General features: G+C 42.1%; 3 protein-coding genes and 1 pseudogene across 3 annotated transcripts; 2 read left to right on the top strand and 2 right to left on the bottom strand.

Moving 5' to 3' along the window:
* Nucleotides 1-13,862: 13,862 nt before the first annotated feature.
* On the bottom strand, nucleotides 13,863-14,327 carry LOC146634655 (ribonuclease-like). Its single transcript, XM_085343519.1, has one exon. It carries the CDS (start codon nucleotides 14,325-14,327, stop codon nucleotides 13,863-13,865), a length of 465 nt encoding a protein of 154 aa, XP_085199645.1.
* Nucleotides 14,328-25,028: 10,701 nt separating this feature from the next.
* On the top strand, nucleotides 25,029-36,063 carry LOC146634654 (protein NLRC3-like). Its single transcript, XM_085379034.1, has 7 exons — nucleotides 25,029-25,048; nucleotides 28,503-28,595; nucleotides 28,680-28,772; nucleotides 29,532-29,636; nucleotides 32,229-32,464; nucleotides 32,581-34,372; nucleotides 35,883-36,063. Exons 1-7 carry the CDS (start codon nucleotides 25,029-25,031, stop codon nucleotides 36,061-36,063), a joined length of 2,520 nt encoding a protein of 839 aa, XP_085235160.1.
* A 23,459-nt stretch (nucleotides 36,064-59,522) lies between these two features.
* Nucleotides 59,523-60,772, bottom strand: LOC146634653 (neuroligin-4, X-linked-like). The gene is made up of 2 exons (XM_085350465.1): nucleotides 60,657-60,772; nucleotides 59,523-60,351 (listed from the first exon to the last, which is right to left on the bottom strand). Exons 1-2 carry the CDS (start codon nucleotides 60,755-60,757, stop codon nucleotides 59,523-59,525), a joined length of 930 nt encoding a protein of 309 aa, XP_085206591.1. The 5' UTR covers nucleotides 60,758-60,772.
* A 2,667-nt stretch (nucleotides 60,773-63,439) lies between these two features.
* Nucleotides 63,440-64,683, top strand: LOC146634652 (uncharacterized; annotated as a pseudogene).
* Nucleotides 64,684-70,052: the final 5,369 nt, after the last annotated feature.

Below are 70,052 nucleotides of genomic sequence, written 5' to 3'. Positions count from 1 at the left end.
CGTAATCGTGATTAAAATTCGATTAATTGAGCAGCCCTACCTCAAGGCGCTTCATAGATACAGAGAAAAACCCAACAATCATATGACCCCCTATGAGCAAGCACTTTGGCAACAGTGGGAAGGAAAAACTCCCTTTTAACAGGAAGAAACCTCCGGCAGAACCAGGCTCAGGGAGGGGCGGCCATTTGCTGCGACCGGTTGGGGTGAGAGAAGGAAGACAGGATAAAAGACATGCTGTGGAAGAGAGACAGAGGTTAATAACAGATATGATTCAATGCAGAGAGGTCTGTTAATACATAGTGAGCGAGAAAGGTGACTGGAAAGGAAAAACTCAATGCATCATGGGAATCCCCCGGCAGCCTATGTCTATTGCAGCATAACTAAGGGAGGATTCAGGGTCACCTGGTCCAGCCCTAACTATATGCTTTAGCAAAAAGGAAAGTTTTAAGCCTAATCTTGAAAGTAGAGATAGTGTCTGTCTCCAGAATCCAAACTGGAAGCTGGTTCCACAGAAGAGGGGCCTGAAAACTGAAGGCTCTGCCTCCCATTCTACTTTTAAATACTCTAGGAACAACAAGTAGGCCTGCAGAGCGAGAGCGAAGTGCTCTAATAGGGTGATATGGTACTACAAGGTCATTAAGATAAGATGGGGCCTGATTATTTAAGACCTTGTATGTGAGGAGCAGGATTTTGAATTCAATTCTGGATTTAACAGGAAGCCAATGAAGGGAAGCCAAAACAGGAGAAATATGCTCTCTCTTTCTAGTCCCTGTCAGTACTCTTGCTGCAGCATTTTGGATCAGCTGAAGGCTTTTTGAACATCCTGATAATAATGAATTACACTAGTCCAGCCTGGAAGTAATAAATGCATGAACTAGTTTTTCAGCGTCACTCTGAGACAGGATATTTCTAATTTTAGAGATGTTGCGCAAATGGAAGAACGCAGTCTTACATATTTGTTTAATATGTGCATTGAAGGACATGTCCTGGTCAAAAATGACTCCAAGGTTCCTCACAGTGTTACTGGAGGCCAAGGTAATGCCATCCAGAGTAAGAATCTGGTTAGATACCATATTTCTAAGATTTTCAGGGCCGAGTACAATAACCTCAGTTTTATCTGAATTAAGAAGCAGAAAGTTAGCGGCCGTCCAGGTCTTTATGTCTTTAAATCCTGCTACTTATTCCTGCGTCTTTTGTGATCTTACAAAGCTTCAAACGACGATTTTGATAGTCGACGTAATCGTGACTAGTCGACTAATCGTGGCAGCCCTAGTGTGCATCAGACTTTCGCCCCCCTCTTCTTTGTCACTCCAATGTTCTCAGCTCAGGCTGCATAGGAAGCTGGCATTTCTCTTGCCGGGCTTATTAAAGCCTGTGCTTTAGAGCTCTGGAGGGGGGCTAACACTCGAGGGGGACATGACAGTCATTGGCAGCGACAGCAGTTTAGTGACAGCTTCCTAATGTCAACAGTCACATGGACAGGTAAACATCTAAACGGATAGAAGAGAGGTGGATGGAGAGAGACAGGGAAGGTCAGAAGTTGTGGATGAACTCAGCGTGCGGTTCCTGCGTCTTCTTTCCCTGCGCCGTGCAGCTGCTTCAGTGGGAATAAATCCTCATTAGGATGGAAATGGGAAGGCAGACTAACAGAGACGGCTGCTGGAAATGAGTGGGAGTAAAAACGAGATGGAGATGAGGGAGTAGATGATCAAACCTTCAACGTTTTCAACTTTTTTTTCTCTTTTTTTTAACATCCGTTGGGCTCCCAGACGGCCAATCAGTCCTTCTGTCTGTAAAGACTGACAGTAGCTGCTTTTTACTTCTCATCCCTCCCTTCTTTGCACCTTTCAAAACCAACTCTCGTCTTTACTGCAGGGCTCTAGACTAACTTTTTGCCATGGGCGTACCGGTACGCCTAACTTTAAAAAGTTAGGCGCACACAAATTTTATAATAATTTATATAATATAATGTGTTTTTCTGGATACACTGTGCTTTTTCAGCATTCAAAGATTGATGACACCGTGTCAGAGCACTGGCTATGAATTTCAGAAGGATCAGGACTTAACTTAACAGAAAAGTTAGCAATAGTTTTCCTATTACAGCTACATCCACTTCTGTCGTGCCTAGGCTGCTCACTAGGGCTGAGTATCATCACTGATTTCTATAATCCATTCGATTCCGGTTTTCAAAAGTCCCGATTCGATTCAACTTAGCCTCAGACAGTCAGAAATATTATAACTCTGATCATTTATCAGTACTGACTTCATCAGAATTGTGAACATCACAGCAGATGCCTTTGTGTGAAAGTAACTGAGAATAAAACACAGAAAAACATGAAGGAGATTTTCCTGGTCTGGCTTTTTATAGCAGATAACCTTAAAAATATTCTACAATGTTCTGCATATGAAGTTTAAATTTCTTCAGTATTGAACAACAGAAAAAATAGGCTTTCTTGTCCGAGGTCATTTAAGTGAAAAAAAGAAAAAGACAGCAGCCACAGCGCTGTAAACAACGGTAGACTGGTGGGTAATAAGCGAATGAATAATACAGAAAACAGAGATTGGAGACGGGAAACTGTTCTTGAAGTACAGAGAGAGATAGAGAGAGAGCTAGCTGTGCATGGAGTGTGATTTTAATAGTCGTGGAAGCAAAACAGCAAAATTAATGACATTGATCAAATGTGAAGCGCAGTTTGCTGCTTCTTTTGCTGCTGGCTCTGAATTTTGGTTGGAGAGACAAAACCTGCAGCTCAGAATCAGCGCAAGAAGACGTAATCGCAGCGCGGACCGGACGCATCAGGATCGCTAAGCTCCGACAGCGTGTCCGTCTACGAGCCGTCGGGTGAGAAAGCCGAGAAAGACAAAGCTGATTCTGATGCGTCGGATCCGTTCTGTGTTTACGTCTTTGTGTGGAATCAGTGTACCTGCTCTCATTTACACGGATTCGCATTTGCGACCAAATTGGTTGCACTCTAGAGCCCTGTTACTTGATGAAAGTTGGTTTTGCAGAGTTAATCTTGCAGCTCAGCCACAGCATAGCCCTCAGCAACCAAGAGCATGCTAGCGGGCCGTTGTTATTATGTTATTACTGTGCTTTTCGGAAAATAAGGCACTCTAAAAATCAGTCCTTTGATTTTTCTGGAAATCGACAGTGCTCCTTATAATCCGGTTTGCCTTATGTCTCTACCAGCTTTGCACATCTACAGACTGAAATCTTTGCCCATTCTTCTTCACAAAACAGCTCCAGCTCAGTCAGATTAGATGGACAGCGTTTGTGAACAGCAGTTTTCAGACTTTGCCACAGATTCTTGATTGGATTTAGATCTGGACTTTGACTGGGCCACTCTAACACATGGACATGTTTTGTTTTAAACCACTCCATTGTTGCCCTGGCTTTATGTTTAGGGTCGTTGTCCTGCTGGAAGGTGAACCTCCGCCCCAGTCTCAAGTCTTTTGCAGACTCCAAGAGGTTTTCTTCCAAGATCGCCCTGTATTTGGCTCCATCCATCTTCCCATCAACTCTGACCAGCTTCCCTGTCCCTGCTGAAGAGAAGCACCCCCAGAGCATGATGCTGCCACCACCATATTTGACAGTGGGGCTGGTGTGTTCAGAGTCATGTGCAGTGTTAGTTTTCCACACAGAGCATTTTGCATTTTGGTCTCATCTGACCAGAGCACCTTCTTCCACATGTTTGCTGTGTCCCCCACATGGCTTGTGGCAAACTGCAAACGGGACTTCTTATGGTTTCTGTTAACAATGGCTTTCTTCTTGCCACTCTTCCATAAAGCACAACTTTGTGCAGTGCACGACTAATAGTTGTCCTATGGACAGATTCCCCCACCTGAGCTGTGGATCTCTGCAGCTCGTCCAGAGTCACCATGGGCCTCTTGGCTGCATTTCTGATCAGCGCTCTCCTTGTTCGGCCTGTGAGTTTAGGTGGACGGCCTTGTCTTGGTAGGTTTACAGTTGTGCCATACTCCTTCCATTTCTGAATGATCGCTTGAACAGTGCTCCGTGGGACGTTGTTTCTTTTTGTAGCCTAAGCCTGCTTTAAATTTCTCAGTAACTTTATCCCTGACCTGTCTGGTGTGTTCTTTGGACTTCATGGTATTGTTGCTCCCAATATTCTCTTAGACAACCTCTGAGGCCGTCACAGAGCAGCTGTATTTGTACTGACATTAGATTACACACAGGTGCACTCTGTTTAATCATTAGCAATCAGGCAACGTCTATGGGCAACTGACTGCACTCAGACCAAAGGGGGCTGAACACACACCCCACTTTGCAGTTATTTATTTGTAAAAAATGTTTGGAATCATGTCTGATTTTCGTTCCACTTCTCACGTGTGCACCACTTTGTGTTGGTCTTTCACGTGGAATTCCAATAAAATTGATTCATGTTTGTGGCTGTAATGTGACAAAATGGGGAAAAGTTCAAGGGGGCCGAATACTTTTGCAAGCCACTGTATGAATCCTGGTTGTGTTTACTGATTTGGAAACGATTTTATGTGCACGGCGCTCGAAAATCTGTCAAATGTTTTAGTACGACTTTGCTAAGCTACGAAGCCGCACCGCTTGATGGATTGTTGGAGCATTACGGCTATCGTAGGCAGGAGCCCCGCGGAGTGATACGTACTGTGCTTCAACATAATATCACTGTATTGTGTGTTTGTTTAACCTCTTTTTAAGTTTTGTGGATATTATACATGGTTATGCTGAGGATATGTCGGCCAGTTTCCACTGGAAATGCCTTTTGGTTAAACTGTCAGCGAGGAATTTGCATTTGCACTGTTACATTTTTATATAAGTTTAATGCACATGAAAAGCAGCTGCTTATTTAAGTGAAAATACATTGATTGTTGTTGTTTTTTTGCACAAATGAAGTGGAGTTGTAAAGTATTTTGTCTCGTGTCAGTTATATCGCTATCGCACATTTTCAAATTTATATCGTGATGAATATTTTTGGCCATATCGCCCTGCTCTACTTCTACAACACGCCTTGTGTAGATGAGTTAGTGAGGCAAACTGATCAGCTGTCTTATTGTGTCTGTTGAGTGTTTGGTTTTGTGAACGGCCTCTTTAATGCACGAGGGTGTGACCATCCACATCCTTGTATCTGTCCACTGTCAGCCATTCATTTTGTGCAAATCTGGCCAAGTCTTCCAAGTGTGCGTGTTTTTTTTCCTTCTGACCAGATGCAGCTTTCTGCAACATCACTTTAATGTCCTTATACTGATCACCACACTGTGTATGTGCGCTAAAACAGCAATCATTTCACTGCTCCTTTGTAGTGACAGGTTACAAAACGTCATTAGATGCTGCGTGGCTGTACAAGATAGACTTTGGTTAGCAACAACTCTCTGAGGCCTTTACTGTGAAACAGAACGCTGTCTTATCCGGCTAACTTCAAGGTTTAATGTGGGATTTTTTTGTAATCCAAGACATAATGCCAGGTCAACTCATGCTTTGAACCTAATCTGCTCCACAGCAAATCATGTTCCAAATGAGAGATCAACAGGTAGAAAATCACAACCTACTAACCAGTAAGACCGAAAAAGAACAAAATAAATAAAATCCCCGATCCTGGAAGGTCCCTCAGACCGCTGTGTGCAGAGAGTAGGAGTGTAAAATCTTTCAGCAGAGTCTGATGTCTTTGTCTTTCCATGATGAGCAACAATAATGAACATAGATTCTCTACAACAACTTTATTGTTTTGGAAGTATTAATATATGATCCCAAAACTTCTACATTTAACCTTTTAATCAGACCAGCAAAAATCTAGTATTGAATCTTAGCACAGTCATAAAAAACTATTTGCTAAAAGCATTTTTGCAGCTGAATATTTTAAATTACAGTTAGGATCACTGGTTGGCTGTTTCACCTGTAAGACTTTAAAATAACATGCTAAGGTTTAATAGTCTATAAGGAATACACTCTGAGGCCTGGGCAGTGTTGTGCTAATAAGAGAAGGTTTGTGTGTGCAGTGAAACAGTAATTTTTTTATTTCATAATTTATTGATATGTTTGATCCTTTCTGAGCTGCGTTAATGAAGCAGTCATTAGAGCACCATGTCCGCTAGAATAGTTCTGTAGTTTGATGCTTGAGTCGTTGCAGACTTGTTGAAACTCCCTCACCCGTCAAAGCAGCGTCTTTGTTATTCGCGTCCAGCAGATGGCAGTGTTTCACTGTCTGACGGCTGTCTGAAGCTTCAGCTGGATTATTCGTTTAAATGAGATCGTTTTATAAAACTTACAACAACAGGCCTGAACCTGCTCAGCTCCAAAGAGCTGGCTAAACGATGGGGCATGTTCAGAATCTTCCTGAAGTTTAACAATTTCCCAAAAAGCTCCACAAAGTGAATTTTCATATAAGACAAGAAGGAAAGAACAGGGTGTGACGTGGAAGGGGCCCTCTGGCAAACAAATTACTGCTTTTATTAAGTTACAAAACTCGCAGTCTTGTTCACGAGTGATCAGAGAAGGGAACAGGAGATGGACAGATGGATCGGTGCTGCGGCTGCAGACTCTTCACCAGTCCCTCTTTACCAGTCGATTTACGTCCTTACCCTCTGTCACAACGGGACTGAACGGACTCACGCGTAGGCTCTGAGTAGGGAACAATAAAGATTTTTTATTTACAGAAGCACCAGGTGATCTATTTACACAGTGGGGAAAAGACGGGTTCCGGGAATCCACACACGAACAGGAGGGGGGAAAGACACTTGCAGTCCACACACGCTCCAAAGTCCTCACTCCATCCACGCTCCACGCTCCTCTTCACACTCCACAAGAAACACAAAAGCTCGCTCCAATCCTCACACACTTGATCGCTCAGGTAACACAGGGGCAGGTCCAGGGAAATCTATTCACAGAGATGCAAAAGGTTACTGTAAGAAGATCGCTAGGGAAACACGAGAACGAACTGAGCTGGGGTTAACACTGACGAGAGTCGGCAACGGTCCAGCGACGAGAAATACAGGGCTGCCATCTTATAAGGGGACTGGAACACTGTTGGGTGATGAGCCACAGGTGTCACCAGGTGCGTGGGCCAAGGGCAGGAGCCCACAGATGAGCTCCGCCCAGGCAGTGAGAGAAGGAGGGAGGGAGAGAGCGGGGACAAAATCAAAACAAAAAAACACATGTAGCCACACTGAGGCGACCGGGTAGACACAGGGACCCTGACACCCTCGCCTTTTTCACAAATGTCATGTATGAAAATCTATAATAACTCCAGTTATACGGATATCAATATCCTCATAAGTGAGGATATTGATAAACTGATTTGAACTTTTACTGATTTCTGTTTAGATATAAATTGATTCAAAGTGGTCAGATATGCAGATTCTGACCTTTCCTCTGGCAAATATATAAACTCACTGAAAACAGTTTGACTTTTCAGAGAGTTTCCTATCTATCTGTATTTTTACTTTAATAGTTAAGCACGATTAACATTTAGGAAACAAAAATAAACAAGTTAATAAATGAAATGAAATAATACTGATTTATATATTCACTCTGTTTACTTTTTCGATATAGAAATACAATGAAGACTTCCATGTTCCTGCTGGTGGCGCTCTCTGGCACTGTGCTCTGCATGACTAACGGACGTGTTCAGAAAACCAGCAGATCATCAACATGATCCCACAAGGGGGATGTGATGATCTGATAGCAAACAGAGATAATAATGGTAACTGTAAGCGCAAGAATACCTTTATCATTGGTGACTTTAATCAAGTTAGAACAATTTGTGATCCAAGCAATCGTATCAATGCAAATAGAAATCTTTATAAAAGCCCCACAGACGTGCACATTCTGTATTGTAAACTGCTGGGACAAACAACGATACCCACTGTACATCCAGATACAGATGAAAAGGCGTATTGTAATTGCATGTGATAAAATCAATCATTTCCTTCAGCCTGTGCACTTTGAATGTTGCTCTTGAGTTGAGAGATGCTGTAAGCTTGCTGCCATCTTTAAACATCACTTCATGATGCTGGTTTAGATGCTTTATAAGACTTTGTTACGTTTCTTAAACAGTGATGAAAATAATAAAGAGGAAATATGAGAGAAGTGATTTTCAGTGAATGTTGAAAAAAATCCCACAATAACAAAAATGATGGCAACATTGCTACACTTTGCTTTCTTAGCTTGCATATTGTACATTTTCACAGTTGTTTCTGATTGGCTCCATCTTCTCTCGTTGTCACAGCTGTTGCTCAACTTTCAGCACTCATTCAATTAAAAAAACAACAAACAAAAAAACCAAGCTGCTGCTGGTAAGGTTGGCATTCTTGCAAGACTCAGTAACACAAAACAAATAAAAAAATGCACATCCCATGTTTATCCCATGTTATTCCAGGCTGAGTTTATGCATTTATGCTTATTTGTTTATAAAATATTAGAAGCTGGTCTGAGGTCATTTGTTACTAAAGAAAAACAAACAAACACTGTGTCATTATTTAATCCACTAAAACTAAGACACAATGCAGAAGCAGTGTGTGAAAACTAAGTGCACCTTCACTGGTGTAGCATCTGCCTTAGAAACAATGAAGTCAAATGAAACTGTTGAATCATCTCTATGTGCTAAAGGCTCATTTTAATGCAGCATTAATCACGTTGCTTTAACAGTGCTGCATTTTAATAATGTTTATCACGTTCTTTGTAGATTTTAATTATCACCATCGTCGCTGTGAGAACATGTCTGGTTGGAGCAGGCGGCACTCAGGGATCATGTTGTGTGGAAGAAGAGTCATGTGATTGTTTTTTTAAAGATTTATTTCTATGAGTGCACAGAGTGTGAAACAGAAAGATAGGATCGACAGAGAAAGCTGATCATGTCTGTTGTGACACCTGCAATCTCTGACTAGAGTTTTAGGTTCTGTCAGGCAGCTAACACAAAGAAAGCCTGGCTTCATTGTACAAATACAACTTACATATACAACACATGACATATTACACAGAGTCATTATTTATTCAACAAAAACTAAGCCAGATGCAGTTTTTGGATTTTATTTCAAAATGTTCTTATTCTGATTGTTTACTTAATATATTTAGACACATTTGGTTTATTTCTATAAAAATGATATTTTACACAAAACTTCAAACAGCTGCCTGCAAACATGGCTCTTTATTGTAAAGCCAGGTATGAACAACAACCTGCAGCTGCATGCTGTTGTGCTCATTGGTGTCACATTAGGTTCTGAACCACAAACAGAGAAGTTTCTTAGAACTGCTGGGCTAGTGATGTAGGTGTTGATGCAAATGATGGCTTAGGGTGGTGCTACGACAGTGTATAAAAACTGAAGCTCCCAGAGCCAAGTGTTATTTGTTCTTCCGTAACTGAGGTGAACTATAACCTGCTCAGGTAGAATTTAATAACAGCGTGTCTGAACTGCTCGTCTCCAGGCTTCACGTCTCATTCTGTAAGAACTTGTTGTTTGTTTATGAACTTTTTAGAAACAACAGACTTTTGTATACTTCCAAGAAAGAGGGAGAACTTACTCTTCTGCCACACTCACGTTCATCTTTATCTGTCATCAGTTCAGATAAAAGCATCACTGATTATTCTGAACACTGTTTTAAAGCTTCTGCGTCACTCTGATTTCTTCTTAAAGTTGGCAGACAGGATTGTGAAGAAGGACATAGTGGATCCCCCCTTTTAATGAGCATATTATCTGTGAACACTGAATACAAACAACCTAAATGCTCATTAAAGAAGCAGGTTGGCTCATAAAGTGCTCTGTACTTGTTTTATGCAAGTGCTGTTTCTGGAAACAACCACCATCTGTAATCAACACAGGACTTATTGAGCTGTCAGGTGTGCAGACAACATGGCACATTTTGGGAACACCTATAGTTGATGTCTTAATTATGAAAATAGCTACTATGTAGTTGATGCTTCCTGTTCTGCCAGAGCAGGTGCAGCCTTTGTGGAAGTGGGTTCCACTGGACCAGCATCTGTGAACGATCCATTGTGGGTGATTTTTTTTTTTTTGACCTTACATCTGTGTGTAAGGACCAACCACAACCATCTAAAATCTTTGCATGTTATTTTATCTTCTGTGTAAGAAGTACACAGCATACCCTGATGATCAGCTTCAAGGGTTCTCAGTGTAGGATGCATACAGTATGTCATGCTGAAATATAGAGCACTTACAATAGAACCCACTAGAAACCAATTATTTTAGCCTGGTTCCTTAAATCTATGGCATTTTTCCCATGCTGACTGATATGCTGCTCAGTGTCTTTTGCTGTCTGTCATGATCCTGGGCCATGTTGGCCCAGCATTCTTAGTTTTCATATGTTTTGTGTGTTGTTCTTTATTTATGCCATGGTTTCTGTTAAGATGTTCCTTATTTGATTACCTCCTGTGTGCCCCTCTGTTTATCTGTGAGCCCTCGTTTCCCCTCCTTGAGTTTTATTCCATGTTTTCCCAGCCCGTTATGTCCGTGCTCTCCCCGTGCTGTCTCTCCTCCTCTCTGAACCTCCGTGTACTTCCTGTTTTACTTTGACAGTCTCCCGTCAGTGTTGCGTTCACTCCTGCCGTGTCTTGTTATGATTATCAGTGTCACCTGTGTTCCCCGTGTGCTCCCACTTCCCTCGTTAACCCTCTGTGTATTTATGTCTGCGTCTCCCTCAGTTCTGTGTCGCGTTCTCCCTCATTCATGGCCGTGTGTTTCTCTGTGTATTACGTTATAGTTTCCTCGTTTAGGTTGTATGGTTTCTCTCTCCAGCAATAAAGCTGTGTTTTGAGTTCATTCCTGCCTCCGTGAGCTTGCGTTTGGGTCCTCATCCTGCCTGCACACAGCCGCAACCATGACAGTCTGCTTTTAAATCAGATGTCACTCTGAACATAAACACAAGCCACAGCAGCCCAGCTGTCTTAGCTGAGTACAAGGATACATTTACTCTCTTTGTGTAAAATATTGTGATGATTTTACATTATATTAGGCAGGCAGCTGCCCAAATTAAACCGTGACTATTAGCAGTTTGGTTATTTTGAACGCCTCGGCTGGAATAAATTCAAAATGGTTTGTAAGGTTGGCCACAGCTTTGTATGTAAAGGGGAGTTAGAAGATTGCTTCATATTTTAAGATTGATTAAGATTAATTAATATTTTTAATTGTTTTATTTTACATCTCACCTTTTACACTGCATTGAGTTGCTGCCATGTGATTGGCTGAGTGTACATCGTTCTTTGTTTCAAAATGGACTTAATGCTTGGTTGAACAGTTGTGATGTTTATCTCCTTTAGATTTATTTTTTATTTTCATGATGAAAAATGGTTTGTTGGTTCATACCTATGAAGTTACAGTGTTTCTGAAAAGCCTAAAAAGATGAATTGTTACCATAGTAAACTTCAAAACAGACTTTATTATATGATATAGTTATAAAATTGGATAAAAACTGACTTCAGCATAATATAAAATAATGTGTTGCCACTATGTATGCATTGGTCAACTTTCAGATCTATGAAGTTCAGCTCCCCCAGCTGTGTCTCCCTTCTGTGGCCCATTCCCTCATTGCTACCCTGTGTATTTAAGCCCTGTGTTTTCCCACGCTTGGTGTCGCGTTGTACCCTCAGACCCTGCCTGTGTGTTCCTGCTTGGTTTCATGGTTTGGTTTCTGTTTTTGTTTCATGCCAGCAATAAAAGCTGTGGTTTTAGTTACATTTCGTCTCGGAGTCCTGCATTTGGATCCACATTTCCACCTGCCCGCACTCAGAGCCCTGACATCAGCATAATATAAAATAATGTGTTTTCCCGATACCTGATTTTTAGCACTATGTATGCATTGGTCAACTTTCAGATCTATGAAGTTCAGCTCAGTTATCTATGTTTTCATTTTTAGTTTCCATTTGCATTTAGATGCACGGCCGATTCTCTGATGTGTGATCTGTTTCTACCTGTGCTGATGCTAGCAGGACTAAAGCTGATCAAGCAGCAGTAAATATGTGAAGCAAGGCTGAAGGATACACTCATAAAATGAACAGAATCATAAGAATATAACAGCACGAGCACTGCAAATGCAACTAAAACATGTTGACATCAAATAGTATGTTATTTGAAATCTATATGAAATAATGACACATCTATATTTTCCAATTTATTTATTTTTTTTGTATTTATTTAGTTTTTCCACAGTTGTGTAAATCAGTCTGTCTGTGGACTGGTACAGCTGAAAAGCCGACGCAGCCAGTTCCTCTTCTTCTTCTTGGGTTTTTTCTCTGGCACAGTCTTAGCTTCAGTTTCGAGTTCAGCTGGATTGGTAGTTATCGTTTTCTCTCTGTCTTCTGTTTGTTGTAGAGAGTCATGCAGAGACATCTCAGTTGATGTCAGGGAGTCTTCTTCTTCTTCCTTGTCCTGTTCTTTGGTGTCTTTTTCCACCAGAAGCTCAGATTTTCCATTTGCTGTGTTGGAATTTTGTTCATTTTGCTCCTGTGTGATTTTAATGTAGGACGCTTTGACTTCTTTCAACTCTTGATAAAGAGTCTCTACTTTCATGTCATGAAGCTCCTTGTTGGAGCAGAGCTGGGATTTAAGCTCACTGATTTCCATGTTCAGTGTCTCCTGGTCCTGCCTATGTTTGTCTTCCTGTTCCTTGAGTTGGTGTTGAGCTTCTAGGAGCTGTTGTTGGAGTGTTCCTATTTGCTCTTGTTGAGTCTTGTATTGGACTTCAAATTGAGCCTCCTTCAGACCTACACAGTCCGTGTGTGAAGCCTCTGTGGTTTGTGTAGAAGAATCCACACACTGCTCTGTGGTAGGGTCGCTGACGTCTTCGTGCAGGACACGGATCATGTCATCCAGCATGACAACTGCTTGGTTGTCCTTTGCTTGAACCTCTGTTTTGCTCTTATCAGGCTTATTATTATCATTAGCCTCCTCCAGTTGCTCTATGAGCTCTTTAATTGTTTCTTCATGCTGTTTTTTGTCGGCGATCATCTGTGCATGAAGTTTGGTCACCTTAGACTGGTAATAAGAAGCCCTCTTATTAGCAGCTACCAGTTTCCAGTAAAGCTCGTTCTGGTGGTTTTGGGAAGCTTGTAGTTGATGCCTGAGAGCAGCAATCTCACAACATGAATCATACTGGACTCTGCCATGATGGGGTATAAATCTGGGATTTGGCTGATGTTGCCACGTCCCTCCATTTGGCCCAGGGTTTTGTCCACTGGCGTTATTCATGTTTGCCTCTGTCTCCATATTCACGTCGTCCTTTGGTTCTGACATAGGGAGGGATTCAGGGTTTTCCCTTTCAGAGGTTCCTTCAGGGTTTCCTGACACTTCTTCATTTCTCAGGTTGCTTCCATCAGCCACGTTGTTTTGGGCTTCTAGAAGAGCCCGAGCATACGCCCGAGTAATCGGTCGTCTGGGTTCTTCAGCCACTCTTTTCTGTTTAGTTTCCATTTGCATTTAGATGCACGGCCGATTCTCTGATGTGTGATCTGTTTCTACCTGTGCTGATGCTAGCAGGACTAAAGCTGATCAAGCAGCAGTAAATATGTGAAGCAAGGCTGAAGGATACACTCATAAAATGAACAGAATCATAAGAATATAACAGCACGAGCACTGCAAATGCAACTAAACCATGTTGACATCAAATGGTATGTTATTTGAAATCTATATGAAATAATGACACATCTATGTTTTCCAATTTATTTTATTTATTAATTTTATTTTTTCCACAGTTGTGTAAATTAGTCTGTCTGTGGACTGCCAGCCAACACATCCACAACACCAACAACTCAGACAGCACAAAGCCTTTTAAGTTGGCGAGGCGTGATAGCAAATGCAGCGCAGGTACATCCATCTGACCTGCAGCAGCATCGCAGACCACGCCCCCCCTCCACACCACTCTTTCCTCATAGTTGCTCGCCATCGTTGCTCTCAGAGGGCAGAAGGTCCCGATCGAAGTGCACAGGTAACTTCCCTTCACATTTCACCACAATGATCCTGTTGGTGAGAAGCCTGCCTTCATACTGGCAGCTGGGTTTCCTGGCTCCCTGATGCGTTAGCTTACATTTAATTATGCGAAACGTTGCGGTACTATACGTCATGCCGCTATTTTCATCGTAGCTCCCATCACCTCTACAAATGGATTTGACCTTTGCTGGAATGCTGAGGATGAACGTGTTGGTTTCCTTACAACTGTTGTCAAGTTTGTAGATATTCCTATTTGATCTTTCTGTGTTACACAGCTTTTCAGTCATCTTAGCATCTACATGCTGTCTTCTAAACTTTTCATAAGGTGTTTCTTCAGGTCGGTGCTCGCTTGGTTGAAAATTGTTCACTTTGGAAAATCCGGAAGCAAAGAGCAGCACGAGCATCGTGCAGACAAACAGTGTCTTCATCGTCTCCTGGAGAAGAAAACACATGGACATTTTTCCACATTAAGAATTTGGCAGATACATCCTTTTGGATCCTGAAGCTCAGTAAGTCGTCTTTGTGAGCTGCAAACACACACGACAAGAGGACTGATAGACCTTTTTTTTTAAATGAAAGAAGTCGTTTTATTTATAGTTTTCTTTTTTATTTATTTCTAATCATATATATTACTTTGTTCTCTGTTTATTTTTTATTTTTTAACTGTTAGGACGATTTCTAAATATCCTGAACAAGCCTGATCTGGACGGCTCCTGGAAGCAGATTCAGGCGTGATGATGTCATTTTCAACTGGAAAAAGAAGCTTTGAAAAGCTGAAGTAGTTTAAATGTTTAGATATTTAACCTTGTTGTATTACTTTATATTTTATATTCATCGTATTAAGACATCAAGATATTTGTTTTTGCCTTAAAATTTTGTGTTTTCATTTATACTTTTTGTTATTCTTTTTTTTAATTTTGTCATTTTGCCTTTTTTACTTGATGTGATTTGGATAAATATATATTTATATCTACAGATATATTGAGAGAGTTTTTCTCTGGGTTTCACAAGCCCATTTTATAGATAAAAGTCCAGGTCATAATAGATCTGGTTCATTAAGAACAAAGTTTAAATCCGATTTAATATAAAAGCCTTTCTGCACTCAGTTATTCTTTCCTGTCACATGTTTCAGTGTGCTCTGTAGTAACAATGACACACTGCAAAATAAAAATAATAAGACACTCACCTTTTTTTCCTTTACTAATGATGATGATTAACCTGCAGTGGTTCAGGTATAAGTTGGTTGTCTGGAACAGCAGGTGATGAAGATGTGGTGAAGGGTCTGTGGTTCATGTATATAGTGGGTTCATTACATAACTGGATAGGCAACATCTGACAGTCAGTTTAAATAAGATCTTGTTGTATTTGAACACAAATCAGCAAAAACAGGTCTCTCACCGTGCAAATATACAGCTTACGTAAGTTTAGTGTGCTCACCGAATGCAGTGTTTAGTGTAGCAGCAGAATTATGACAGTTTATGGAGATGTTCAACGTGAGCCTGCTGCCCAGCTTTAAAAGGAAAATCATTTTAAATGATACATAATAAGTTCTTAGCAAAAGAAGAATGCAGACGGAGATGAGCAGAGATCTCTTCTGCAGTTCAGATGCTGCTGTGAGTTCTAGTTCACTTCTGTCACAGAGGAACAAAGTGTGTTTGGATCTGGACACTTTGATTTTTATACTTCTGATCAGCACCACCTCAAATAATCCTTTGCATCCACACCTACATCACTGGCCCACCACTTCTAGGAAACTTTAACACTTCCCTGCTTGTGACTCAGAAAGATAATGCAAATATGATGACCACTGACCACAAGAACCTGCATGTAGATGCAGCCTGTTTTTCCACATCTGGCTTTAGAAAAAAAATTAATGCACAAACAAATAGATTTAAAATAAAAAGATGTGTTGGTATATTTTGACCTTTCAAATAAACTATTAACACTTCTTTTTTCCCCTTTTTAAGTATAATTTTTGGCAAATAAAGTGAATGTTTTGACCATTTGCAGTTAAAATGTTGAACAATCTTTTTATTTTTGTTTTACTACCAGTTGGTTGTAATAATTTCATATGAGGATTTAAATGGATGTATAACAAAACAAAGGATAAAAGTATATATAAAAGTATATTTAATGAAGCTGATCGAACAACAGTGCAATATGGCATGATGACAGTGTTTGCAATTTTGGCAGGAGAACAAAAGATAAATATTATAAAATACAAGACATGAAAATCTCAGAGGTCAGGGGTCGGGGGCCCAGGAAGTCTGACCCGCAGATTCCAGGTCTGACTTCGAGTACATAAAATATCATCTTTCTTGTGGGGAAGGAGCCTGAGTTAGAGCAGGAAGTTACACCATATTGATATTGTTGGGGTAGCCTCAATGCCAGTGTTGGACTCTCCAGTTTCCTTGAAGGAGGTTTGACTTTGTGCCATCGTTGGCTGGACTCTGTGCTCATTGATATCCCCGTATCAGTGAGTTAAGACACCATGCATTTATTTTCTGTGTGGCACACAACAAGAAAACAAGCCAAGAGAGAACACATCAGCCTCCAATGACAGTTTATTAAAAGGTTTATTGGAGGTTATTTGTTGTGTTATTGAACCTGTGTGCTAATGAAAGAGTGTCCTTAATAAACGTACTCCATAAGGAAGTGTGTTCACAAGTGCACAGAACACATTAGGGCACAGGTCAATGATCGGTTTTACAATTGTATTGTCAGATCGATGGACACTTTCGGATACTTGGATATTCAGGTGATTAGAGGAGCAGAGATGATCAGCTGATCAGGATTTGGTGGTGTGTTGGATCAGGTGGTGGAGAGATACAGGACAGGCCTGACATACACAAACGTATAGTGAAGGTGCAGAGGCTCAGATCTGTGACATCGTCCCAGCTCAGTGTCCATATTTAGATGTAACAGTGCTATAGACTTTACCTGACAACTTGTATGAGTAATGTTTTCATCTCAGGCATGTCAATTTCATTTGTGAATATATTTTTAATACTTGTACAACAGATTTTTTTGAGTGTTAAATAGAAATTATATGCTGAAACTGAAGTGATGGGTCGCACTCTTTAGTTCTGCTCTCGAAACAATGTAGGTGGTCCAGTTAACATATTTACATTTTTTCATTTGCTGTTTCACTTGCAAAATATTTCCAGTGTGACATTTGATCAGGTCTTGTAAACCTTGTCGTTAACCAAGCAGTCACTCCCAGGCTGCTGTGCTGATCACCGGATCTTAACTTCATTGTCACAGTGCACTCAGAACAAAACAGCCATGCAGAGATATGAGTCACAGTGACATTAAAACTGATGAAGACCGTCGTCGTTAGAACCAGCAAACTGAACGAACTAAAAAAGATCATCTAAATTCAACTGGTCTAAAATATCAGGATCTCAGTGTTAAGTCCATATTTTTGAAGTAGAAGCTTTTACTGGTTTTACTTAAGAAAAAGAAATAATAAGGAATTGTTTTGGAATTTGTCCAGGTTAACAGATGAAATCATGTTCAGTGCTTTGTCCTGTCAGTAAACATAGATTCTTTATTTGCACTGAATGGGACAGCATATAATTTCACTGCTTTTGGCATAATGACAATAAAAGATAGTTTCAAAGTCTGACCTGCAAAGCCCGTCCACCCAGTGTCCTCCTCAGTCATGCTGGTTGCATGATTGCTGTAGAAGTGCTAAACTACTGTGACCTGATTAATTGAACTGAGCTCACACTGCAATAACTAATCAGTGAGGTAGTAGTTTAAGTACTTCATTACCAAAATGTATAAATGAAGTACATCAGAAGATGTTGGGGAAGAAGGACTTCACCGGGTGGGCCTGGACCCCCGAGGCCTGTCCCTGTGCCGACCTCGTCTGAGTCTAATAGATTTATAAGATAGAGCTCATCAAAAGACTAAGATATGAATATAAACATGATATTTGTCAGTTTAATTTAATGTTAAGTTGAACTGGAGTTAACCACAATCCTTTACTCTTCCAACTCCTCTACTTTGTCTAACAGTTAGCTTAGCTTAGCCTAGCCAAGTTTTCTTTGCAAAATTGCTAATTGCATGGTTTCAAATTGCAGTTTTGATTTTAAGTGGACTAATTGTTCAGACCTGCTCTGGGGCCTGTCTGAAGTATTAAATTGACATATATTTGTCTCAACACCTACGCAGGAGAACTTTTTTGTAAGTGTGAAATGGAAAATAGAAGAAGAAGTAGAGATGTGGGTGTTCCTATTTACATGTTTTTATTTTCTGTTTCTTTAGCCAAACATGTTATTTGATCAGAGCACCTGCCTGTACACCTGCTGTTAACCAAGCAGTTATTTTCAAGCTGCTACACTGATCACAAAGTCAGGACATATGAATGACAGGAAGTGTCCAGTGTCACGTAGCGATATTAATGACAACAATGATGGGTCAAAGCAACATATGATGAATATTTATTACGATATCCTGATAAATGTAATGCAGCGGGATAACTTCTACAGTTATTATGTTAGTGATGCTGCCTCTTTGCTTTTCATTTATTCACAGCTTTGTGGCGTACGATGGAGTGTCAGGGCCACATTAAGATGATAACCTGCCACGGCTGCAGTACCCTCTACAACACGGCTTGTGTCGATGATTTAGTGAAGCAAACTGATCAGCTGTCTCATTGTGTCTTTTGTGTGTTTGGTTTTGTGTTTTCAATGAACTGAAAGCCCTCTTTAATGCACGAGGGTGTGACCATCCACATTCTCTCATCTGTCCAGTGTCAGCCATTCATTTTGTGCAAATGGTCAAGTCTTCCAAGTGTGTGTGCTTTTCCTTCTGACCAGATGCAGCTTTTTGCACCATAACTTTGTCCTGATACTGATCCCCACACTGTGTATGTGCACTAAAACAGCAATCATTTCACTGCTCAGGTTACAAAATGTCATAAGATGCTGCATGGCCGTACAAGATAGACTTTGGTTAGCAACAACTCTCTGAGGCCTCAACTGTGAAGCAGAACGCTGTCTTATCCGGCTAACTTCAAGAGCCAAGTTATCCTTTGAACCTAATCTGCTCCACAGCAATTTTTGTTCCAAATGTGAGATCACCAGGTACAAAATCACCACCTACTAACCAGTAAGACCAAAAAAGAACAAAATAAATAAAATCCCCGATCCTGGAAGGTCCCTCAGACCGCTGTGTGCAGAGAGTAGGAGGGTGTAATATTTTTCAGCAGAGTCTGACGTCTTTGTCTTTCCATGATTAGCAACGATAATGAACATAGATTCTCTACAACTTTACTGTTTTGGAAGTATTAATTTATGATCCTAAAGCAGGACACCTGCACTGTAATTAATGACCTCACATCACATGTTTAAATTATGCTTTTACATTTAACCTTTTAATCAGACCAACAACAAGCTCACACTCAATTTTAGCAGCAGTCATTGTGACACTGATGATAAAACTTGTGTAAAATTGCAAAACTGTAAAAAAAAAATTAAAAAAAAAAAATAAAAAAAAAAAAAGCATTTTTGTAGCTCAATGTTGAAATTACAGGTAACTTCACTGGTTGGCTGTTTCACCTGTAACACTTCAAAATAACATGCTAAGGTTTAATAGGTTATAAGGAATATCCTCTGAGCCCTGAGCAGTGTTGTGCTAATAAGAGACGTTTTGTGTGCGCAGTGAACCAGTAAGTTTTGTATTTCATAATTTATTGAGGTTCTATTATCCTTTCTGACCTGCGTTAATGAAGCAGTCATTAGAGCACCATGTCCGCTAGAATAGTTCTGTAGTTTGATGCTTGAGTCGTTGCAGACTTGTTGAAACTCCCTCACCCGTCAAAGCAGCGTCTTTGTTATTCGCGTCCAGCAGATGGCAGTGTTTCACTGTCTGACGGCTGTCTGAAGCTTCAGCTGGATTATCCGTTTGCTATGTTTGCCATGTTACAGTGGGGAAGAAAAACTCCTTTTTAACAGGAATATCTAGACATGAGTGATTACTGCAGTGGGGCACTATCTGTGCTATCTATAAGAAATGTTAGCAACAATAAAACTCTGAGGATCAGGGCTCCATTTCACTCCAGTGTTCAGTGGCATTTTAAAAGAGTGAATACCGACGCTGAATGTCTTTGTAAAGCAAAAGCACTTTGTTAGCCTTTACAGAGCAAAGCTATGGATCAATGTGCAGTGAAGAAAAATCGAGGTGGCCAGTCTGTCCTTTCCTAACCAATCACAGAGCTCCTTACATTGCACCATGTGGCTAATTTGCGTTTTACTGATATTGCTGGGCTGCTGTCAATCATTTTGTCTTTATATTACAACAGAGCATTGACCTTTAACCTGTTTAATTCATACTGAGTATTTAAAAAAAATGTATTGTCATAATAAATTCTGCCTCACTGAAACACCATTTTGCATTAGCCTCTATCACCTGACTTGTCACTGATGATATCACTGCATGAGCAGGCGAGCGGTAGCGGCGGGGGGGTGTAGGTGAAGCTCGTGAAGAACAAAATTCTGTACGAGCGGACGCAGTGAGTCCAATAACCAGGGGTAACTGGAAATAAGGTGTTGTAGGCTGGCTTCCACAGTGTAAAGAGACACTTCTCCCTCTGAACACACTCACATGAGACGCAGACCTTCACAATAAAACAGGAACAAGAAACCATCACAGTAAGACGCAGACTCGACATAGAGAGAGAGACAGAAAATGACACATGGAACTAAACTAAACCTGCAAAAACATGACAACTCAAAATACTGGGTCAAACTGACCCAGAACCGTGACAGACTTTCTATAATGTTTTGCTTGAGCATGTCCTGCTTTTCTGTAATGTTATTTCTACAGCCTCTTATTTCTAACCTCTTGTGTACCTCTTTTCAACCACTGGGAGGCGCTACAGCTTCATTCCTTTCACACTAAGGCAGCGGTAGGGAACTCCAGGCCTCGAGGGCCGGTGTCCCTGCAGGTTTTAGACGTTCCCTACCCCTGCACTAAGGCCTTTGAAATCTTCATTAACACTGAGCTTGAAATTTCTATCAGTCGAATGCAAAGGAGTCCTGTGGTTGTAGGACAGAGGTAGGGAACGTTAATCTGCCATCATTTAGATTATATGACAACAACCTTCAAATCTGAAGTCTCAGAAATCTGCTTCATGTACAAGTTCCTCCAATAATCAGGGCTAATATCACCAAATTGTACATAAACAGACTTTTACATGTTAAATATTTCTCAAATATGGGGAAAAAAACAATATAAAATACTATATTATTAACAAAATATCTTAAGATACAGCTACAAATTGCTTGAAACATTTGCAATGAAATATATAAAACAGCTTTATTGTCAGTGAGGACAAAGTTATAGTGATGCTGTGCTGGAGTGTTCAAAAGAAGACAGAGACATGAAGTATAAATATTGTATAATATTAAATATAAGAAAGAACAAAGTTATAAAAACATTAATAATTGAAATCTGCAACAATATTCACATAAAGTGTAAAATACAGAGTTAACTGTTTAATAGGTAAAGTTTAGGTCTTGCAGTCGAACAATGATCCCAAACACAGCAGCAAATCTACAGCAGAATAGCTGAAAAGCAAAGTCCAGACCTCAACCTGGGACATTCAGAGAGCTGTGCTTAAATAAATGCCCACAAAGCTCAAAGAACTGAAGCAACGTTGTAATGAAGAGTGGGCCAACATTCCTCCACAACAATATGAGAGACTGATAAAGTCAAGCAGAAAACAATTAGCTCACATTTGTGCTGCTAGAAGTGTTTCTAGTTATTCACAGGACTGTAGTTTGAATTTAAAGAAATGTGAAAGTGCACTGAAATTAACATAAAGTTATTGCAATTTTTTAAAAAAAATCAAGAAATCTAAGAGGAAGAAACAATGTAAACCACACAATTGTTTTCCTTATATTCTCCACACGGCAATGCACATAACAGACATAAAATATTTGCATTTATCAATAGAAAATATACAATTTTTCCATAGTCATAGCCAGGCCCGATTACTGCCAAACCTGTGCTGAATCAATCACTTAAACAGGACCTGTCTGACAAAGTAGAGTAGACCAAAAGATCCTCAAAAACTACACATCATGGCGCAATCCAAGGAAATTCAGAAGCAAATAAGAAACAAAGTAATTGAGATCTCTCAGTCTGGAGATGCAACGTCAAGATGAACAGAATCCAGTTTCTGGGATCCTGAAGGAGAATGTCTGGCCATCTGTTCACGACCACAAGCTGAAGTGCACTTGATCCAAAGCACACCAACAAGTCCACCTCTAAGCAGCTTAAGTAAAACAAAAGAAAGACTTTGGAATGGCTTAGCCAAAGTTCATACGTGAATCTGATTGAGGAGCTGAGACCTTGGAAAGGTGGTTCATACTCAAAAACCCTCCAGTGTGGCTGAATTACAACAATTTTGCAAAGATGAGTGGGCAGAAATTCTTCCACCACCTCGTAAAGGACTCATTGCCAGTTATCCCAAACGCTTTATTGCAGATGTTTCTACTCAGGGTGGCCCAACCAGTTATTAGGTTTAGGAGGCAATCACTTTTTCCACACAGGGCCATAATAATGGCCGCCTTAATAATAAATGCCTTGATTTAGGAACTACTTTTAATGTTTACTTGTGCTATTTTGCAAAAAATAAAATCTCTGCAAAAACATCAAAACTGCTGACCATCTGACCTCAATATGAAATTATTAATCTTTTGACCAAAAACATTTAGATTTGTAAAAATAAAGAAACCATAGAGGAACAAACAATGTTGTTTGCTACGTTCTAACATGGCAATCTAAATAACAGTAATGCAAACATATATATTTATCAATAAAAACAGATCGCCTTTTCACTGTTACAAAAGTCAAGTACATCAATGTTTGTTCAGCTTTCATAAATGTAAGTTTATAAGTACATAGTACATTTTTTGGTCCAACTTCTTTTAATACATGCAACACATTTCAGAACATTTGGGACAGAGACAACAAAAGACTGGAAATACTTCGTAAAAATCTGGTGAAACACTTTAAAGCCAGTGGGATTAAATGGGAGACATAAAATTTAATACTAGACAAAGACCGATTGAATCATGAAGCAAAGAATTAATAACTAAATCACAAGTAGAAAATGTTATGCAGATATTATTGGATAGATTTTGGTGTAGAAAAAAATGACAAGAAATGAAAAATGAAAGTTATCTGGTCTTTTTCTTTAAAGAGTAGCCTACTGCAGAGCAGCAACACTGACAAACACCATCATCACCAATACTGCAGCTAATACAATGATCCAGGAGGAAACTTGAAAAAGCAGGAAAAATGTGACACTGATCAAAATGAATACATCAATTATTGATCAAAGAGAAAATGCATACTAGCACAATGCATTGTTATTGCATCTCAGTTTCTCACCATCACTGATAATCTGACGTCTGCTGGACCTCAGGAATCGTCTCCATCACCTCTCTGTGAGGAGCAGAGAGCACTCGTGCTGCACATCCCACCTGTGTGCTGTGTTTACGTGAACCTGAGAGCACAGCTGTAGTGGTGACAGTGAATGTAGCGTTGGTGTTGGACACACTGACAGTGTTGTACTGTGAGAAGCTGAGGTCTTGTTGTGAGAGTGTTACAGTGGGAGCAGGTCGACCAGTGGCTGAACAGGAAACAACCCACTCTTCAGCAGAGTTTGACTCTCTGACATCAACAACAGGTTCATGCAGCTCTGTGAAGGATCAGGAGATATAAAATAAGGAGTATATTGTTAAAGATACATTGACTTCTAACACATGTAACGCATTAAGGTAAAATTTCTTACCATAAGGATGTGTTACACGATTTATAAACCCCAGTTTGTTAATTATTTGTTCATTATTCATAACTATATACTTAATTTTTTAAAAATTAAGTGTTTTTGGTCAAATGGAATTTCTTTTTGGGTAATTTTAGCCCCTTTTAGCCCTCTGCCAAAATGTTTTAACCTTTCTGTCTCTAACAGTAAAACATCGTTCCTTTATCTTCTGTGTCTGGTGTGTTGGTCAGGATTAGCTAGCTTGGCAAAAAGTTCACATTAAACAAAGTGTGTTACTGTGAGGTGTGTGTTCGTACTATGAGTCACAGCTCGAGTTTTCTTGCGGGTGAAGGTTTTTCACCTCGCTGTCATTCTTGCATAAAAGTGTTTGACCCCTTCAGGAAAAAAAAACGAAATTTGGGATTATTTTTTGTTTTGTTCATTGTGTGTATTTGTTTCTACTTTTTACTTTTTCTTTTACTGTGTACAGCACTTTGGTCAACCTGTGTTGTTTTTAGACATGGTTATTGATTGATTGATTGATTGATTGATTGATTGATTGATTGATTGATTGATTGATTGATTGATTGATTGATTGATTGATTGATTGATATGTCTTTGATTAAAATACAGCCTACTCCACATCCTCCAAGTTACAGAGAAGAGGAACCATCTGGGGTGAACTTGTGCACTTGGTATTGGCTGTCATGGTCCCTGTGCCTCTCCGGCTCGCTCATGTTGGCCACAGGTTTGTTTTGTTTTCTCTCCTGCTTCCCTGGGTGGAGCTCATTGTGGGCTCTCACCCTTGGCCCACGTATCTGCGGTGATTTCTACACCTGTTGCTGATCAGGCGGCGTCCCCCTTGCCTATTTAACGCTGCGGCACGGAGTATTCGGCACTGGAACGTTGAACCTCCCATGTTCGTGCTCTCAGCTCTCCTAAGACAAACTCTCTCAGTGTTGTGTGGCGTATTGATCTAATTGGACTCTTTGTGTTTAGATCTCCCCGGAACTGGTGGCGGACCCTGACCTGTGATCCCTGTGTGTGTCAACATAAGTGGAAATTGGAGCGAGAGTGGCTGTGGAGAAGCGAGTGTGCGTAAGAAGAGGAGTGGCGGAGTTTGGGCCGAGTGGGGAGCGAGTGTGGATTCCTTCCCCTGGAGCCCTGAAGCCCTGCCCCATGCACTGTATATACACATCACTGTGGTTTCCCTTCTGTGTTCATAAATTGTCAACCCTTTGCTTGCCAGAACGCTGCCTGCGTCTGAATCCATCTGTTAGCCCTGACATTGGATACCTGGAAATCAGTGAAGGGACCATTAATGCTTAAACTTGTACACAGGTTTGAGAGCAACCACCCAAAAGCTTCTGCTAATAAACACTAGTCTGTGTTTGTGATGCAAATGTTTCTGGCTGTGTTCACAAACATTTAGTAAGGTGAGTGAGGAATATTAATACTTATTATTAGATCATTAGCAGACTGTAGAACTTGACTGCACGCCAAGGTGGCAGTTCAGCCATTTGATTCATGTTGCAGCAGCTCATGAGTGAATGAACATCGTGCAATAAAAGTACTTCTAGAAGTACATTTTTGCAAAAACGCACATTGTGGAGGAATGTAGGGAAGACACGAGGGAGCCCAATATTTTACTCAAACGTTAATCGCTGCATCACACAACTGAACATTCAAAGCGCCAAAACCTAACCCTCTCACTTCCCGTTACACTGGGTACGAGTGGAGCTACCTGGTGGTATGTACTTACATTTATTTAAATTTACTTGAGTAGGGTAGAGTCATGCTAATGACCTAATAATTTTATTCAGGTGTGTTGCAGCAGAGATACATTTAAAAGCTTCAGGACGCTGGCTCTCAAGGCCTGGAGTTTGACACCCCTGCTTTACACAAAGATGGGTTAAATCACAGTGCAAAGAATGAATGAATAAATGAAATATAAACAATAAATAATTATTAAATAGTCTTACACATCAATGTCATTGGTTGACTTTTGAAGTATTTGAATCCTTATTGGGTTCCCTGAGTGACAGAAGGATTAAAACACTTTAAAATCAGTACTGAAAATATGTGCAGACATTACTGGATAGATTTAGGGTTAGAATCAATAAATCACTATCATGTTAAACACTCTTAGAGTTCAAACCTTCGTAGAAACATAAGTCCAGTATCATGGAATGAAACCTAAAGGTGCATTTGAGGGTGCAAAACGTTTCGTCGGCATTGTTGTGTTTGTTTGGGAGAAAACTTACAAACATACAGTGCAGCACTTCAGAGTTACACTGCTAGCGATCGAAGATTTATGTAAATTCAACAGCTAAACGCATTCTGTACTGTACAGCAGGAGTCCCCAACCTTTTTGCACCACAGACCACTTTAATGTCAGACAATATTTTCAGGGAACGACCTTTAAGGTGTCGCGGATAAATACAACAAAAGAATAAAAAAAAGAAACTGTGGTATTTTGTAAATATAATAATAAATGTGACTTGAGCTGTGCGCCAACAACAATGACAGTGACATCCTCCTCTCTGCTTTTTAATGCTCTCTGGTCACTATGGTAACGCGTAAATAGTTCTTTCAAAATAAGACACACAACTACAACCATACATTTCACACCGGAGGATCAACTCTCGCGGAACGGTACCAAAAGACTCACGGACCGGTCCGTGGGCCTATTAGGGACCGCTCCTGTACAGGAGACACTGGACTAGATTGATTGACAATGGTCTACAGCAATCAGAACGCACAACACGATGTACTCCAGCCTGAAGCGTTTCTGAGGTTCCTGACTCTGACCGTCCCTCAAACGCCTCTCTGGGCGTTTCCTTCCGTCGCTTTTACTTTCGCTTTCGTGAATGTTGTGGCGCAGTTGATCGTCTCCATGTTAAGGTAACGTTAGCAGTCTGTACTGTTTTCCTGGCTAACATCAGCTGTGTGCAGCTTAGTTTCAGCATAAATCTGCTTCGTTTTATGTGAGATCAGAGTCTGGGAACGAGACAGAAACAGTTGATGATCAGCAGCTGAACTCGATGTTACTGTGGATCCACTGACTGATGTCTGTAGGCAGCTTCTCCTGCCTCCGTCAGTCTGTTATGGAAGCCCGTTTCCGCCACAAAAAAGGATCCATTCTCGAAATTTCGACTTATAACTCGAAAATGTTGAGAAAAGTAGCTCGAAATGTCGAGTTAGTTCTGCCAATCAGTAATCCAGCTACAATGCGCACTCAAACCCGCATCGCAACAAACCGGCGCTTTCGAGAGTACGTTAGCTGATATTAACGCCATGTGATTCAGCTAATAACAGAAGGATTTCATCATTTGTGAAGCCACACAGACAATAATCAGCGACTTGTGCATTTATGACTGGCTGTAATTCTGGTGTCTTAGCTGTAGCATTTGTAGCTGAGGGCTTCAGCTTCCGGGTAACAAGGAAATTACGTCATTCACGTAAATGACTGATTGACAGCACTAACTCTTAATTTTGAGTTAGTTTTTTCAAAATTCCAAGTTAATAAGTCGAAATTTCGAGTTCTGGATCCTTCTTTTTTTTAGTGACGCAAACGGGCTTCCAGTGTGTGGATGTTGTTTAACTGCTGACAGTGAGACAGGGCTGTCCTAAGAGTCGCTGCCAACACTTCATCTATAAAATGCATTTCTCTGCTCGTTCGCTATAGTCTGCTGTCGTATTTGTATGCAGGTTATTTTCAGTTTAACTGGTGATGTTCATTCGTGTATTGTAGGTGAATGCGTTGATGATTGATCATAAATTAGTAAACTGGCCGTTTTTGCTCAATGATTCCTGTTTCATGTTCAAACCGTCAGACAGAAACTCTGCGTTTGTTTTTATGTTCTTCAGCCTGTTGTTCTTGAGGTAATCTGTGATGCGTTCAATGACCCTCCACATGCTCTGAGGCTCATTTGAAGAGAAACAGAACTTCATCTTTAGAGCATAAGTGGGTTTTTGCCCTCTTTATGCCCGCGGTCAGGCTCTGTTTATTGTAGTATAACACTCATAGGACACAGTGACCCGCTGCACACACACTGCACACACACTGCACACACACTGCACACACACTGCACACACACTGCACACACACTGCACACAATGACAGCTGCAGAGTTTGTGTCTGATGTATTAAGTATGAAACACTGTTGGGCTAAAATCTGGTCAGAATGAATCCAGGTGCAGGTGTGTCAGTTTAGGACCACTGGACTAACATCCAAGTGCTCACAATATAAAGTGTATTCTGTAGTAACATCCTGGTGTTGCAGCAACAGTCCCACATGGAAACGTCAACACTCAAACTCAAAATCTCTTTTTGTCAACAATAAAATGACAGCAGACCAATTTGAACAAAGTTGGTAAAAAGCTTCAGAAATTAGTAAAATATTAAAAAGTGTCTGGATGCTCAATCATCCAGGTAAGGGTTAGGTTAGTAATGCTGTGATTGCAGACATTCCCCAACTCTCTGTGAATGGGACTCATGGCCATTGATCAGTGGTTGTTGATCAATGGTCATGACCTCCCAGCCATTGTGCAAATGTCCTGTTTATAAGGTTGGAAACCTGCAGTCAGCTGAGACTGAAGGAGTCACCTGGATGAGTCATGAAACGTTTCTCCCACTGAAAACATCCAGATGAACAGAATCAACTTTTGGGGATTAAAACGTGTCTGAATCAATCAGTGGGTGCTGAGTGGGTCAGTCAGTGTGTCGCTGGGCTGATTTGTGTTTCCTCTGCAGGTGAAGGTAGAAAGTGTGTGTGAGCTGATGTGAATTGAGCAGCATGGATCAGTGTGAGGACACAGAGGAGGGAGTCCCTCCCTCTAAAAGCACTCTGTGTGGGGAACATGAGAGCCAGACCAAAGCTCAGAGGTGAGATGACCATCTCTAACTGTCCATGACTCTTCTCCATGTCACAGCTCAGCACTCACATCACTGCTCCATCATTATTCACAGGAACCCGCCTGGACCTCCACCCAGCTCTGTGTCCTGTAAGAGTGACGCGTCTAAAGATGTCATCATTTGGTTTAAAGTCTCTGCTGCAGAGAGGTGAGCTGTTAGTAACAAGAACTCTCTGGTTTAAATGATTTTGATGTTTCCTGGTTTCTAAAATGCATCTCTGTAGCAGAGCAGTGTCTCCAAGGACACACAGGCTCAGCTGTAACTGTCAGTTTATCTGGTTTAAGACACATTTGGACTCAATTGGCTGTTTTTAACTATGTATTTTAATCAGAGGTGTAAATCTAGACCTCACACATCTGGATCCTAAACTATGATAGAAACAGCTGCTAGCAGTGGGTAGTTTGACTTTGATACGCTGCTCTAGAAAGCAAACAAAGGTTTGTGCAGCTCCTCTTCAGAAAAGTGTTCAGAGAGCAGCTGCTGTATTAGACAAAGGCTCGTCGTGTGAGCCCAGATGTGTGTAACAGCTGGATGAAGGAGAACCATCACAGTCGCGTCTCCATCCCGCCTTTATTAATGAACTTCCTGTTGCTTGCAGATGACAGGAACACAAAGTGTTTGTGCCACGTGATGCTGCAGGATTTGTTAACGTGTCCATGATGGTAACATCTCCTCGTCTAACTGCAAACACATGAGCGCTCCTAACGGCAGCTATCACAGCCACACAGACTGTGTCTCACTGTTGCATTCAGGGACATTTGTTTTCCTGTAAAAAGCTGAACTCTAATCTAAGAGGACTGTTACTGACAGGAAACAGCTGCATTATCTGCAGTCTGTGTGATCACAGCTGCTTCAATCACTTCATCAGAGAATTGATCATTGAATAAAACATGTTTGTGTCTGCAGAGGTCAGAGGTCACAGTCTGCAGGATCCAGCTGTCCGTCTGTGAGGAGTGATGGGTCCAAACAAAGAAACCCTCCAGACTTCAGTGCTGAACCTGGACCAACGAGGTCAGAGACCTGTGATGACTCCTTTACATGTTTGTGTTTTCCTGGATAAATATGACCAAAGATTCATTAAAAAGATAAAAATATTAGACTTTGTCCTGTAGCGCTGTGTGGCAGGCAGGATTGGACCCAAACACAACAGGATGAAGTCAAAGAGGCAGCTTTATTTCAGCTGTGAACATGCAAACAGCAGAAATAAGGAAACATAACTGTAGGTTTGCAGTGAATGAAGCCTCAGCTCGACGCTCCACTTTGTCCCTCTTTTCCTTCTCCAAACAGCCACATCAGGAGTCTCTGATGGAGTTTTAAAATATTTAATTACAAATGTCCAAAGATGGGTTCAGGATACCTGAATCCACAATTATTAAAGCTAAAATAGTTCACAGGGTTTGGACTTTGTTAGGTGACGAGAGAACATCAAAGTGTTTTTTATCTTTAAACAGTATTTTTATCACTTCAGTTGCTCTCACAGCCCTGTTTGTTATTTTACCAGAGCTCTTATGTTTCACTCAGTGCTCCCACCAAACACCTTGGAGGACACATTAGTGTGATTTAGATTTCATTGGTGCAAACACCAGTCACACAAGCTAACCCATGGAGGCAGCAGCAGGCTTTGTGTTTGGTAAAGTCTGTTGGCTTAAACTAAGAGAGTTTAGTTTGTTAGCACAAAGAGCTGTCAGCTAAAGCCCCGAATGCACTTTGAATACAGACGAACTGAGAAAAACACTTTAAATACAGCAAACAGTCAAACTGACCACATGTTTTTCTGCTGATCATCCACAGCAGTACATTTAGCATTCATGCTAGCAGCAGGCTATGACTGTCCACTCAGCACCAACACAGGTAGGAGTGAGCAGTGATAATAATGGATTGGATTTATATAGCGCTTTTCAAGGCACCCAAAGCGCTTTACAATGCCACTATTCATTCACTCTCACATTCACACACTGGTGGAGGCAGCTACGGTTGTAGCCACAGCTGCCCTGGGGCAGACTGACAGAAGCGAGGCTGCCATATCGCGCCATCGGCCCCTCTGGCCAACACCAGTAGGCGGTAGGGTAAAGTGTCTTGCCCAAGGACACAACGACCAGGACAGAGAGCCCGGGTTACAGATACGCTTCCCAAACCCCTGAGCTACGGTCGCCCCAAGTCCTGCTCCTGATGAAGCAGGACTGTGAGCAAGTTTGAGCTACAATCCTATTGGCTTCTCAGTTTCTCCAAAGAAAAGGGGAAAAATTCTTGGTGTTGTGAAGATGTGAGTTGGTCTTGTTGTCGTGGGGCTGGAAGGATGCTGGCAGTGAGAGGCTTTTCATACAGTGTTCAGTAGCAGAATGAGAAGAAAGCCACTGCACATGAAACAAGGTGCTCGTAGTGTTTGTTTACTGTGTTTGTGCCACAATGTCAGATCAGTTGTAGATTCACATGAAGACTTGTCCAGTGAAACCAATGCAAGTACTGCAGTACAGAGCAAAGACTAAGCAAGCCAGGAGAGCTCTCCAACTTTCTGAAAGTATCAGGATATTTGAGTGATAAGAAAAAGTGGATCATGCAACAATGTCCCTCAGCACACAAAACAATCAAAGCAGAATAAATATAATGTTTTAGATCAAACACTTACAGGGACCTGAAGAGAGAGAACCAACAAGATGTCATGGCTAACAGAGGAATTCAAGCACAGACTGAGTTCTGACAAACAAAAAGGTGACAGTTTATTTACCAAAGGGGTGAACCACAGTGCTCTATATATGTACAGTGAGTCGGGGAGGGGGTCCAGGGCTCCAGGGAAAAGAGGGAAGGGAGTCCACACTCACTCCTCTTCAGTCACTCGTGTCCTGCTCTCCACTCACACAGCCACACACGGGAGTCACAGGTAAGCGTCTGTAACCAGGTCCGGGGAAATATATACTCAAAGTATACACAAAGTTAACCCAACTGGTGAATTTAGAGAGAGATTTCTTAGCAAGGAGCTGAGATCATGAACACAGGAGGGTCAATGTCCCAGCGACAAACTGCTCCATGCCGCAGCGTTAAATGGTTACCGGTAAGCCCAGGTGAGTCAGCAACAGGTGGTGTAATCATCATAACTGTGTGGACCAAGAGCGAGAGGCCATTACAAGCTCCACCCAGGCAGGCAAAACGCTAGCAGGAGAGAGCAAAACATAAAACCTGAAAAGCCATCATGAGCCAGCCAGAGAGACACAGAGTTTATACTAGAAGAGAAACCTGCTCATCTTCATCATGTTTGTTTAAACAGAGAAAATCAGAAGTCTCTGTGTGTCAGACCACGGCTCTACACGGACACTTCTAAGCTGCTTCAGAGTGAACTGACCCAGATAATCTGCACACAGCGGCTGTAAAACAGTGAAAGTCATAACTGTCTCTCTCTGATGGAAAGCTTTTATTGTGAAGTCAGGAAGTCTGCAGGAAGTGTTGAGTTTGTATTCATCACTCAGTGTTTAATGAGACAGGCAGACAGGAAGAGCAGCTCATTAGTGTTGATGAAATCAAAGGAACTGTGAGGAACTGCAGTTTGGTCACATCTGGATGTTTTTCACTGACAGTAAATGTTTTAGTGATAAAGAAATGTGTTCACAGAGTGAGGAAGAGGAGTGGTGTTTGTGAGGAGGAGCAGCTGTCCTGCTGTGCTTTGTGTCAGGACGTCCTGAAGGATCCAGTCTCTACCAGCTGTGGACACTGGTTCTGCAGACAGTGCATCTCCTCATACTGGGACCAGTCTGCTCCATCAGGAGACTCCTCCTGTCCCCAGTGTGGAGAAAGATCCAGAAGCAGAGCTGGACTGCAGACAGCCAGTCAGAGCAGCTGTGTACAAAGTAAGACTGAACATCTGTCTGCTGATGGACTCATTTCTGAAAACTGGACTTCTTGTGTTGTTCAGACATTGAAGAGTTTTCTTTCTCTTTAGTCTCGTTGTTTTTCTTTCTTTCAGCAGATGTTGGTCTGCAGGAGGTTTTAGATGAACATAAGATCAGTCTGAGGAGGAGATGTGAACATGTGACTGAAGGAAGTGATGAAACAGGAAGTAGAACCCTCCTCAACAGGATCTACACTGAGCTCTACATCACAGAGGGACAGAGTGAAGAGGTTCATACCCAACATGAGGTGAGGCAGCTGGAGACAGCTTCCAAGATGGACGCCCTCCATGACGCTCCAATCAGGTGCCAGGACATCTTTAAAGCCTTACCTGACCAACAGAGACCCATCAGAGTGGTTCTGACCAACGGCGTGGCTGGTGTTGGAAAAACCTTCTCAGTGCAGAAGTTCACTCTGGACTGGGCAGAGGGCTTGGAGAACCAACATGTCAGTGTGGTGGTTCTGCTTTCATTCAGGGAGCTGAACCTGATCAGAGATGAGCAGTACAGTCTTCTGGAGCTGCTCCATGTTTTCCATCCAACATTACAGAAGGTCACAGCAGAGAAGCTGGCTGTCTCTCAGCTTTTGTTCATCTTTGACGGCCTGGATGAAAGCAGACTTTCATTGGATTTCACCAACAGGAAGCTGCTGTCTGATGTCACACAGAAGTCATCGGTCAGCCAGCTGCTGGCAAACCTCATCCAGGGGAATCTGCTTCCCTCGGCTCTCGTCTGGATAACTTCCCGACCCGCAGCAGCCAATCAGATCCCTCCTACATGTGTTGACAGGCTAACAGAAGTACGAGGCTTCACTGACGCCCAGAAGGAGGAGTACTTCAGGAGGAGATTCAGTGATGAAGAGCTGTCCAGCAGAATCATCTCCCACATGAAGACATCCAGGAGCCTCCACATCATGTGTAGTATCCCAGTCTTCTGCTGGATCACTGCTACAGTTCTGGAGCACATGTTGACTACAGAGCAGAGAGGAGAGCTGCCCAAGACCCTGACTGACATGTACTCACACTTCCTGCTGGTTCAGACAAAGAGGAAGAAGAACAAGTACCATGAGGGACGTGAGACGAGTCCACAGGAGCTGACGAAGGCTGATAGGAAAGTTCTTCTGAAGCTGGGGAGGCTGGCGTTTGAACATCTGGAGAAAGGAAACATCATGTTCTACCAAGAAGACCTGGAGCAGTGTGGTCTGGATGTGACAGAGGCCTCGGTGTACTCAGGAGTTTGTACAGAGATCTTCAAAAGAGAGTGTGTGATCTTCCAGAAACCAGTCTACTGCTTTGTTCATCTGAGCATTCAGGAGTTTCTGGCTGCTGTCTACAAGTTCCACTGTCACACCAACAGGAAGACAAAGGTGCTGAAGAACTTTTTGGGAAAAAAATACAACAAGTCCTCTCTGGATGATTTCCTGAGCAGAGCCATGTATAAATCCCTCCAGAGTGAAAATGGCCACCTGGACCTGTTTGTTCGCTTCCTTCATGGCCTCTGTCTGGAGTCCAACCAGAGACTCTTAGTAGGTCTGCTGGGTCAGACAGAGATCAGTCCAGGAACCATCCAGAGAGTCATCAACAACCTGAAGGAGATGAACAGTGATGAAATCTCTCCTGACAGAAGCATCAACATCTTCCACTGTCTGATGGAGATGAACCACCTCTCATTATTTCAGGAGATCCAAGAGTTCCTGAAGTCAGAGAACAGATCAAAGAAGGAACTCTCTGAGATCCAGTGCTCAGCTCTGGCCTTCATGCTGCAGATGTCAGAGGAGGTTCTGGATGAGTTGGACCTGCAGAAGTACAAAACATCAGAGCGGGGACGACTGAGACTGATTCCAGCTGTGAGGAACTGCAGAAAGGCTGGGTGAGTCCAGATGTGATCATTAACATCATTGATCAGTGTAGGTTAGTAGTTTAATGTTGAAAATAAAATCAGATTGTAACCACAAAGTGTTTGTGTCCGTACGCTGCAACCTTCCACACCATTCCTTTATTGTACAGACTCAGCAGCAGCTCCATGGATCCCAAATCCAAGAGTGGAGAACAGATTTGAAGTGTGTCACATCCATGCAGTCACAGCTGTTTCCACCATGTTTCCACTGATATTAATCCTGTTCAATGACACGTTTCATATCAGTGAATATGTTCTTTAGGACGTCCACTGACATGTTTAAGTGTCCTGCTGGAAATCACTCAAATCATCCATGAAATCCATGAAAAATCCTTTTAGTGTTTCTAACTTCAGCCTCTGTCCTCTCTCTCTCTCCATCCTCCTCACTGCTTCTTTCACTGATAATCACACAAACATCGTATTCAGCTACAAAATAACACAATAATATCATCTGATGATCATTATTATAAGAGCAGGATCCATATTTGATATCAGAGTAACACACTGCTTGGTTATGTGCAGTCATCATCAGTGACTGTGGGTCAAACAGAAGCTCTCTGATTGGTTGCTGACCTTGGTCACCTGTCCACTCTCACCTGTTTGTGTTTGCTCTCTCTTTGCTGTCTCCATCCTCTCTCTCCTTTCTCTCCCTCTCTGTCTTTGTACGTCACTCAGGTCCAATGGAAACAGTGACATTTACAAACCAATCAAAGACAAACTGATCCATGTCAGGTTATAACAATATTCAAAGTGAATACAGGCTGCTGCTGGACACAGACAGGTAACATCATTTTGACTTGCTGTCACCTGGATCTGGACTCATAAACACTGAAGCCCTGAACAGGAATACAAATCATTTTCTGCCAACTAGCGACACACCAGCAGATAATGGCTCAGAAAGCTCAAATGAGCCAATCATTTCTGTGTTTAGTTCCCCTGAAATCAGATCTGATATCAGCAGCTCTGAGTTCATTCATCATTATTGTCCAGTGATGAGATTTCTGCTCCGTTTGGTAACAGTCAGCAGGTTTTTCCTGCGTGTGGACGTGAACAGTCGTACCTGACAGCAGGTAGCAAACAGAGATCATCTTTCCAGCTGGAACTCTTCACTGAGCTGAACTCATTCAAAATGTTCTGGAGTCAAAACAGGAAACAGTCCAAATGTGTGTCTTCACTCTGACTCTGGATCAGATCTCAGTGACAGACTGTGGACATTATGGAAGCCTAAATGTGACACCATCTTCCTCCTTCATCTGCAGATTAAAGCCAAACAAAGATTCTCATTAAAAGTCTGCAGGTCTGAGAGAGACTCAATCGTTGTGTCATGTCAAACACAGTAAGAGGAGCTGAAGCACAGATGTGAAGAGCAGATTCATCAGATTATGACCTCACTCTGTTTTGTCTTCATATACATTCAGTCTCTGTTTATAATGCAGATTTTCTGCTTTTATAATAACACATTTTATATTTTCTATCATCACAGACTGACTGAGTGTGGACTCTCAGAGTCTCACTGTGAAGTTGTGGCCTCAGCTCTGAAGTCCAACCCCTCCCATCTGACAGAGCTGGACATGAGTAGAAACTACAAGCTGCAGGATTCAGGTGTGAAGCTTCTGTGTGCTGGACTGGAGAGTCCAAACTGTCGACTGGAGACTCTGAGGTGAGTTCACTGACTGCGGCTGTTGTTGTTTTTCTATATTTCATGTCTTTGATTGATGTTTGAAACTTTCTTTAGTTCCTAAATGTTCAGGATGTGTCTGAAGACAAATGTGAAGAAGTTTGAGTGCTTTCAGAAATGTTGTCTTTCCAAACGACTGAACAACAGTTTTTCCTTTTGGCTCCAAACAGAAGTGACAGACTTGAGCAGGGTTCATTTAAAGGCTGACAGAAGTGGAGTGGTGACGGGGAGATGTTTGACAGGACAGTGTTTCAGCCTCCACAGGTTCATGTTGTTCTCCATCAGTCAGTGAAGATGAAGTCAGTGCTGATGAGGCTGTAGAGTGTGTGAGGGATGTGAATGAGGATGATGAAGATCTGATGATAGCAGATAAAAACAGGCTGCAGAGACTTTGAGCCATACAGGGCACACAGTGTGTGTACAGAACAGCTGAAATCATTATGGAGGCCTCACTGGGATATGGAAGCATCACAGTACAGCTTCAGTGAAGCTTTAAAGTCTCTGATATGAGATGAGAAATGAAGCAGCCAGAGCTTTTTCATGAGTGGAAATCCACTGTGACTGTGAGCTGCTGCTACAGCCTCCAGATTAGCCAGCAGCTCATCCTGCTCAACATTTCCTCACCAACTTTAATAGAAGTGTGATGTTTTCAGCTGGAGTGATGGTCAGGGTGGCCTCCCTCTCCTCTTCTTCTCCTCTTCCTCTTTCCTTTGTAAAGCCACTTCTGCTGCTTTCATTCATTTGGAAGTCCTGTAGCTGAGTTTGGGAGAGACTAACAGCCTCGGCAGCAGAGGGGAGAAAGGCTGTAACTGTTGGGTCTGTGTTTCCACAAGCCCCGCTAATTCTAGAGACTTATTCATCATGAAGAAAACAAGACAGTCGATCGATCCATTACTTGCGCAAGGGAGGCCTCGTCTGTGTCCAGCACGACAATGACCCCAATGGTGGCCTCCTCTCGCTGCCTTTTATTGACAATCTTCAAACAATAGTTTACAAAGCACCTCCCCTTGCAACCCCCCTTTGGTTACATAGACAAGGCACTGTATGTAAGTGTGTGTGTGTGTGTGTGTGTTACCTCCTGCTGACCAAAGGGTCATAAACCCAGGAAGTTTACATCAAAAGAAACAGATCTTTCAGATAGGATGTATCTACAATAAAACCTCCCCCAGCACAGAGTGGCTGGAAAGGTGGTCAGGATCAAAGGAATGGCTTTGATCCTACTGCTTGAACTAAGACTGTACAAATTTAAGAAACACAATGGCAACATTCAACAATTAGACTTAACATTTCCCTCCTTTTTGTCATTGTTCTTAAATTTCAACTTATGCACCCTTTGTTTGGACAGTGTCAGTATAGATTTCATTCATACACAGTAAACTACATCCTATACATAAGCAAATCAGTATCAACAGTCCAAAAACAGGAATTAATTTTTTCAAAAGAAGATGCCACCAAGGACCAGACGGTAACCAAGCTATCCAGCCTTGTGGCGGATCTACTCCTGTCGTGCAATTCATTATGTATTTCTTCAAGTAAACAACTGAATGTCAAAGGTCAAACAAGAAGAATCATCATTCTCAAAAATCATATGTCACTACAATCCAACTGTATACAGACATAGGTATTTAAACGCATCAGTTGACTTTATTGTTTGTCCATATGGCTCTCAGCTAACTTCAAAGCTGCAGCCTGGTCAACACCCTTCTTTATGACTCCTATCAACCCCCCAAATCTTTTCACTGTAGGCATCCTGTGGGGGTTAGAGTCAACTGGTGAATTATCTGCATTTACAACTCTTCTCCTGTCCTGTTGTCACCACAGAAAAAGCTTTGTAAAGGAAATTGGATCAAGCTGTTTTGAACTTCTTGGCTCGAAACCTCAAGTGTTCATGATGTAATGTAGACAAAAGGCTTCTCTGTTTACATCCTTCTTGCAGAAGACAAAAGAATAGGTGATGTTGCCATGTTCCATGGTTGATCTCCAACTTGGGCTAATCCATTGTCCTTCATACACATAGGCAATTGGCCTGTTTCCAGTTCGTTTAGCTGTTCAATGTCCTGCAACAAGTCATATTCTTTGAGTCAGACGAGCAGGTCTGTCTCACCAGAGCAGTTCACCTTCCCAGCTACTGGTGAATCAACCTTCCATTCAGGTTCAGAGCAGTTGAAAAGTTGGCAGTGTTCCCGGATGTGTTGCTAAAGCAACCAGACAAACTGCCTCGCTCTCAGTGATGCTATAGGGCCACAGTCCAGAAGAATGTGTAGCCAGTGGCATCACAAGCATAACCATTGGTCTCATTCTTTATGTGAGCGGTTGTGTTCTTAAACTGCCACCAGTAGTTGTTGAAAACCCATGCTGGTACTGGGTGTGGTTTGCTCTGTTCCAGTGCGCTCCCTGTCATCCCACTCAGGGTCCACAGGCACAAGAAGATGCACAGCACATTCCCAGCCATTCTGATGAGTACCTGTGGCTCAGTTGGTTTCTTCACCGGATTGAGACGAGGGGCCCTGGAGGCTTTCCCCCCCCCTTTGTTCCCGGTCTTCCTGCCACTTACTCCGAGCTGGCCTGGATGTGTGTCACCTTCTTGCAGTGCGCTTGATATATCCAAGTGTTCCTTCCAGAAATCTTCACTGCTGTGGTCGTCGTCAGCAGCATCCGATATGGACCTTCCCACCATGGACTGGACCAGCACTTCCTCTCCATGGCCTTATCAACATCCAATCTCCAGACTTCAGACTCTGCTCCTGCGGAGAAACAGAATCATCTGGCAGATCATTTGTTCTCATGACTACTTTACTTTTAAACATTTTCAAGCATCTAATCTGCTAATACGCTCTCTCTTCTGCTTTTCTATCATCACTACAGAAGACTGGAACTCTAAATGCTCTAACATGTGTAATCTCAAAGAGTCAGACCATTCTCTGTTGGAGTAATCCTCATGTACTTATTCTATACAGTCTAACCATGTCCTGCCTGTCTTCCTAAATCTTAACTTTACTATTCCATTAGTTCTCTCTGCCTGCAAAAGTTTTTCTTTTTAAAAAGTATTTAATAATCCTAGAATGAGTATAACGACTGCTCATTTCCCTCCTGTTTGAGACATGGCAAAGCCAATGGCTCAAAATAGCAGCAGTCTTATACAAATTATTAGGCAGTACTGGTTTATCACACAGATAAAAAATCATCCTGCAAGCTTGCTCCCTCTGTAAGTCACAACTGTTTTCCTGCTGTAGGTGAGTGGGCCTGCATGTCTGCTGATGCTGTACTGATAAAAGGTTAACACCATGTTTAACTACAGCTGCTTCTTTTGTGATCTTATCTGCAAAAACTTTCCCTAATGCAACTGGATCTTTCCCTCACATGTGTGCTGCACATTTACAAACGGCAATTCTACTGGTTAATAACACTGCCTCCAGCAGATTTTGCAAGAGTTTGGTGTGTTCTGCAGGTTTCCCTGTAGAGGTTGTCACACCTCGTCTCACTCACTGCACTACAAAGAAATGTACAGTAGCAAATGTATACTGCCTATCAGTGTATATTGTCTCTCTACAGCTTTACACACTTCCGTTAAAGCTAGCATCTCTGCTGCTCAAGCAAATATGAAACATGCTAGTTGTCCTACATAGATAACTCTCTCTCACTGTCTGCTACAGTAAAACGTGTTCTAGTCTGTCCCTCTGCTGTTGTAAAACTCAAACCATCAGCAAACCAAACCTTTCCCTCAACGAGTGGCACATCTATTAAGTCATCCCTCAGCTTACACTTCTTCTCCTCGCGCTCTCTACACTCATGAGAAGTGCCCTCCTCCGTTGGCAAAAAGGGTTGGACAGATTCAGAATTGTGCACCACTTTATGGTAATATGTGTGGTTGTGAGAGTAACATTAAAGACAAGTGTCTTGTAGGTGACAGAAATGTAAGTTTAGTCTGCAGTAGTAGACATCTACCTCGTGTGGAACTAACAATGTCAAAAGGTGAAATAAACTATTGAAACATTGTACAGCTTAAACTGCTGCACATACTGATCTCACGCATGGAGGTAAAGCACGAGCAACTAGAGCTAATCTTTTAGGCTAGTAAGTTACTGGCTTCACTTGTGGAAAAAGTGCTGTTAGTTATTTTACAGTCACCTGGCATTTGTGCTGTTCACAGAACCACAAGTCCATCGCTGGACCTCCTCTGCGCTGTCACTTTCTGGAGCTTGGCACGCTCCCTCAGGTTCCATTTTCCAACGCTGCTGAAGATTTAACCCTAGAACACTATCGCTATAAATAGTAACACGATCACTAATGCCGGGTGATTTTTACCCGATATAATATAACCAATGAAAAGTAATCAAATATATCAAAATATGACAACACATGACAAATTAGAGTGGTCTTCTTTTACTTTCAACTGTGCCATGTCTAACAAAATGAAAAATAAAACTCCTAAAACAAAATAATGACTCTGGAAAGCTGGTCTTTGGTCCACCCATTCCTGGGACATTTGAGACTTCCCTGGTGATGGCACAGGCTCCTCGACACGCAAACAGCTTAGTTGTCTTCCTTAACGTCAACGTCGAAACTCTTTCATCTTATTTAAGATTTGCTGTGCAAAGTCTCCTCGTGACGATCCTTTGGAAGACCAGTAACACAGCTCTCTGTGCTGAAGGTGATCTCCGATCCTCCTGAAAACTCTCTCCTGGCCTCAGCTTCCATCTTGTGGACGATCCTCTCAGTCACTCCTTCTCGTCATGGCACCTCACGATATCTACAAATTAAAAAATGACACTCCTCTCGCCACACGGCTTTCGCCATGTGTCAACTCCCCAATGAGACATGTACAAGAGTGTTGCACAGTCTCCCTAAAACAATCTCCAAGGTTTGTCCCTTGGAGCAGCTTCACTCCAAGCTGTAACCCTGTGTAAAAACATTAGTCAGCATTGAAATGTTCAGCTTGTTTAGCTCCCAGCTCCTGTATCCTAGAAGACAAAGTCTTAAAATTAAAACAACTTCACATTTGCAACCAACTATAGATCATAAGAGTAATAAAGTATTCAGCATCACAGAGACAAGTATCATTGCAGGTTTATTCTAAACTCATTAAACTCCTACTTTTCCCCATAATTTGTTCCAAATTATTTAACATCTCACCGTCATTCCACATTGTAATCAGTGACGTCCCTTAAGTTTGTTACTCACCATGAGCCCAACAGTGTGGTCAGATAATGGGCCCCGATGTAACTATTCTGTAACCACTGCACATCTGTTCAATTGTCACTCGTCTGTCTGTGCTGAATCCTTTACAAGCACTCTTAAAGAAAAACAACATTAGCCAAACACAAGGTTCATCCCGGTTGTCAGGTGTCGGCCATCCAGATTCCAGAGGAGCTGTGAAAAGTCATAAAGTTAACACTCGCTGTGGAAAAAGTAACAATGGTCTCATCACAGTATGTCTCACACTGCATTCATTTCTTCCCTGTAACATTCTCTCAAAAACACAGTGTAATTTCATCATCAACATATAGCCTGTAACTACAGTTCTCTTCATACAAAATCTCAGTAATCCTGTGGTAGAGAAACATCATTAAGTTGTGTCCTGCTGTAAACCACATGATCAAATCACATGATTAACCATCTGCTGTAAAGAGAAATGTAAATGTTAGCGCTGCGCAGGTGTGTACACACTTTCTCACAGTAATCTCTGTGAGCAACACAAGGTAGTGAATGACACACACATGGTAAATTCACAGACATAGAATTTAAACTAAAAAGGTTAAATTTTCAGAGTTCACATAGTCATGTGACCCAAGTTTCCTCCTGTGGTCTCCTTCTGCTCCTGCAACAGAGACACACACAGAGACACATCCACACCTTTGTCAGGTGGGGGTTGACTTCACACAATGGTGTTAAGTCAGTCAGTCTTGTCAGCTTTTGTCAGTCAGTCAGTTTCCCATTTATTTTAAAACTCTTACTCATTCACTCAGTGATTCCTTCTTTTGCTAATTGTGGAAATTATCGTCGCATCCGTTTCCACGCTCAGCAAAACAACGTCATTTCAAAAAGAAAAATAATTTAGACTGGATTTTCTCGCTGAATCCTTTTGGACAGGAACTTGTCTCAAATAAGTGGATTTCTCCTGAGCCCATTTTAATTTTGGAGAAGCTCACTTTGCAACAGTTTTCTCGACGACGCTTCGATTCTGATCGTGCTCAAACAGAGATCATCAAACAAAACTTTCAGTGCACCATGAAAGTAACAAAATAAAAGAAAGAAAATAAAGGAAATCAAAGGAAAGAAAGGCCTTGTTTAAGTCATGACACGTGTTCTTCATGCCAGGGGGATAAATCGTCACAACCCAATTGGCAGGCTCAACTTAAATAACAAAAGACAAATCAAACAGCCAGTTTAATCTCAAACATTCATCCAATCAGCCATACACACAACATACAGCATAACCCTGTTGTCTTAGCACATAATAAGTTTTAGTTCTCATGTAACTAAATGTGTGCCATGGTAAAACTTCTTCACACACCAGAAACTCACAATCAGCTCACTCAGCTCACTCATTTAAGACCTCTCATCTATGATGCAACCATCTGTCCTCCTATAATATTCAGTCCACTAGTCTATGTATCACTTTCATCTTACTAGTGACTTGGACAAGATGACAAACAGAATCTCATGCTTAAGATGCTGTCTGGTCTTCATGAGTATCATTTATGTGTAAATGCATGTAGGGTTAGTATAGTTAATGCATTTTCAGTATGTTTTTGTGTTCTTCTCTCATCACACTTTCATTATTCTCATCACTGCTTAAAACAACACACATCTCTCTCTGTTTTTTTTTCTTTAACTGTACTTTTCTCCAAAACAGAAAATAGCATTACAGCTGTTTCAGACTTAGAAACACCAAACACTCTTCGTGCTATCATTCATCCACACAACTATTTTATTTCTTTTTGTCCACTGGGCAGGTGACCTGCAGAATCACGTCTGCCCCAGCTGGATACCTTTCACACACACCATGACGTCAGACACACTCACGGACTGGATCAGGAGAAAAACTTTCTTCATCTTCACACTCTGTTACAGAAACACCATATGTTTTTTTTGTTTGTTTGTTTGTTTTGTGTCAGGGATGGATATGTAGTTGTAACGTTTGTGTTCACTAACTTTACTTTCTGTTTCCTACCCTGCCCAGTCTGTCTTGGACTCAATGCTTCTCCCAATGTCTCTCCATACTCAGCCTCTGCTCTCTCACGCTCTTCTCTGGCTCTACTTTCTGCTAACATTCTTGCTTCTCTCCTCTTCTGAACCTGCTCCAGCCACAACTTAGCAATTGCTAACTGCAATTCCTTCCTCTGCTTCGCTTTACCTGTTTTACCAGCTACACTTACAGCTATTCTTTCTACCAGCATTTTACACTGAACTTCCACTAATGTCCCTTCAAATCCACATTTCTTACGCCAACAACCTACATACTGCGTACTGCCTGGTAAAAATTTCTCCATAAATTTTAAATCTCCTTCTAAGGCAGACTTACACATTTTATTCTCCATTAACAATCAGCCACACTCACGCAGACCACGTCTGGCCCGCACACACACACAACATAGGCCTATCGCTTGCGTCTGCACGCACAGCTAGCGCTCTCTGTTGAAAACTCTCAAACGCCCCATATGGCGGAGAATTCAACCTTCGGACACTCTCTAACGCCCCAAATGGCGGAGATTCCGGACTCCTTCACGGCGGAGACGCCGAACCTAGGTTATCTCCACGCCCCAAATGGCGGAGAACTCTCTACGCCCCAAATGGCGGAGAAGCCTGCGTCTCTCTCACGCGGCTAGCGCGCTCCCGGACTCACGTTTAACGCACAGCCCGTAGCCGCTCTCTAAGGCCTTCTGTACTCACTGTTTGTTTACGTTCATGGGAAGAGCCTCTGGATCCCGTCAATCGTCATCCATCCCGAGGGGAGGTCAGGAGCAAACTTCCCGGCCTGGTGGCATGCCAAAAACACCAGGGCTTTACGTCAATCATCCCAGACGTTGCGGTGGCGTCCTCTCCCTCTCCTCGGTGGATGCAATGTGTTAGGCTCCGGCTCCGAAGGACCAAATAAATGTTGGGTCTGTGTTTCCACAAACCCCGCTAATTCTAGAGACTTATTCATCATGAAGAAAACAAGACAGTCGATCGATCCATTACTTGCGCAAGGGAGGCCTCGTCTGTGTCCAGCACGACAATGACCCCAATGGTGGCCTCCTCTCGCTGCCTTTTATTGACAATCTTCAAACAATAGTTTACAAAGCACCTCCCCTTGCAACCCCCCTTTGGTTACATAGACAAGGCACTGTATGTAAGTGTGTGTGTGTGTGTGTGTGTGTGTGTTACCTCCTGCTGACCAAAGGGTCATAAACCCAGGAAGTTTACATCAAAAGAAACAGATCTTTCAGATAGGATGTATCTACAATAAAACCTCCCCCAGCACAGAGAGGTTGGAGAGGTGGTCAGGATCAAAGGAATGGCTTTGATCCTACTGCTTGAACTAAGACTGTACAAATTTAAGAAACACAATGGCAACATTCAACAATTAGACTTAACAGTAACACCACCACTTTACTCTGTTCTACCTGTCACATCATTTTATCAGGAAACAAATATGCTCATGTTTTTACTATGTTTGTCTTGAAGATGTAAGAAGATCACATGGTGCTTTTTATTATTGTGTTGGTTTGTTTGCTGTCTCTTGGATGGAGCCCAGCTGTGCGTGGCCCCTGGGCCTGTGGTCAGAGTGTGTGCTGGATAATCCGGCCCAGGATGAGGCCAAACTGACATGGGATGAAATGTCTGTCACATAATTGAGCTTTGTGATAAATGTACGACTTTAATGTGAAACATTCAGAGTTTTTTCTCTTGTTGTGTTTGTTTGAAGCTGCTTCCTGTTGGCTTCAGCTGTTTGGAGTTTCCATTTTCTAAACTTCTACATTCTGAACCTTCTTCAGCTCTGAACAGATGATGAAACACTGAATGATTTCAAGCTCACACTTTGTCTAATAAACTTACATCTTTCATTCTTTATACAGATTGGAGAGCTGTGGTTTGTCAGAGATCAGCTGTGATTATCTGGCAGCAGCACTGAAGTCCAACCCCTCCCATCTGAGACAGCTGGAGCTGAGCCTGAACAACAAGCTGCAGGATTCAGGAGTGAAGCATCTGTGTGGTTTCCTGGAGAGTCCAGGATGTGGACTTGAAACTCTGGGGTCAGTCAGCATGTTTTAGTTGTGCTGAGATGAATATGATGTGAAAGTTGTGCTGACACTAAACTGCAGACATCAGGCTGATATTATACTGATCCACACTGAGGATCTTCATGGTAAAGTCTGTTTTCTTCTTCTCTGGTTTAGTCCATTGACTGCAGCAGAACAATGTTCACATTTCAAACAGTGAGACTCAACGTATGGCCCGCGGCCCACACGTGGCCTGCCCACCTTTCCTGATTCAGAGAGAGGGGACCCTGATTAACTGTGTAGTGTTCTTCCTCACAGTTCTAAGTATCAGACACAACAATGAATAATCCACAGCTGACTGTCTTTAGCAGGTCAAAGGTCACGGCACACAGCAGGCAGTGGGAAATATTATAATTCTGATCATTTATCAGCACATATCCATATGTATAAAAACAAAGCTGACACTGTGAGACTTGATCAGAGGTGTGATCATCACAGCAGAGGCCTTTGTGTCAAAGTCACTGAGGATCAAACAGAAACACATGAAGCAGATTTTCCTGTTCTGGCTTTTTATAGCAGATAACCTTCAAAATATTCTGCAGTCCATCAAAAACTGAAGCAAACCATGAATCAACATGTGAACATGAGCTGATGCTGCTGAAGTGAAGCAAAGTTACAGAGGTTTGATTACAGACACAGCTGAGAGTTTGTAATCTGTCATCATTTTAAAAGGTTTACATTTCTTCAGTATATCCACATTTGCAGCTGGTACCTCAACCTCCACTTGTCCAACACAACTGCTGTCCACTGCCTCCATGACATTGTGATTTTGCTGTTGGTCTTCTGTCAGATCTTCATCAATCACTTCTGCACGGGGCACACCTTCAGACTCTGCAGCTGCATAACGAAAGCCTGTAAGATAAAATTAGACATAAGGTAAATGTACACCAATATTCCAATGACAGGTGTGTGATTCATCTGGAAGTTATGTGCGGATTAGTGTACAGTGATAGCAATTTAGTATGTTTTTAGAGGGGGGGGGGGGGGGGTTGTTTACCTCCGATGGGTGCTCTTTTTCGCTTCCGTTGCGTACGCCTTGAGTGCCGGTCCGAGTCTGATACAGGTATGTCGTCATGCCCCATGTGCAGTGTTGGTGCCCAGTCTGGATTTGTTACATCCATTTCATATGCTGGTTTGCCTGCAATAATGCCAAATCATAAGCTACTCAGTCGACATGATGTGGTTCTGCAGCATCACACATTAGCATGTTTTATCTCATTATCTATGACCTCAGCACGTTGAAAATAACACTAAAAGCCTTTCAAGAGTGATATGAATTAATTTAGAACTCACCGGAAAGAAAATGCCGTGAGCAAACCAACAAAAAGCTGGGGATTGCAGAGAACTCGATATCCGCTCGTCTCACCGCTGCAATCCAAGCCTGACGTCTTTGTTTAGTAATATCGGATACATGGGATCCCTCACGTTGCCTCCAGGATGGAAAACGATGAAAAGAGAGCCCGTTATCCAGCTTCTTGCCTTCACGATCGTGTGATCTAACGTTGCAACCGACAACACAACACGTACGATCCATAGCTGAAATGGTATCCTTTGGCTGGCCTACTGTCATGGCGGAAGGGGGCGTGGCCCATCTCCCGTGACATCACGCTCCAAAGCCCTATAGGTGGGAAAATGTACCATGTCGACCAATCAAAAATGATATGGAAACATGACATTTGGTTGTTTAGCAAAAGGGGGAAGTTTTAGGAGTGACCGGCAAGAGAGAGCGAGTGAGCGAAAGAGAGAGAGAGTTTTGATACGTGAGAGATTTGTGACGTTTACCGTGTTTGGTCTCAAGTTAGTTTGTTGTCTTGTGTATTTAGTGTGTAGCTGTTGTTTTGTTTTGTGTGTCAGTTCTACTAGTGATCGTCACAGTTGCTGCCTTAAAGCCAACAAAGGCAGATTGCAGTGTAAACGCTGAGTGACACACCTGCTGTCAGACCTGCAGGTTTATCCCTGTGCTGTTCTCATATGTGTTAGAGTGACACAAACTATTGTTTGACACCTGATTGTTCTGTAAATAGTTTGAAATGATTATATGAAAAACGTCTGAGCCTTGGCTGCATTTTTTGGTAAATAGTACCATATAACTTTGTTGTTTGCAAAACGTGTGCGTATTTTTAAAAATGTACAATCTCTATTTGCATTTCAAGTTATGAAGATGATTCGTTAAACATGTGTGTGGTTTTTACAGTCAAAATATCACTTTCTACTTGTATTTTAAATTTTGTCTGAATTTAGATAAATTGTGCTGATACAGTTGGTCAAAATGAGAAAATAACAGATTGGCAAGATAAACTGTTTTTAAAGGTAAAATATAGAGGCCACATCAAAAGTAGTCAAGAAGGGTTAAAGGCTAAAAGCAAAGTTGTCACCAAGTACTGTTTATATTTGTGTGTATTGCTGCAGCTTTTTTGAGTATTAATTTGGTGCCTTTGTGTGAAATAATGGTATTGTGAGTGATCCATATAGTCACAAAGAATAGCCACTTGTTTCTGTGCTACCAAAGTTCCCCGGCTTTCATTCAAAATGTGTTTATCGTCAGCACCTGCACATTAAACTACTTAAACATTATAAATGTCTTCAAGCTCACACTGAGGCCTGTGGGGTACTATCAGCCACTGAGACAGTACACACATTTATATGTGTTTGTATATGAATATTTCATACTTTAAGACTGCCTGTTTATTTAAGGGAGATGAACAAAATACATTGGAATTGTACAAAATAATATCATGGATGATAAATTAAATAGATTTTAAGTAGATGCTTGTGCATTCTTAAAGTCTTATATGTTGAACTGAACTATGTGATCTGTTCAAAGCCTTAATCTTAATTTGAAGTGAAATGTGCATTTTGAGTTTATACACTATGTATATAAGGCGACCGTTTCCTTTTGCAGTATTTTTGTGTGGTGTACTTTTCTATGTCTTAACAAAAGGGGAACAAAGGTGTTTAAGTTCACCTAGGATGATGTGTTTTAATTTTCACATGGTCTTGCTTGAATTTGACCCTGACAAAGGCGTATGAACTCTGTCAGCTGTTTGGAGTTTCCATTTTCTAAACTTCTACATTCTGAACCTTCTTCAGCTCTGAACAGATGATGAAACACTGAATGATTTCAAGCTCACACTTTGTCTAATAAACTTACATCTTTCATTCTTTATACAGATTGATGGACTGTGGTTTGTCAGAGATCAGCTGTGATTATCTGGCAGCAGCACTGAAGTCCAACCCCTCCCATCTGAGACAGCTGGAGCTGAGCTCCAACTACAACCTGCAGGATTCAGGAGTGAAGCATCTGTGTGGTTTCCTGGAGAGTCCAGGATGTGGACTTGAAACTCTGAGGTCAGTCAGCATGTTTTAGTTGTGCTGAGATGAATATGATGTGAAAGTTGTGCTGACACTAAACTGCAGACATCAGGCTGATATTATACTGATCCACACTGAGGATCTTCATGGTAAAGTCTGTTTTCTTCTTCTCTGGTTTAGTCCATTGACTGCAGCAGAACAATGTTCACATTTCAAACCTTCAAAGAAGAAGAAAATTCCTCCACTGGATAATTCACTGTGAAACTCTCCAACTTTTCATTCCACCTTAAAGTCTGTCTGACACTGAAATCCAAAGCAAAATGTGCGTTTGCTTTACAGACAGCAGTCCAACACAAACATACACACATCATCCAAAACACAGTCCAACATCCAAATCTCCTCCACTGCCAGCATGAATGATGGGAAAGAGAAGGAGGAACACTCTGACATTCAGGGTTAGAATGAGTTTCATGAAGCAGACTGTGAAGATCAAAGCTGCATTAGAAAGCTTACATGAATGAATGAGTGGACAGAAGTGGACAGAGATCATCTGAAGCACTTCAAAGGCTTTAAATCAGCACATTTCTCTTTATTCTTTATCAACTCTGTTAGTTTCTCTCAGTTTTCTGTGGAATGAAGCTAACAGCAGGCTAATAAGATGCTGACCAATAGGTTTCTATTAAAGGTTGTAATTTGTATATGAAAAAGTGCTTTGGCTCAGCAGGGATCAGCTTACAGGTAGAATACAGCTGCTGGATGGGATTAGCATGTCATAGCTATCTACCAAACTGCTAACTGGGGGATTTCAGGCCCCATCTATGGATCATTTTTGCTAACTGTTTATTCAGCTTAGGCTCACAGGGCTGCAGCCTGTGCCCTAGCTGTCATAGGGCAAGAGGCGTGGTCCACCTGCACAGGTGAGCAGTCCATCACAGGGCCAACAGAGAGAGACAGAGAAGCACTCTCTCACATCCACACCTACAGCCAATTTAGAAGCACCAATGAACCTAAGCAGCATTTCATTGGACTGTGGGAGAACATCCAACCTCCACAGAAAGGCCAACAAGCTTCAACCTACAACCTTCTTGCTTTAAGGCACTAGTGCGAACCACTTTTCCCCATTTCAGCCCAAATCCTGCATCTTCCTGTTTCTGACTCCAGGCCAGCTCCACTAACACTTTCTCATCAGACACTGCCACCTAGTGGAGGAAGTCTTAGTTCCATTTGAAGCTTCAGATTACAGTTAGTTCCTTTACAAAGAGGTGGAGGTGGTGGGGCCACAGCACCATCATCACTGAGTGCCATAGGACACTTAACCTTTGTTTCCATATGCTGGGAACTTCCTGTTGTTCCAAGGAGGACTGGAAAATGTGTGAAGATCTCCCAGTCAGTTCCTCACAGCACACTTCAATCATTTCCCTCCCACAGCATCAGGACCAGGGCTTTTTCTCTCTTTGGTCCCACTAAGAGATTTCCACACAAACACCTCATCAGTGGGACTCTCAGAGCTACCAGCCCTTTGCTACAATCACAAAGCTCTTCATTGAAATCAATGATATCAAAGCTGGAATCAAATGAGTCCAAGTCTTCTGCTGATTCAGCATCACATTCATCTTTGCTCCTTGTCCTGCATCCCCACCATGGACTTCATTCCTTTCCAAGCCAGCCTTGAGTGTCCTTTATTCAGCTCATCCTCTGCTTTACTTTTACACCTGATTTTAGCTGCTTTATCTCTCTTTCAACAAGTTTCTGTGCCTCAATCTTTTTCTTCTCTCCCTCATAACAAGACAGCTTCTTCTGCCTGAGAACATGTTGGAGTGATTTACTAATCCAGGGCTGCTTATTGGGGAAAATACTTCCTGTTTCCAAAGTAATCCCCATTTTTCCCAGAAAGAAATGTAAGTAGAAATCGATGATCTAAGTGAGAACATGAGCCTTTAAAAAGTCCCAGTGGGAGCAGTCAAAGCAGTCCCTCAGTCCCAGTATATAGTCTTTGGTCCAGACTGGAACAACTGTGTGCCCAGTTTGAGCTCTCTTCAGTCCTGTGACCTGACAGACCCAGAGGGGCCATCACATCACATTTAGAAGCTCCCCTAATGGAGCCACAACACATGTCCAACACTTAGTCTGTCTTGTTGGACCAACTGGAAGAAATGATTCAAGGACTTAGTCACAGAACAGAGATTCAAATCTCCAAAATCCAACTGGCTGCATCAGGACATATAGTCTGAAACTCTGCACAGTTTCCTGTTTGAAGCTGCTTCCTGTTGGCTTCAGCTGTTTGGAGTTTCCATTTTCTAAACTTCTACATTCTGAACCTTCTTCAGCTCTGAACAGATGATGAAACACTGAATGATTTCAAGCTCACACTTTGTCTAATAAACTTACATCTTTCATTCTTTATACAGATTGATCAACTGTGGTTTGTCAGAGATCAGCTGTGATTATCTGGCAGCAGCACTGAAGTCCAACCCCTCCCATCTGAGAGAGCTGCACCTGTGGGAAAACAACCTGAAGGATCCAGATGTGAAGCAGCTGTCTGATCTTCAGCAGAGTCCAGACTACAGACTGGAGACTCTGGAGTAAGTAGAGTGATGGAGTGAGTGGGTGGTGCTATCAGCAGTATTGTACTAAACACAGTCAGTATGAAACAAAGATCCAGTGTTTCCTGTAAAGCTGCAGCTTCTCAGTGAAGCTGTGAGAGGAGAATGGTGACAGGCTTCAGGATTGGACACAAACACTTCCTGTTTCTGACCTTTATGGTCACCATAGTAACGGCTGACACGCTCTGATCAAACACTGTCAACAGAATGAATGAAATGTATGAATGAATTTGAGTGAATGAATGAAAATGAAATGAAAATGAAAATGAATGAAAGTCCAAACTCAAACTAGGAGGGAAAAACATTTTCATCAACTTCAATAAAAATCCAAAGATTAGAAAAAGTGAAGCAACAATGAGTCCTAGTACAGTCCCAGCACTGAAGTCCCTGCTGCTCTTTATACTGGATGTGCTGCATCACTGACTGACAGCTGATGAAGAGTCTCTGGAAACACGCGTTTATCTCCTCTGCTCTTCCTTCTTCTCTCTGCAGGTGATGATGATGGTAAACAGGACGGTGTGTGTGCTGAGAGAGGAGGAGCTGTGTCCTGATGATCCAGAGAGGTTGAAGCAGCAGCAGCTTGTGTGTAGAGACGCTCTGACTGGGCCATGTTACTGGGAGGTGGAGAGGAGAGCTTCATCCAGCAGTGACTGACAGAGGAATGAGAAGAAGTGCAGATGACTGTCAGTGCTGCAGAGTGAACTGCTCTGAGAACAGCTCCACTGTCAGACACAATGTAGAGTCCAGCATCATCCCTGTGTGTCCCTCTGGATCTGACAGAGGATCATCAGTGTATCTGGACTGCTCTGCTGCTGCTCTGTCCTTCTACAGTCTCTGCACAGTCTCTGTCTGACTCTGGCTTCAGACCCTCCTGGATCAAACTCACCTGGAAAGACTTTCAAACATCACTCAATAGATTTGAATACAGAATATATTTGATATATACTGTAGATGTACTGTAGAGTTGCAGTTTGTCACTTGTAAATACAGTCTGTGAGCAGCTGTGAGCTGAAAGATCTTTCTAGAAACACAAAATGTTTTCACTCTTCTGTTGCTTTTTCATATATTTCCACAACATTAATATTGATCCCACCTGTCTCACCTGTTTCATGCTTTTATACATAATAACAGGACACGTGTGATCTGAGCGCTGCTGTGGTTGCTGTGCTGCACGTCTTCATTTAGATAACAGAGACATCTAGTGGTTCAGAGGGAGAACTGCAGGAGGTGGAGCTGTGTTTTAGCATGGAAAACTTTTTATCTTTTAGGCGCAGATACAAATATGACAAGTATCAGTGTGAGATACAAAAGGTCACATCAGTCAGCAGAGGGAACAGTGATCACACAGCAATGTAAGAATAGAAACATAACAGTGAATCTGGACATGTATACAGATGGAAGCAAACAAACAGGATGTAACACTACATTAAAGCCACAAATGGGAAGAAAACAAACACAAAGGAAAATATATTTGATCTCAGGAATCCAAATCAGATGCTTTAGAGCAGGGGTCGGCAACCCTGGGCACGCGTGTCACAGCTGGCAAGCGAAGGGTTAACTGATGGCACGACCACAGCTGGACTGGCCATCGGGCATACTGATGGTGATTTTTCGTTTTTCTGGGCCAATGATGTTTTTTTATGATTTTTTTTTTTTGTAACGGTATAAACGATGGAAGGTGGTGGATTGGCCGGATGCTGGTCGATGTGTAGAAATAACTCAGTTGTTTGGTGGTGGCTATGGCGGAGCTTCCACAGAGACAGCAGGTGGATGAGGGAAAGGGGAGGCAGGAGGAGCAGAGACCCGAGGCGGCCGCCGGTCCGAGTGTTGGCCCCCTTGAACTTTCCCACATTTTGTCACATTACAGCACAAACATGAATCAGTTTTATTGGAATTCCACGTGAAAGACCAACACAAAGTGGAACGGAAATCATACATGATTCCAAACATTTTTTACAAATAAATAACTGCAAAGTGGGGTGTGCGTAATTATTCTGTCATGGAAAAACACACTGCCATCAACTGTTTTGTTTTTGTCAAAATCACTGTAATATAATCACTGTACCTTTATATACAGGTGACTTGTATTAATGCTGCTGCCCTCTTGTGGCTAAAGTGTAATTATGTTCTTGTTATTAGGGAAAACATTTGAGAGTAACATGACAAATGAGTCAGCACTTTGGCTTCAGCTTAAGAAATCCTCATTTTTATGTCATCAGTTATAGTTGCATGTATTCATTATCATAATTTAACCTTTAATATTGATGTCTTAAATTGATTTTACTTAAACTAGCAATAATTTTATGGTTGCATTAAATAAATGCATCACTAATGAATGAACTATTTCAGTAATTAATTTAAAAAATCTACATAATCAATTAAAGATATATATTAATAATGAATTATCCATTAATTTCATTTAAAATTTTTCAATATTTGTTTATATACAATTCAAATTAGTTAATTACATATTTAATCAATTATTGGTTTGTTTTCTATTTTGATTATTTTACTGACACATTTAATGAATTATTTAATGATGTATTTATTTAATTCACGTTGCTACTCCTGGCCCTGCATCGCTGTTCATAAATACATTTTATTTGTCAGCTTCACCCATCAAAGTCAGGGGGCGGGGTTAATGCTGATCAAGTCAAAACCATTGCTTTGGTCTGGTGGGCGTTCTTTTAGTGGGCTTTTCTGTCACGGCCTGCGTGGCAGACTATGATGAGGGGAAGGACGACCCAAATGCCAACACGTTCTCACTCCTGTATGGAGGACCACAAGAGCCACGCGCATCGAAATAAAGAATTCTGTGCTTAAGTAATGAATTATAGAATAAATTCTGCATTTGTAAATTCATTTTTGAATTCCCATTTAATAAACTGATTTTTGAAATGCTTTTAAAAACTGCATTTCAAAATCCTTTTTCCAATTGCACTTTAATAAACTGCATAAATTGCATGAATGAAGGGATCCTGCAGCGAAACGGAGAGCCCAACCTCTGACTTAGTGCCTGTTTACTCAGTCTGACCACCTGTGAAGTTAACGCGCTAACGTGGCTAACGCTAGCATCACCACACGTAGCCCCGTTATTTTAAGGTCATCTTAGCTCATGAAAGTTTAACGTCGCAGCTGTACGAGCTAGCTACGTGTTTTGTAAGCTGCTGTGCTCTTCACAAATAAAGCTGGAAGCAGCTCAGACTATTAGAACCAGCACTGAGGCCTGTTACATTTATGTTAGAGCAACAGCTGCAGCCTTTAAACTAGCGATTAAAATGCTGACAGTAATCAGAATCAAAAACGGTTTTATTGCCAAATGTTGAGCAGGTTTACAACATTAGGAAATTGCTGCGGTGCTTCAGTGCAAACATACTGTCATATAACACTTAAATAAAAATAAAAATAAGGATTAAAAGTGCTAAGTAGATAGATATATACATGAGTGCAGGTGGTGATCAGGGCCAAACATGGAATGATGCAGTGAACACAGCGTAGGGTCACGTGGTAGTGGTGGGAACAGTCATACGGTTATTGTTCATGTGTCCAACAGCAGAGGGGAAGAAACTGTTCTTATGGCGAGAGGTTCTGGTGCGAATGGACCGGAGCCTCCTGCCTGAGGGGAGCAGGTCAAACAGACTGTGTCCAGGGTGAGAAGGGTCAGCTGTGACTGAGCTGCACGCCCCAGTGTCCTGGAGGCGTACAGGTCCTGCAGAGATGGGAGTCTGCAGCCAATCACCTTCTCAGCAGAGCGCACAACATGCTGCAGTCTCTGTTTGTCCCTGATAGTGGCTCCAGCGTACCACACGGTGATGGAGGAGGTGAGGATGGACTCGATGATTGCAGTGTAGAATTGCATCATCGATCATATAATCCATTGTTTCAAATTAGACCTAAAACTCCCCCTTTTGACACATCTTCATGTGTCAAACAAAACCACAACTAGAAAATTAAAAGAAAAAGGTTCATCAGATCATTTCTCAGGAAACCTCAGCGATTCTCCTCTCGAGTATATTTGCTCCGGGCCTGCAAACCTGTGTTTAAATAATAAAATCAGTTTAATTATCATGTTCGATCTTTTCAGCTCCTGGCTCCACCCAGAGCCTGCATCCCCAGAACAACCTAGAAACAAAACCTGTATATTAGCATCAACTTCACATTTAAACTCAGTTCCCCCCCTGTCCTTCCCTCACTGTGATCCACTCTGTGCTATAAGAAACTAAACTTAAAACACAACAGTTATCAGTCATGTGCTTCATACAAAATGTGCGTATGTTTTAGTTTCACGTTGATCCTCTGAGTGTCATGGTACTTCTTTTAATCTGACTTTATCAAATCGAACCAAAATAGGTTTGCTGTCTTTACTTTGCTCGTTTCCCTCCAGCACCACCTCGTATCACCTGCCCTTTCCCTTGGACCAGTGTTTGTTGTTCCATAACTGGATTTGGAATGTGACAAGTCCACCAATCCCCTATATAACTCCTACATTTGGCTTTGGTTCTGTTTTCCTTCTATAAAATGTCGTTGACTTCTACAGTGGCCTGCTTTGGTTAATGGTAACATCAGTAATATCAAACATTTTCTCCCCTTCAGCATTTGGCATTTTCCCAACAATATAATGTGACACCATCATCTAAACCCAGTCAATAAAACAACATTTTCTTAAAGCAAACATCAGCAACCCAAAATTAGCCGCCCAAGGGTGGAGTCTGCAGCTCCACTCTCATGTGAACCTTTCGGTCTCCCTCTCTCTCTCTTGTGCTCCTGCCAAAAGCAAAGCAAAGCATCCACCCTTTTCTTACCGGCGTCGTGAATTGTTTGTCAACATCTACTCATCCTAACGCTGGTCCAGTGTTTGTCACGGCTGCACAGCAGACAAGTGGAGCCTCACGCACAAAGCATCAGAGTCTCCACCCTCATCAATATGAGCTCATTTATTTGTTCTTTCTTTTGTTTTTAGAAAAAGAGTTCTTTATGATCTTGGACTGGATTGACTCGCTGCAATCCTTTAGACAGGAACTCGCAGGTTCCCACAGGTGACCTTTCCCTCAGCCCATTGTAATCTGGAAAAGCTCACCTTATATTTGCTCTCACAACAATGTTTTACAGCGCTGTTAATTCAATCTTGCAGGCCTGCTTAGAACAAAGAAGGAGGAAAAGAGAGCTGATTATTAGCTCATCAGAGCACAAAACATCATCACCAAAGGGGGCGACACCTGACAGTTTTCTCTAAGTGCACTGTTACAGAAATAATGAGCCGCTCCTGGACATGTCCATGTTTAGTAAAACTCCCTCTATTGAAATAAGAAAACAAGCCAAAGCTAACTGACAGAATGAACCCATCACTAAAACAACGACCCCAAAAATCTTCATCACAGAAAAGTTTTGCTTACTAATCCAACAATATGTTGTGGGAATTAGAACTTTCCGGGTCATAAAGCTTTTGCCCGACTCTTGGCTTAACTAATACTGACATAGTCTGAAATCAGACTTAAAGTCACTCCCTCTGTTCATTTAGGATAAATGTATCTATATCTGATTTAGGCTAAGTGCCTTTTGTTTAGATGAACTGCTGGACTTCCAGACCAGCAGGTTTAGGGAAGTCTTTATGGGGTCACACTCTGACCCCCCCCACCACACACACACACACACACACACACACACACACACACACACACACGCACGCACGCACAGGCAAGGTACTCTTTGTTTGTATGTAGACGTCATATGTTAATGAACGTCATATGTATATTCATGTAACCTCAATAAAAGAGCAGTGTTACGGGGGAGCGGACGAGAGCAACTGGGGTCAAGCGAAGGAACGGCGTTTGTCCGGTTCTCTCCCGTGCACGGGAAACATGAAGAACTTTGCCTACTCGTGTCTTGCTTTGCTATGTAATTAAATTGTCCTTAACGTTCCAACGAATAGGTTTATGCTACAAACCTATCACTGAGGTTAACTACACAACCCCTCGCCACCTCCTTATACACAGGAGTGAGTACAAAAGGGTTCGTACGGACGCATCAGCCGGCCGTCCTTCTGCTCGACACTGTTAGCTGAAAGATGATCGGATCATCCTCTGTCCTGTATTTAAGGCTGAGAGTCTTTGTCCAGTCTCTTTTCCACAGCTACTGTCCACAGCACTGATCCACCTGCAGCACAGCCCCACTCAGTTGTTTTATGATTTACATTGTGCACGTTTCCCTTCCAGTGAGCTTACAAAACCTCTGACAGGAGAAGTCAGGCATGTGTTTCCCCCACCTCCCCTTTTAGGCAGTAATAAAATAGAAAACAAACAATCAAACAGGCTAAAGCTAGAGCACAAGCAAAGACAGCACCGGTGACTAAGTTCTCCCATACTGGACGTACGCTACCACGTGGGCTCAAACAGCAGCACATCAGCTCAGTTTACATACTGTTGACATCTTCATCAGAGGATCAGCAGGGAGCGCTGCTGAGCTGCAGTCGTCTCCACCAGAGTGACGGAGCAGGAATCACAAACAGCACAAACCCACCGTGTTGTTTCCACCCTGTTCAGGAGATCTGAGCCCCCATCCCTTTTTTTCATGTTGCAGCTCTGCACTGCAGGCCCTGAACGCCTCCCGGTTACCCTCAGTGTGCTTAGAGTTTAATTTACAACCGACGAGCTCACAGATCATCTGCAGGCAGGTGAACGAACCCTTAATGTGAGGATAATAGCAGAGCTGAACTGAGGTCAGAAATAGTCAGGAACGGTGTCGACACAGTGAAGTCAGCTGTTTGGGAATTTGTCTGATTATCAGTTTGGGGGGGGCGGTGTTAAATAACAAAGGCGGTGTAGGATGGAGAGAGGAGGAGGGAGGGAGCAGTGATGATATGAAGTCAGAATACACATGTGGCAGACATAAGGGGGTCAGACAGGAGCAGCATCAGTCTCTGCTCTGTTTTGTTAATAACGTAGAAAAATAATTTTGTACAATCAAGCTACATCGACGGACGCTTTACCTCACGTACCCTAAAATGAAAAAGTAGTGACAGTAAGACGGAGGCTGCACATGACACCATGACTGAGTTCACAGCTGTTGCTTTGATTCTAACGTTTAAGACTTTTGGCATCGACTCCGTTTTAATAAATGAGTGCTGGGAGGCGTCGTTTGACTTCAGGAGCTCCTGCGATGCTCCTGCGATGCTCCTGCGATGCTCCTGCGATGCTCCTGCGATGCTCCTGCGATGCTCCTGCGATGCTCTTACTCTGCGGGAGAAAACCAAAAACCAAAAGTAGCAAACATGGAGCGATATGACTCGTTTAGATTTTGGGAAACGTGCATCGACAGGTACAGTGTCCTTTTCCCCGCGTCTTTAAAAATAATTCATGCATAGATCCCCCACTGAGAAAACCCTTTTATATACTTTCTCCTTTGTACACATTTTATATAGAACTATATATAATATCATTTCTCTATATCTATATTTTCAGAAAAATTCTTTCCACACAATAAAAAAACAACAATTTAACAAATGCTTCAAACAAAACAACAAAAAGAGAGAAGATGGAAGAAAGAAAATCACGACTGAGGCCAGTTTGGCACTTTGTCATGAGAACATGACAGAACTCTGTTAGTTGACGGTAAATAGCGAAACTCTATTTTTCTTTGGTTTTTCTTCTCCCTCGATGAGAAATGAAACACAGCAGTACTTACTTGGCACCTAAAAATGCTGGTCGAATGAAAGATATCAGTGTTTTCATGGTTATATGTTTAGTGTACGCCTCCCCCCTCCAAACTGCTCAGCAGATCGGGAATTTTTAGAGAAGAGCAGGAGGGAGGCGTGTCAAATGAGAGGAAGAGAGCAGTAATAAAACACGGATGTAGAAAAGAGAAGCATAATGTGCACATAACACACAGGAGATGGAAAAAGAGATGACGCCAACGTAAAAAAGAGAAAACAGCGAGGAGCGAGAGAGCATTCGTCCCTTTGACAAATGTTGGAGGTCTTGAGCCTGGAAACAGCAGACCGTCTTTGAAAACAGTATCTTTGAAAGATCTGAGTCACCCACCCCAAACTGCTCATCTGCTGCTGGACACTTCAGTTGCACCTCCACATGCCACCAGTGGAGGGAGCTGCCAAGTTTCACAGCACATGACGCAGCAGGTGTAGTTGCTTTTGGAGAAAGAAGAGAATAAGAGGACAGAACGAAGGCCCACGTCTAGAGGCCTCCCTTCCAGAGCGGAAGCAGAGCCAGTGTTCCTGGTCCCTAGGTGGCGCTGTGTCGGGCCTGTCCCTACTATACCCTGGTGGTGGAGTGGGGGTGGGGCAGGGTGTTGTTGTGGCCGGTGGAGGGGAATGTGTTGAAGGCGTGAAGAGGCTGCATGCTGGTGATGGTGCTGGGGATCACGGTGATGGTGTTTGGCGTCATCAGCGGCACGTTGTCGGGGGCGCGGCGCAGCGCCAGGGTGTAGTCGGGAGGGCAGGCGGGCCGCAGGATGTCGTGGGGTCGCAGGGGCTCCATGTCGTGGTGAGCGTCGTGCTCCCAGTCCTTCATCTGCAGGGACATGATCTCCTCCTCCTGGCTGTGAGCCAGGTCGTTGGCGGGGCCGCCCCGCTGAGGGGACAGCCGGTGCCGGCGCATCTCGTGCTGCTTGTCACGCTTGTAGTAAAGGGCGGCGAAGGCCAGGATGTTGAGGAAGAAGAGCGACGCTCCAACTGCAACTGTCACGCTCAGTTCGGTGGAGTAGTCGCGGGTGTCTCCGGGAAAGAGGTCCTGGGGCGGGCGCTCTGAGCCCTCGGGCTCAGGATCTGATGGGAAGGTAGGGTAAGGATGACGAGTGGTTCGAGGAACGTTGTTTCTGGGCCTCATGGTGCCGGGGTCACGGCCTGCGGGGGAGCGCGTAGTGGTGGGAAAGAGCACGTCGTGCAGGCTGTGAAGATGAGGGACTAATTCCAGCCAAAAGGCCACTTTGTTAGCTCTGTAGTTGTCTCTGACACGAGGTTTCAAACCGATGTGAAGGTACTGCTTGTCCTTCCAGTTGAACTTGGTCCAGATGACCTCCTCGAAGCGGTTGGGCTTGGTATGAATGAACTCGGTGTCCTGAGGGACGGGCAGGTTGGGGTCCCTGGTGGAGCATAAAGGTTAAACGTTTCAGTTCAAAGTTATATTCAGTCTCCATTATAAGTAACATGTGGCATCAATACACTGAATACAGACAGGAGGCCCATTCTCTGTGCAACCTTTAAACTATCTAAGACCAACCGGCTGCTCTGGGATCTGGATGCTTTTGGTGAACCAGTATGTTCAATTCTTCAAAGCCACACGGGAATTAAACTAGCAACCTAGATTCAAGTATTCAAGATGACTAGAAGGCTATCAGTGAACATACAGTAACGTGTACAGTTTACACTACTGTGACATGAGGCCTACCCAGTCTTTGCGAAGTTAGTCCAGTAAGTCATGACCACAGCGCTCAGCATCACATCGTTCTTGGAGAAGTTGCACGGGAGCAGGTCCGTGGCACCGATCATCGGTACGCCGAACACGTAAGGTATCTCGTCTCCGTGCGCGGCGTCGGCACTCGGGCCGCGTCTCGGTCTGGCAGTGGTGGTAGAACGTGTAAAAGTAAACTGGGGACTGAAACTCAGCATGGAGTTTGGCAGTGGCCACAGCTGGTGCCACCCACTGGTGGTCCGTAAACAGGAAGTGAGTGAGAAATCTAGAGAGGAAAAAAAAGTCTTTCTGATAACAGAAGGAGTGACAGGCAGCAGAGAGGAAGCATGACTGCATTATCCAAACATGTCTGTACTGTGACTGTGGTCCGGCTGTGAGGGGTTCGCAGGCCGATCTGTCAGAAACACCGACACTGAGATTGGGAGCCCACTACCTGGGGGATGATAGCATTACTGCCCACAGAGCCTCAAAGGTTAAGGCGCAGACACGCCGTGATGTGGATGAGTGGCTCTCTTTAGCACGCTTGTCTTGTTTGATGCACTTCACTGGGCTCACATGTTACTGATTCCATTCTTTACTCGCATGTTTTAAACGCTTAAAGCACTTTCACAGCTTTTGATATTCTTTTGAAAATTCATGTGAACTCAAGCTGTCAGAATTGTAATGTAAGCTTTGATAATTGTCCACATTTGTCATTTTGACGATTATCCGTTTATTTTAATGAATACAGCAAACAGAAAAAAACGAACAAATCAACAAACGCGGCTCCTAATGAGACAAAACCTGATGATGCTGCAAAATGCAGTTAAGTGAGAGGAGGCTGTAAAATGGAATAACTGAAAAAGTGGCAGTGTACAGAGGTGGCGTCCTCACCCTCTGGGTAGCCGTAGAGGTTGTCAACAAAGTTGGAGATGGTGTAGTCGAACGCCGCAGCTGAGATGCCGTCGTTGTCCTCACTGTCGTCCACAAACTTCAGCCCCTCTCCCTGGTTCACTCCTATCAGGATGTCATAGTTTAGGAGCTCCCCCTGGTGGAGCAAATAAGGAAGAACATGCTGAGTGCTGGAACAGAGCCTGTGTGCATCACAAGTCTACAACAGGAAGTGCAGCTGAAGCACAGCTTTGTGAATTGGCAGCATTTCATTTCCCAGTAAACAAAATAAAGATTAGCTGTTGCCATGAAATTCCTACTATAAACTGTAAATACTGCAATATATGCAGGGTTCATACACATTTTTAGGGTCAAATTCAAGCACTTTTTAAGCACATTCAAGGTCAATTTTCAAGCTTTTCCAGCACATTACCAAAAAAGAAGCATGTTTCACTTTGCATCACCTCAGTAAGACCTTGTAAAAATTTAAACAAATCATCTGAGGTCGATTTAAATGTCTTTTGTTCCCCTTTTGTTAAAAGAGCAGCACACAAAAATACAGAAAAAGGAAACGGTTGCCTTACATGCATATAGTGTACAAACTCAAAAAAACACATTCCTCTTAAAAATTAAGATGTGCAAATGTGAACAAATCAACTTGTTAGAGATCTTCATCTCCACTGTAAATAAACAACAAGCCAGAAAACAAGAAAACTGCACCAAACACCACAAACACCAACAAATTAATGTCTTCTCATCAGACATTGAAGCTTCTTTCCTGTGTGACATAAAAAATAAGAGACCGATGTTTGTTTGTTTCTTTTAACTAGTTAAGCACCCACGTTCAGTCATCCACCCATTCACGCACTGGTGATGTAGCTACAGCCACCCTGGGGCGCCACCAGGCCCTCTGACCACCACCAGTAGGCAACGGGTGAAGTGTCTTGCCGGGTGAAGTGTCTTGCCCAAGGACACAACGACCGAGACTGTCCAAGCCGGGGCTCGATTACAAGGCGAACTCCTAACTCTTGAGCCATGATCGCCCAGTGGGGACATGGGGACATTTCAATTTCCAGCAGGAAGCTCCCCCTTTTTGTTAAACCCTTTAGATCAGGGGTCGGCAACCTGCGGCTCTTTAGTCCTTATAGTGCGGCTCCGCGTGGTTTGGGAAAATAAATTAGCTGAAGTGTATTTTATTTATGTTAGTTCTTTTTTTTAAACTTGTAGTTCTAAATTGGAAGATTATTGTGATTTTGCAATATACAAATAAAATTATATTTTCTTATTTTTTCATCGCTCAAAATAAGCGTCACACTCGCGGAAGCCGGTGTACCCGGCGAAACGCCGTGCATTTATCGAGCCTTTCAACCCCAGATAGGCCAATTATGGCTCTTTGGCTCTTTGGGTCTTAAAGGTTGCTGACCCCTGCTTTAGATGAACAGTTTTTTAATTAAATACATAATCTTTAATAAATGTTCTCGTTTATAAAAAGTAGGATAATTAAAAAAACTTTTATTATACCGCTATTGAGTAGAAAAAAAACTGTCTTGTTTTCTGTCGTCTGTTATATAATATTAGGGATGTTTGTGATAATTAATTTCTTAATCGGCTGGACTAACCAATAGTCCACAACCAGGAAACACTGAAATTTTAAGTTAAGTTTGAAAACAGTTTAAAAAAAAAAACCCCATTCCAAAATGTCTTGTGACAATCTCATTGGCTTAGGGAGTGATGATGTCATAGATCTTAAGAATCTTAAGTCCTTTGATGTTTTTCCTTAAGTAGGGGTGAGAAACAGCAAGTTTTAGTTCGTTTCAGCAGCATCTGTGTTTGCAGCCTACAAAACGTTCACCACAAGCTCTTCAAAGTCATCGTATAGAAACTCCAACATGTTTCCAAGAAAAAAACAACCAATTCAAAAAGATTACGCCGCCTCTCCTTCCTGGCGTGGCCGGCCAATTTCCCCAAATGGCTCCTCATCCTTCCAAAGGGCGTTAGAGGAGAGTAGGAAGGAAAACTACCTTCTCCAGAAAAAAATGCAACAAATTGAAGAAGAGAAACTTCAACTGGAGGACAAATGTAGACGAATGGAAGCCCAAAATAAAGAGCTGGAAGAAAGACAACAGCGCCAGCCGGACATAAACATTATTAATGAGGGCTGGGGAATCAAGTTTGCTCAGAGCCGAGAGCAGATTGTGCACCTCATTAAAGAAAACAGGCAAAAGAGTGCAGAACTAAAAGAAATGACCAACCAGCTCCAAGACAAGAAAACGATGACTGATAAGATACAACGGGATCTCCAATACATGGACCGAAAAAATCGGCTCCTCCAAAGACAGCTCCATGAAGCTGTGGAAGAAAAGAAAGAATTCCTCCAACAGAAGGAAGAGCAGGACAAAAAGCAACGAGACATGCAGCACGAACTGAAGAGCATGCAGGAAAAATACCGCATGCTGAAAGAAAGCCTGGATGAAACACTGCGCCAAAATAAAGACCTTCTTCAACAGAAAGATCAACAGCAGGAAAGACTGAAAGAAGGAAAACGTATCGTCCAGGACTTTGAGTCTAAAAATCTAAAACTGCAAGAGTTTTGTAATCAGCTGGAGGACAAAGCAACTAAAGTGGAAGAAGAAAAGGACAAACTGGAGAAACGCTGGTCACAGATGCAGAGAAGGATCGATCAGATAGCGAGAAACAACTCCGAGCTCGTTAAGGGGATTTTGGTGGAATTCAATAACTTGAAGCGTGAAAACACTCAAATGCAGGCGCAAAAACAACAAGAAGACAAAATACATGAAGACCTGCAGCTCACGCTCCAAGAAATCCAGAAAAGAAACGAGCAGTTAGAAGACAAGCACAAAGAGGTCCAACAGAGAAATGCAGACATGCACAAGGACAAGCTGATACAGGAGGCAACATCCAAACAACTCAAAGACAAGCTTGAAGAACAACAAGCAACATTGGAAGAGGTGGAACAAAGATGTGAGAAACTTGAAGAACAAAACGCAGAAACCATCGATGAGCTGAGAAATCTCATCCTGGAGAAAAAAGCGCTCGTGGAAAAGTGCATGAAAAAAAAGAAAAAATGGTTCCACTTGTTCCGGAGGAGAGACGCTACTGCTTCCTCACCTGATGTAGCCTCGTCTTGCTCCACCTCTGTTAACCCCCCCAACCAGTCCCGGCCGTTGACTGTCCCCTCCTGAGCCTGGTTCTGCCGGAGGTTCCTGCCCGTTTAAAGGCAGTTTTTCCTCCCCACTGTCGCCAAGTGCTTGCTCAGAGGGGATTGTTGGGCTTTTCTCTCCTCTGCCTTGTTTCTTCATTTACTTGTTTAACTTTTTTCAACTTATCTAAATAATAAACCAATTAAATTTATCCTTTGAGTATTTTTCATCTCATCTTTACAGAATCTTTCCAAAACATTTTCAAACATTCAGATCTGTCTTTTATTTTCTTCTTGAAGCCTCATAAATGGTGAACTAAAAACCCGGAACATGGTTTGAAACATAGTTTCAGCTGAAACTGGCATAACATGCTGTGTGTGTGTGTGTGTGTGTGTGTGTGTGTGTGTGTGTGTGTGTGTGTGTGTGTGTGTGTGTGTGTGTGTGTGTGTGTGTCAGGATATCACTAGTTAGGTCATCATGTTTAGACTCATTCACTCCAAAATTATTTAGGCCAAATCTTTAAAACAGTGTCATTTCATACACATTTTCAATTCACTTCAATCGCACAAATGCAGAAATAATTATTTGCAGTATCTTATTTATTATGAGAATGTCATGCCTGATCATTTGTACCTACACCACCAAAAATGGGGGCAAAAGGGAGGAGATCATGTTTAATCGGTTATAAGAAAAGGTCAGAAATATAAGTACCGACATGAGCAGTGTCCACAGAAACCTCTGACTCTCAGCTCAAAGCTCATATAAACCATTTCTACAACCAGCAAACAAACAAAGACACCGAACAGTTAAAAGAGCAGTGACGTCACCACGAATCTGTGGTCAGGTAATATCCATGTTTTGATTGATGATTTTCTGGAGTTAAATGTGAACCGAAGCATATTTTGGGTGTTATATGCTATTAAATACTTTTTAATTTATTTAAAAGTATTTAATAGCATATAACACCCAAAACATGCTGGGTGTGGAAATAAAAAAATCAGAATTTCCTCTGTTTGAGTCACAGTAACTTTGACATAGTAACATTTGCAGTAAGTCCTAAATGTTCACCTTTAAAATCACTCCCTCTGTTCATTTTGCCCACATCATGTTTCAGTGGTTGGCCTCAGGTTCTTCAGCTTCCTGACAGTCTGAAGTCAGCTGACAGAGTTTCACCTGCTAAATACACAGAAAATCTTGTTAAAGCCGCACAGTTTGCCCAACAGTAATATTCCCATTAAGCCCTTTCTAAACACTTTATAACAATGTGTCATCACTAAATTATAAACTTCTTCTCCAAATCTGCACGACTGCACTTAGTCACAGACTTTATTTAATTGTCCTGCGGCTGCTATCATATATTTTACCAAACAGTTCTTCTCACACAGTCACAGATATATTTCTCTCAATGCAAACTTCACTCATGTCTCAGACAGGAAACTTGAGTTTTTCTTTTTTTTCTGTCCCCACTCATTCAACTAATTTGCATATTGAGTCACATCTCGAGAAGTTGCCCTGACAACAGAAATGCATATTCAAAACATTGCTGCATAATTCAATTATTATTATTTTATTTTTATTTCTACAGTCGTCACTTCTTTTGCTCAATCAGCTGGAAACCACTTCTAATTCACTATTTTAAACCTGCTTTAAGCTTCTAATCCCTGGTTGGTCCTCCCAGTCTCTTTTTCCTTGTCACAAAAGTCCCTCTATTGTCCTGCAACTTCCTGAGTTATTCCTCAGCTTCAGCCTTTAAGTGTGTTAAATCTACACCATTCAGCATTTATGTCATGTATTCACATTCATGAGTGTAAGCATGTCTTCATTGCGTGTATGTTGTGTGTTCATATTAATATTGAGTGTAAGCTGGTCTTCGTTGCCTCGATGTGTTTTTATAATCAGATTTAATTCCTGCATCTTTGCGCTGAACTGTGGATTCAAACTGTCTCACTTCTGATTCTCTCCAAAAACAATTTCACATGTGACAATTTCTACATGTGTGTTTTATATTTTTCTATTCATTTATGTATTATTAGTTTATTTATTTCTTTATCTCTCTCTCTCTCTTACTTTTTTTATTTACCTTTCTGTTGTGATGCTCTGGATGTTTCTAAACCCACAAATTCAGCCTCAATGTTCAACCCAACTTTCCTATGCTGTCACTTTAACACGTCCAGCCTTCACCTCTCACCGGTCCTCGTCCCCTCTTCTCTCAACTTCCTGTGTGGCCTCCCAAATCAAACACAGGCCCACATCAGCTGTTTCTTCTTCTCTCTTCATTCTCTCTTCCTCTTTTCAGTCTTTTCTTGGCGCTTAACTCCCAGCATGGCAAATATGAGACTCAGACAGTCCCATCCAGTGGTTTCACACAGTCATGTCACTGGTACACTTTCCAGCTTGTAATTCAGAGCGCATGTTTCCATCAACATACATGCTGCTGGACCCTTCAGTGTTTTAGGTCAGGTGCACTGTCTTTTTGCCTGCTGTTAATTCTTCAAGTCCACGGTGTTGTTCTGTCTGTCTTCTGTCTTCATCAGGAGATTAACTGTCCTTTAAGCTTCTTCTCAGGATAAGGACAGGATGAGAGGTGAAGCTGTGACATTTTAAACCAAAGCCTGTTTTCCTCCCAATTCTGTTAATCTATCATTTTTCTGCTGTATTCTTCCAGGAGGTTGAGCAAGTCCATGGCACCTGTATTAACACACTAAGACATTTATTTAATATCATTTTCATTACTATTACTTTGCACTTTCATTCTCTAATTCCTCTGTTTTCATTTTGAAACGTCTCTCACAAGCTCACAAGCTATATTCAGACTTCCTGCTTCACTTCCTGCCAGACACACACTGCGATTGGTTTATAAAGGCCTCTCTTATTAAAATACATAAAACAATCTAATCAGAAAATAAGCACTAAGAATATATATTTATCTTGTAACATTGTTTAAGTTAATGAACAATAGAATAGAATAGAATAGAATAGAATAGAATAGAATAGAATCCAACTTTATTGTCTTTGCACATGCACAGGTACAGGGCAACGAAATGCAGTTTGCATCCATCCAGAAGTGCTTTAGTGATATAGATATATTACAATATATATTAGCAATAATATAGATATGTGAGTATATTACAGAAATGGGTCTATTATGTTATAATGTACACGGTATGAAGTATGTTGTGAATATTGTATAACTATAAGTATGTACAGGCTGTAGTGAGCACAAGCTATGTACAGGATATGAACAGGATATAAATATGAAAAACTATACAGAATATGAAATAAATAACTTTACAGGAATCTGAGCTATACAGCTATACAGAAATGGGAACTATGCAAGTTGTAAACAGTTGTAGGGTTAAAAATTATCGAATGTACAGAATGATTATTTACACAGAGCTATACAGTAGTGCAGTTAAGATAAGTGAGATATGTGGATAATTCTACAGAGGCTATATAAAGTGCTGGTGGTTGTGAGTGGTGGTTCAGTCCATGTTATTATTGTGTTTGAGGGTACAGTTGTCCGTTGTGGGTGTGTGTATGTGGTTGTGGGTGTGTGTATGTTCAGTCCATGTGTTAACGTGGGTCAGATGTCAGGAGGCAGAGTTCAGGAGTCTGACAGCTGTGGGGAAGAAGCTGTTCCGGTACCTGGTGGTCTTAGTCCGGAGGCTCCTGTGGCGCCTCCCAGAGGGCAGGAGGGTGAAGAGTCCATGTGATGGGTGACTGGGGTCTTTGATGATTTTCCCAGCCCTTTTCAGACACCGCTTCCTGTAGATGTCTTTTATGGCAGGAAGTGGTGATCCGGCGATGCGCTGGGCAGTTTTCACGACCCTCTGCAACGCCTTCCGGTCCGAGGCAGAGCAGTTCCCGTACCAGACTGTTATACAGTTGGTCAGGATGCTCTCGATGGTGCAGCGATAGAAGTTCACCAGGATGTCTGAGGACAGGTGGTTCTTCCTCAGAGTCCTCAAGAAGAAGAGGCGCTGGTGAGCCTTCTTGACCAGCTTGGAGCAGTTGGTCGTCCAGGTGAGATCCTCAGAGTGTTGAATTGTGTTGAAAACTGAGATTACAATATCAATGAAGATAATTATAATGATGGTTTTTGCTGTAATTAAACAGTCATGTGGAAATGTGGCAACCACAGAACTTTAGAGGCCTTTTGTTCAATTATGTGTGGACTGTTTCTTTAGTCTCATACACAAATTGTTCTCAGTGTCTATGAGACTGATGAAATATCCATGTGTGCTGAAAGAGACTGTGCTGGTCTGACGCCCTCAACCGAGGTATTGTGGGTAATGAAAGAGCAGATAGGTTGGCTAAAGCAGCTGTTAAAAAAGTAGACATAGATGTGCAGATACCATTGTTGAAATCTGAGGGAAAAGAATAGTTTGGACACAAAGTAAGAACTTCTGGAGAATGGCATGGGATAATGGAACAAAAGGGAGACATGGGGTACAAAACACAATAGAAGTTAAGAGGAGTAGTGGGTTAAATAGGCAGCAGGAGAATACAAACAGGTCACTGCTTTCTGAATGGTTCTCTTTTTATGATGGGGAAACATCCGACTGGGTTATGTGATGGTGTAATGCTATGGAGACGGTTGAACATGTGGTTATTATTTGCAGGAAGTATAGAAGTCAAAGGAGAGTGTTGAGGGTGGGAACTGGTGGTGAAATGAAACTTACGTTTGAAAAAGTGGTTAATCAGTTAAGTCCTGATGAGGTGAAAGGAGTGGTTTTTCATTTTTGAGAAATACTGATGTCATCAAGAGGATCTGAGGATCTGGAGGAGAAGTAAGAGTAAAAGCCAGGAGATGGCAGTAGTGCAACATCTTTGGATGCAAGCTGCTGTTAAAAATGACAGAAGAAGAAGTTTGCTTGATCGTTCCTCAGCTCGTCTGTGTGAAGCTGAGTGTAAAGAGGCTCCTGCTGTCAGAGAAACACTCTGACTGTTTCACAGAGTCAGACATGTTCAGACTCAATCTCAGTCAGAAACTCAGCATCACATTGATGAAGCTGCAGATTAATTGTGGTTCATTTCTGATTAATTTCTTTGCTGCCAGCTGAAATTTAAATGTAATTTAAAAGAAGGATTCAAGGTTATTGTGTTTTTGAACCCAAAGATATCACATGAACGTGTATGAATTGTATGATATGTCTCTTCTATTTTTCCATCCATCCGTTCGCTTCCACATCTCCTTTTCAGGGTCGTGGGCGGTGCTGGAGCTGTCATCTTCTTCTTCTATTTTTCTATGATCATATTTTGATGTTGATTGTGATTGGTTTTATTTGTTTCTTCGGCGGTTGTAGTGTTTTAATATTTAGTCTTTTTTCCATTATTGTAA

This window comes from Diplotaxodon limnothrissa, linkage group LG3 (genome assembly GCF_057381915.1).
Source record: "Diplotaxodon limnothrissa isolate DT_005_m linkage group LG3, D_limnothrissa_male_GT1.1, whole genome shotgun sequence".
NCBI classification, from domain to species: Eukaryota; Metazoa; Chordata; class Actinopteri; order Cichliformes; family Cichlidae; genus Diplotaxodon; species Diplotaxodon limnothrissa.
This window is presented reverse-complemented; position numbering and strand designations above follow the sequence as displayed.

What these genes read in the sequence shown, in the direction of transcription:
- LOC146634655 (XM_085343519.1), bottom strand. Translation starts at nt 14,327, where the DNA reads ATGCTCGTGCTGCTCTTTGCTTCCGGATTTTCCAAAGTGAACAATTTT.
- LOC146634654 (XM_085379034.1), top strand. Translation starts at nt 25,029, where the DNA reads ATGCTTAAACTTGTACACAG. An exon ending in ATGCTTAAACTTGTACACAG is followed by an intron (nt 25,049 to 28,502) that starts GTTTGAGAGCAA and finishes ATGTGAATTGAG; the next exon opens with CAGCATGGATCAGTGTGAGG. An exon ending in AGGAACTGCAGAAAGGCTGG is followed by an intron (nt 34,373 to 35,882) that starts GTGAGTCCAGAT and finishes CTATCATCACAG; the next exon opens with ACTGACTGAGTGTGGACTCT.
- LOC146634653 (XM_085350465.1), bottom strand. Translation starts at nt 60,757, where the DNA reads ATGATCGGTGCCACGGACCTGCTCCCGTGCAACTTCTCCAAGAACGAT. An exon ending in ACTAACTTCGCAAAGACTGG is followed by an intron (nt 60,352 to 60,656) that starts GTAGGCCTCATG and finishes ATGCTCCACCAG; the next exon opens with GGACCCCAACCTGCCCGTCC.